The sequence below is a fragment of the Schistocerca nitens genome, chromosome 4, assembly GCF_023898315.1.
Source record: "Schistocerca nitens isolate TAMUIC-IGC-003100 chromosome 4, iqSchNite1.1, whole genome shotgun sequence".
Lineage (NCBI taxonomy): Eukaryota > Metazoa > Arthropoda > Insecta > Orthoptera > Acrididae > Schistocerca > Schistocerca nitens.
In genome coordinates this window covers 837,018,825-837,090,913 of record NC_064617.1, presented here as the reverse complement: position 1 = coordinate 837,090,913, position 72,089 = coordinate 837,018,825, and positions in this window count along the sequence as shown.

Genomic DNA, 72,089 nt, shown 5'->3' with positions numbered 1-72,089 from the left:
AGACCACATAGATAATATCGTGGGGAAGGCGAGCCAAAGGTTGCGTTTCTTTGGCAGGACACTTAGAAGATGCAACAAGTCCACTAAAGAGACAGCTTACACTACACTCGTTCGTCCTCTGTTAGAATATTGCTGCGCGGTGTTGGATCCTTACCAGGTGGGATGGACGGAGGACATCGAAAGGGTGCAAAAAAGGGCAGCTCGTTTTGTATTATCACGAAATAGGGGAGAGAGTATAGCAGATATGATACGCGAGTTGGGATGGAAGTCATTAAAGCAAAGACGTTTTTCGTCGCGGCGAGATCTATTTACGAAATTTCAGTCACCAACTTTCTCTTCCGAATGCGAAAATATTTTGTTGAGCCAACCTACATAGGTAGGAATGATCATCAAAGTAAAATAAGAGAAATTAGAGCTCGAAAAGAAAGGTTTAGGTGTTCGTTTTTCCCGCGCGCTGTTCGGGAGTGGAATGGTAGGGAGATAGTATGATTGTGGTTCGATGAACCCTCTGCCAAGCACTTAAATGTGAATTGCAGAGTAATCATTTAGATGTAGATGAAGGTCACTGGAGGGTATCCTGAACCAAACTCCTGGTCGCAGGTTCACTTACTGGCCAGGCATGAACCAGGAGATTGAACAACTCACTCAAACATGTTCATCTAACTAAAGCCAGCAGGCGGTCCCAAGACATTCCTTTGCTTCTTGGCCACCATGTGCTCGGCCATGGTAGTGGGCGTACATAAATTTTGCAAGGCCAGTGCTTAACGCCATGAACTTGATAGTGCTTGGTGCTTATTCCCGATTTCCCAACACTGCTCACTGCAATGCCACATCAACCACCCACACTATCATAGTCTTAGAGAAAACTTTTGGGATTGAAGAGCTGCTGGAAGTGCTCGTAACTGACAGCGGGCAGCAGTTTGGTAGCGAGAAATTTCGTGGTTTCTATGCCCAGCGTGGTAATCGCCACATTCCAACGCCTCCCTTCCATACACAATCTAATGGACAAGCCGAGAAGTTGGTCCGCACTTTCAAACCTCAGATGAAGAAATACCTCCAGGATCACTCCACCGATGCACCACTAACTTTTTTTTTGAGCAGTTACAGGTCCACACACATCGGAGACAAATGTTCTATGGGACTGGGCAGAAGGATTTGGCTGGCAACCAGCCTGGGTTCTGGAAAAAAGGGTCCAGCACCCGAGCCAAAAAGTTTTCCATGTGCAGCTTCCGGACAGGGAGGTTCTACGACATGCCAATCAACTTTGTACCCGCCTAGTTTCCCCCTCTTTGAGCCACCGTTACCACTCACGTAGTTCCCTTCCTACCCGAAGCCACCCAACCAGTGTAACATCAGACTTGCACGTGCCTTTTGCTCACAGCCAGCTGACCAACACCACATCCCAACCAGAGCAACTTACCCCAGACGTCGCCCAGCCCCAGAAGTTGACCTTCCCAGACTACGAGATGTCGTCCAGTCACCAACTACGAGTAATTCCGGAAGAAGTTGAAAGCATGCCACTGGCTGCTCCTATTCCACCTGCTTCTCAGCCTAGATCAAAACCGTACAAACTTTGCTCCTGTGCCCCGAGTCACTAACGCCGCTGAGGACTCAGAGGAGGATCCCATGGATGTGGCGTTCATTCGCAGCAGATGTTTCCCTGCTTCCCAAAGGGAGAACAGGTGTGGTATCCACCACTCTTAAAGCTCCTCATCGAGCAGCGACGCGATGCATTACGCGTGGCCGAGAAACGCATCGTTGGTCACACTTCGCGCACGGCATGCTAGCAACACCGCAGCCCGCCTACGCGCGCGCTCTTCAGACCACAGCGATTGGCCACCCATAACACTCAGTGATTGGCCACCCAGAATACACAGCGACCCCAGCCACTGGCTCTATTAACTATGGAGGTTGCGCTTCAGACCACAGCAATTGGCCACCCATAACACTCAGTGATTGGCCGCCCAGAATATACAGCGACCCCAGCCACCGGCTCCATTAACTATGGAGCCTTATTTAGCACCACTACTGACGTCTACAAGCCAGTTCTCATCGTGCTAGCCTATGTTCTACTCCACAACTCGGGCGTGCTGCGATGCAGTGGACCTGCTGTTCGATGTTGATTTGGTTGCGTTCTAGACTTAGAATCCGAATGCTATACTGGAACTTGGACTTCAACGTTCACTAAGCTTAGTATGTCACCGGACGTGGGACTCCGCCGGGAATTTTGCATTTCACTTGCACTTCCTGGACAATGGTATAATTACCATCAATTTATATAATTTTCCGTAAAGTATCCATCTACAACTTGGCGCTTGGGATCAGGATTATTTGTATCAGTGTTCTGATACCACGCGCCGCGGAATTTGAATCCGCGCCAGACAATATGGACGTCGAAGACCCCCAGAGGTCTCTGCACCATCGCGCCGTAAGACGTGGCAGCGCGCGCCTCCTGGCACGCATTTAGTAGAGGTCTGCATTATCTCCGATTTTTACCGGCGAGTCCCGCTCGCCCCTCTGGCTCTCGGGAGTATGCGGCCGAGCGTCCTCTTCCGCCGGCTGTGGGCAGCCGATCGCCAGCGCTCGGCCGAGTGCACCAAACGCTCGGCCGGTCGCCAGTAACCGGTGGACTCAGTGCCAGCGAGCGGCGCTTCGTCACACTGCTTGAGATCAGAGGCCACCGCTTCACATTAACCACTCACTTATTTCTTTTACAAATGTCTTTCGTTGTTTACTACCAGTTCTGTGACCTAAATAATACACTTGTATTATGTTACATTTGATGTTTGTTAATATGTTGCAGACTACTGGAGTTTCGCCTTTGAAGTTATCATGTATTCCAGTAATTGTAACATTAAAAACTGTAATGTCTGTATTTAGTATTTTGTTCCGATCGGTAGACAAACGGGAACACAGTAGTCTAATCGTGGACTATGTGTAGCCTGTCTCCAAACTCGGCCACGTATTCGTTGTACTAATATTGAATGCAGGATCGGGAAGGAATGACGGAATTAAAAGTAATACTCACGAAATTTTGTTGCACAAACGTTAATTTCTAAACAAATTATGACCTGTAAATAACGTTACAAGTGAATCATGACTATACAATTCGTTTTTCGTCATTGGTGCTCCCTGATACACAGGCGTCATTTGTGTTCCTGGAGCTATTACTACAGCTGGCGGTTTCAACTTCTTCCTGTGAAGTCAATGAAAGTGGAATCATACATTTATAGAGTTTGAGGAATGTTTCCTTCCTTGTGATTACGTAGTATGTTGTGAATACTTGCGTAATTGTGATGGCTCAATAACAGATCATCCACCTTGTCTGATTCCAGGCACGATCTTTTGCTGGACAGCAGGTGACCGGCGTGGCTAAACTTTCTCTCGCTGGCAGCACTAGTGGCAGGAATACAGAGAACTCTTCTGGCTACTACCGATAACCTTGGAAACAACCCCGCGTGCGTTTTCCACCACTGCAAAATTTGTCCTTCGGCACAGCTACAGTCGGATTTGGAGAGCGAAAGGTACCTGTCGAGTTCATTGGTAGTAACTGTGTACCCGTCTTCGTCGTCCTCATCCGAACTCCAGTCCATCCTGGACTTTTTCATGGGAAGAACTTGGTCACTGTTTGCTTGAATGGACTCTAAACATGAATGAAAACATCCGTAAGATATTCCTGTCACCTTTTAAATATGTATACACCGTACTTAGAATTATAAGTTACTAAACGACTATACTTACCGTGACATTTTATATATATCGCACAAATTACATCAAAACGCATTGTGGAATGTTTAAGCTGCGAAACCTTTCAAATATCACATTGTAGACGTAATAAATGTTGATCTAACGAAAGATGGAAGATTAGACAAACAAACATTCGTTTACTACTTGGTTTCAGTGAATGAACCTTGCCATTTACGGGCAGTTCCGAGTACAATCGTCGAACTTCAGCATACGCGTATTGCTTTTCGTCTGCTGTGAGTTTCTTCAAATGACGCCGTGATGGCCATAGAACCGTGGCAGCGTAATGGATAGTCTCAATTTTGCACTTCTCTGTTACTAAGTATGCTGCTCTCCTTTTTATTTTCGCCATGAGCTGAAAAGCAAACCCAATATACATAACTGCACTCTGATAATTCAACAGATGTATAAAGGATCGTAACCTATGGAAAGTGTTGTTACCTCGTTGTCACTGTCTATTGGTTCACAATGATGTAACAGACTCTTGTGCCACCGCAGCACACGTTCCAGCGTCGTTATCTTTGGAGTTTCCAAATCCACACTCGCTTCTTTAAAGGGCGTTAGAAAAGCGACAACGTCTCGTACTCACCCTTCTTGGAAGGTTTCTAAGAGTGGCGATTGCCCCCGGGATTCTAGTAGATCTCGAATATCGTCGATTTGACTTATGACGAAATTGAGCATTAACAGTATACTGTTCCACCGAGTTACAGCTTCTTGATTCACAGAGTGCCGCAGACGCCCCGAGTGACCCGATCTCTTCAAATAGCCTACTATAGCTCTTGCTGATAGTTGACACGACAGGATTTCAGGGGCTTCGTCTTCTAAAAACGTCTCTTGAAATGTGTGTGATGAAGCGCAGTCATCAAGCAGATTTAAGTGCCTTCTTCATATTAGCTCCTTGGCCGGTGACAAGGTAACATTTCGTAACCGAGCGAGGTGGCGCGGTGGTTAGACACTGGACTCGCATTCGGGAGGACGACGGTTCAATCCCGCGTCCGGCCATCCAGATTTAGGTTTTCCGTGATTTCCCTAAATCACTCCAGGTAAATGCCGGGATGGTTCCTCTGAAAGGGCACGGCCGACTTCCTTCCCCATCCTTCCCTAATCCGATGAGACCGATGACCACGCTGTCTGGTCTCCTTCCCCAAACCAACCAACCAACCAACCAACATTTCGTAAGATAATTCTTGTTAATTCCTAACTCAAACATCCGCTCTTCGATTTCCTGCCGTATGTTCTCTGCTGTCTTAGGTACGTCCGCCGTCCGAAGTGGCCGTTCGGTTCTAGGTGCTGCAGTCTGGATTCGCGAGACTGCGACGGTCGCAGGTTCGAATCCTGCCTCGGACATGGATGTGTGTGATGTCCTTAGGTTAGTTAGGTGTAAGTAGTTCTAAGTTCTAGGGGACTAATGACTTCAGAAGTTGAGCCCCATAGTGCTCAGAGCCATTTGAACCATTTTTTTTAAGTACGTCCGGAAACTCGGTTGTTATCAAAACAAGCGTTTCTAGCTGCCACTTATCATTCACATAATGCGACGTCACAGTCAAAAAATTTCTCTCCTTGTAGTTATCAGACCACAGATCAGCGTCTAAAGCGCACATTTTGTTCTTTAAGGCACATATTTGCTTGGGCACCATTGTCAACCGTATTTTGTCTGCCTTTTCTTTAATATGCTGCGATACAGTGGTAGTGTGCGGAGAACATGTTCTATACTGACTTTGCCGTAAGTGGCGCCAACATTGAAGAGCTCCTGCGAATAATTCTTGAAGCCAATCTTACTACAAGTATTTAACGGTAGCAAATCTATCCCACTCATATTGACCAACCTATCAACAACAACTTTCTTTATGCTACTTGGTACTGCAAGTGGCCGGTGGACTTCTGCCCTGCACTTACTTTTGCAGTGCCGAACCATACCTGTTGTGCTTGACTGGTACGAAAGTATGGTATCACATGTGGTACATTGCACGAAACCAGCAGAAGCCTGCGTGACAGGATCCACTACAAGTGCAAACGATTTCCAAGCTTCACTTTTCGCCTCGTCTTCCGACATGTCTTTCTTCTTCAGGACTAATGAGCCGCTCCTAATTCTCTCCATAATACTTCTCTTCGTTTCATGAATGGAACGACCTATACTTGGTTTATCCATAACGCTGTCTGCGCTGCTCAAAGCCAGGTCGTCAACTGCGTTTACACACGGTTTCTAATGCGATTCGGCACCGTAGAGCGCGCGGCGGTTGTACTGTCACCGGCCGAGATTGTGAGTACGCTCGAGCGCCCGGCAGTGCTCGACAGTCCAACCGATAACCGAGAGGTGGAGGACAACAGGCCACATGGTGCATTAGACGGCCACAGCCGTATCGCAGCGTGGGCCTTTCCCAGCCGTCGAGCAGCGGCACGAAATGGGAAATACTCGAGCGGTTGTTTTCATCGAAATGCAGAGCTCTAGCATTTAGTATGAGAGCGCCACAATGGAACACGTGCTCCCAGCAGCCAATAGCGTCATGGATTTAAGCGCCTGCCTCTCGCTCAGCCAGGCCGACCTCAACATCCATAGTCGTTCCGCTGCCCAGTTACAGCGGTGGCATCGGTTCCTCTCCTCCCTTCAAGGCGACCTCATTCCCATCCCCCAGCACACCCGTCCCGAATCCAACTCCACTCCCGATGTTATCCTCTCCTCCCCCAACCTCCTTGGCCGCATAACGGTGGATGTCCTGGAGCCTATTGGTAGCGACCATCTCCCTGTCCTCCTCACCGTTTCAGGCGGTCGTCGCCCCCGCCCCGACCCTCGTCATGACCCTCCCCCTAAGTACGTCCTTGACTATTCCCGTGCCAAATGGAATGCCTACCGGGATACCCTCTCCACCCAGGTCGATAGCCACCCTTTCACCTACCACCACCCCGATGATGTCACCCATGCCGCCTCCTTTCTCCAGCAGACCTTTTCTGAGGCCGTGGAGGCCCACGTCCCTACTGTCGCCATCCACCCCCACCGTCCTACCTTACCCCCACAGGCCGTCCTCCTCCTCCGTGAATCCCGCCGTCTCTACCGTGCCTTCCTCCGCATGCGTGACCCAGACACACTACGACGCCACCGGCAACTCCAGCGACACATTCGTAATTTGCTCGCGGCTAAGAAACGCCGGGACTGGCGACAGATATGCACCCGTTTAAATGCTACCCTACCTATCAACTCGTCCAAGTTCTGGTCAGCCTTCCGTCGCCTTACCGGAACTAAACCCTCCCCCTACTATCCTCTTCTCCATGATGATCACCCTTTCCCTGACACCCTTAGTAAGGCCAATCACTTTGCCTCCTACCTCTCTGTTGCATTTTCCATCCCCGATGATCCCCAGTTCGATTACTCCCTCTTCCCGGATATCCGCGATCGAACTGACACCTCTGTCCCTCCCCTCGCTCCTGGTTTCCAGCACTTGGACAACATTGCACACATGGAACTCAATGCCCCTATCACTACACAGGATCTCATTGCTACACTCCGCACAAAACGCAACACCGCTCCTGGTCAAGATCGTGTCACCTACCGCACCTTCGTGAAGCTCCTGTCTCTTTCCTCTCCACGCTGGCCAGGCTCTACAATGTAGTCCTGTCCACCGGTTACTACCCCGACCTGTGGAAAACCTCCCGTATCCTCATGTTCCTTAAACCTGGCAATCCGCCGTCCGCCGTCTCCTCCTACCGTCCCATCAGCCTTACCTCGGTCTTCAGCAAGGTCCTGGAATCTATCCTCACCCGACGCATCCACCAGCATCTCTGCCAGCACCGCCTCCTCCCCGTTACCCAGTGTGGCTTTCGGCCGTCCTTCTCTTCCGACGACCTTCTCCTTCACCTCACTCATCTCCTTTCCGAACAGCTTAATTCCCGTCGCTCCGCAATCTTCCTCTCCCTGGACCTCGAACGTGCTTATGACCGCGTATGGCATTCCGGTCTCCTCTTCAAGCTCCAAACCTTCGCCCTTCCCATTAACTACGTCCGTCTGATCGGCTCCTTTCTCTCCCGCCGTTCTTCCTATGTCACCATCCATAACACAGATTCCTACACCTTTTCCCCTCCGCCGGTGTGCCCCAAGGCTCCGTCCTCTCCCCCCTTCTGTACCTTTTGTACACGGCGGACATGCCGCCGCCGTCACCCCCGTCCACCTTCTCCAGTTTGCCGATGACACCGCCTTCCTTGCCCTTGCCCCCACCCTGCAGCGCTCCCAACACCTTCTCCAATCCCATCTTGACCGGTTCACTGCTTGGTGCAACCAGTGGTTGCTCAAGGTCAATCCCTCCAAAACCCAGGCGATCATTGTAGGCAAAACCACGCCTTCCTTCCACCTCCTTGACTTCTATCTCACCATCTATGGCCGTCCTATCGCCCTCACTCCCACCCCTAAGTACCTTGGCGTCACCCTCGACCGTCGCCTCTCCTGGACTCCCCACCTTCGGACAATCCAAGCCAAGACACGCTCCTGACTCAGTCTCCTCAAGCTCCTCTCCGGCCGTACATGGGGTCTGGACCCCTCCACCATCCTCCACACCTATAAATCCCTCATCCGCCCTATCCTTTGTTATGCCCATCCGGCTTGGATCTCCGCCCCCCCTACCTTTTATAAATCCCTCCAAATCCTTGGACTCCATGCTCTCCGCCTCGCCTATCGCATCCGTCTCACCTCCCCCACGCGGATCCTGTACGATTTCATCCCCTTCCCCCACCTCCTCCTTTTCCTTGAAAGGATACGGATCCTGTACACCTTCCGTAAACTCGATCCTCCTCACCCGCTCGTCTCCCCGATCCTCTCCCACTCCCGCCCGCTGCCGCACCTGTATTCCCACGTCCCACCCGGTCTCCATCTCTCAACCCTCCATACCCTCTCCCAAGGTGGCTTCCACCAGCTCCCCCTCCCTGATGATGTCCTCCTCCCCTCCATCTACCCCTCCTATCAACTTTGACCCTGCCCACCCCCTTCCGGTGTCCTTTCCTTTAGGCACCCTCCCTCCCTTCTCTTCCCTTCGCTTCTCTTTCCTTTTCCCCCATTCCCTCCTTCCACCTCTCTTCCCACAGGCTTCCTCTCCCCCTTCCTCCCTCCCCCTATCTCCCCTGCCCGTGGCATCTCTGCTCTCCCCTCTCGCTCTCCCACTCCCCTTCCTCCTCCTCCTCTCTTGGCAGGTCCCCGGACTCGCACACGCACAGTGAACATTCGCGGGCCGGAGGTCATCGCCGTCAGTGTCTCGTGTGTGTGCCTTCGTTTGTGTTTAGTGTTTGTTCGCCGTCACGCCGCCACTGCTCACGTGTACCATCGCCATCATCCATGTTTTGTGCGCCGTGTCAACTAGTGTCAGTGATGTTTTCTCGTCAGGCGTGAACGGCTCCGTGTTTTTTGTTTTTTAGTGTCTACATTGTTTTGCCCGCCGTTTTGATTGTATTCTCTGTGCCCCCTCTATCTATTACTTACTGTAAATCTCAAGGCTGAAGAGCGGCGTACTCAGCTGCTGACAGCCCGCCTTGTGTAAGGTGATAAAAATCACAATAAAGAGAGAAAAAAAAAAAAGCTCAGCCAGTCAGTCTAATCTTTCGTACGTCTCTGGACATATCGCCTCGCCTTAGACAGTGTATTCACTTTCGTGTTCTGTTTACGAGTGGACGTGGTTGTCTAATTAGGTTTTCTTGTGACTCTGTTGTTTCGTAAGGTCCTTAGTTGGTCGTTTCCGTCCTCTCCCGTTTGTCGTTGTTCGCGGCCCGCTCCGTGGGTCCCGCCGCGCTTTCCGTCACGCCAGCCTTGCGACCGTTCCGGTCACAGTTACAACAAGTATTGTGTCAATAAACAGTAGAACGGAGATATATTTTATTGTATATTCCTGGTTATAACAATTACAAACGAGGTGACAGTGTAAGTAGTGAAAGTCAGTCACGGATCATAAATCTCCGTTTTTCACGGTATAAACATGAGTTAGTGTGGCTAGAGGTTATACTTTACAATGGAAATAAATTAATAATTGGTTTCTTTCGCCTATTTGCCCCATCCCCACCTCCCCCGACTCAGAACAGAAGATACAGTTGCCGAGATGTTCAAAGAAACTTTTACCATCTCAAATAGGTATTCCACTCATACAATTATAGTTGGCGCTGATTTCCGTCTACCCTTCATATATCGGCGAAAAAATATATTTAAAAATTGGTCCAAAATCTTACTGAATGCTTTCTCCGAAAATTATGTTGAACAAGTAGTACACGTGCCCAGTCAAAGCGTAAATGGTTGCGGAAACATTCTTGACCTCTTGGCGACAAATAGCCCTGAGCAAGTAGGAGCATCTTGATGGAAACAGGGATTAGTGGCCACAAGATCACTGTAGCGATAATGAATACTATAACATACAAATCTACCAAAAATAAACATAAACTATGTCTATTTTTAAAAACCAGATAAAAATTCGCTTGACGCCTTCCTACGAAGCAGCCTCCAACCCTTCCAAACTAACTTTTTTTTGGTCATCAGTCTACTGACTACTAACTATGTAAGTGTAAACCCGATGTGGCTTAAATTCAGAGAAATAGTATCAATGGCAACTGAGAGAAAAAAAAGGCTTTGAGCAATATGGGACTCAACACCTGAGGTCATCAGTCCCCTAGACTTAGAACTACTTAAACCTAAGGACATCACACACATCCATGCCCGAGGTAAGATTCGAACCTGCAACCGTGGCAGCAGCGCGGTTCCAGACTGGAGCGCCTAGAACCACTCCAACTGAGAGATGTACTGTCTACCAAATAAATTACTAAGAGATGGTTGTGATCATCCATGATGCACAAAACAGGACAGAACACTATAGCAGAAGCAACGAACGAAGCATGCCAAATTCAGAAGAACACAAAAGTCCCCAGACTGTCTGTGCTCGAAATTTAGTGCCAACTGCAATGCGAGATGCTTTTTAATAGTTTCCACGACGAAATTCTTTCGAAATCTAACGATAACGATGGTAATATTGCCAATAACAGTGCCACTAAAGCGGAATTACTAAACACTGTTTTCCCAAACTCCTTCACCAAAGAAGACGATGTAAATATTCCAGAATCCGAATCAAGAAGAACTGCAAACTTCAGTAACTTTGAAGTCGATATCCTCCATGTAGCGAATCACCTTGAAGCACTTAATAAAGGCAAGTCTTCCAGTCCGAATTGCGCTGTATATCAATTACGATCCTTTCGGAGTGTGCTGATACAGTAGCTTCATACTTACCAATCATACGCAACCGATCGCTTGACTGGTAAGTTTCACGGGTCACAACAACAGTCAGGAAAGGAAATATAAGTAATTTTATGAATTACAGAGTAGATTAAATGGTTTAAATGGCTCTGAGCACTATGGGACTTAACATCTGTGGCCATCAGTCCCCTAGAACATAGAACTACTTAAACCTAACTAACCTAATGACATCACACACATCCATGCCCGAGGCAGGATTCGAACCTGCGACCGCAGCGGTCACGCGTACAGAGTAGAGAAAATACTTGAATGTGGTTCCGTGAACCCTCTGCCAGTCACGTCAGTGTGAATTTCAGAGTAGTTATGTAGATGTAGAAAGATGTCGCCGTCCCCTGCGTTCCGTGACTGCTCACGACCATTCAAAAAGACCAGCTAAATGACGCACCAACGAAAATTTTGCAGCTCTGTCAGGCCACTCCAGATGACTTATGGCCCAGAGACAAAACAGCAAAAACAAGCAATAGAAATATGTGGCTGACTTGACGGAGATCTTGGTCGTCGAAGTCTGAATTCTATCCGTTCAGTAGAAATTCCAGTTGTACTATCACGTCGCCGTCATTCTGGATTGCCTGCCACGGAATTGTTTGTTCATCCAACGAAAGAGGAGAAATTACAGGGTGGAGGGCAATGCAAAATTTGATAGCCCAATGAAACACCCTTTTGAATGCGTTCCCAATGAACTGCAGTTTGGAGAGTAAAAACAACCCCTTGGACAGTAACCGATCCGGCGCTTCGTCATGACAGACTCGCGTAACCTCATCAGAAGATTTCGGTAGTGTGGTCGTATGACAGTTTATCCCTTAGGAGCATAACCTGTTAACACCATAACATGGCAGTAACAACAAAAACACGCACACACACACACACACACACACACACACACACACACACACAGAGAGAGAGAGAGAGAGAGAGAGAGGAATAGCAGACGGCCGGCCGCTGTGGCCGTGCGGTTCTAGGCGCTTGAGTCCGGAACTGCGCTGCTGCTACGGTAGCAGGTTCGAATCCTGCCTCGGGCTTGGATGTGTGTGATGTCCTTAGGTTAGTCAGGTTTAAGTAGTTCTAAAAAAATGGTTCAAATGGCTCTGAGCACTATGGGACTTAAGTTCTAAGGTCATCAGTCCCCTAGAACTTAGAACTACTTAAACCTAACTAACCTAAGGACATCACACACATCCATGCCCGAGGCAGGATTCGAACCTGCGACCGTAGCGGTCGCGCGGTTCCAGACTGTAGCGCCTTTAACCGCTTGGCCACCCCGGCCGGCTAAGTAGTTCTAAGTCTAGGGAACTGATGACCTCAGTGCTTAGAGCCATTTGAATCAATAGCAGACGCTTCCACAACCACAGAAAATAAAACAAAAGGCGATCGCAGCTCACAACGTTGCAACGAAGTACATAAGGTATAAGTGCAGCTACAAATTACGCAAACAAAATTATATCATGTGTCATTGAAGTGGAATGTTCAAAACATCGAGCATCTATGCGTGGAGGAACATTATAAATGAAGTATGGTGCAAAACGTCATGAGTAAGAAGTCTAATTTAATACCCTTTAATAGTAATAATGTAAACCATGAGAATCACTTTCAAATGATAGTGACAGCAATAAGTTGTTCTTTTCTTGCAGGTTTCATTCGGCAAATCTAGATTTCGGCTAGTGGCTAGCCAATACCAATGCACTATTTCGTAGTGTCAATGCGTTTTCTAGTACGTCCGCCCCCTGTTGTTCGGGCTCCTGTCACAGTTCGTTCAAGACTACTGTTTAATGAACTGTGACAAAAGACCTAACAACATTGATAATGGCTAGGCACTAGCCGAAATCTAGATTTGACGAATAACCTGCAAGAAAAAGGACGACTGATTGGTGTGATATATCATTTGAAAGTCATATCACAGTCGTTGAGTGCACCCACGTTCGTAATTGGATGTTAACTTGATGAACATGAAAAATGTTTATGATCTTGTAAAAGAAATCTGTAACAAAGCGAAATTGTTATACTGACCACTGAAGATGCTTTGAATTGAACCTAAAGGCGTATGGTCTAAATAAGACTTTTATTACAGTCTCAGAAACCGTGTTAACCTAAATTACTTTTTATTTTTTGCTTATACCTATCGACTCAGTTATATTGAAGCAGGTTCCCCTTTGTCAAGTTGGTACATTTACCTTTCTGCAGTATTGCTGACAACCCCATCCGTAACTAATAATTTTCATTATCTCGCACGTTAAATACCCACAAGCAGGAAAGAAGAAGAACAAAAGAAGGGCGTCAGAGTTTATTAGTTACTCTCGCAGATGACAGCAGGTTCCACGATAAAACGATCCCAAATATCCAACTAATGACGTCATTTTCGCACATTATGGCCGGACGTATGGCTGCCCGAAATGCTTTAAGTTGAAACGCCCCATAAAGATAAAAGGAACGGAAAGGCTTCCATAACTCTCTCACAAAGTTTAAATTGCGTCGAGCCTGCGAGCCGGGAGTCGCAGTTAAGCGCTCCGTTTTCCACTTTCTTTTGTCTTCCGCGCCATTTCCATCACATCTGCTCCGCGTTATTCACGACGCAAATTCGGATCGTACGTTAGCGAAACGGAAAATTCCGATAATGATGCACCAGCTTCAATAACTAGCTTTCGCTCTGGATACCCTCCCGTGAGTTTCAACGGCCTCTATAAACTTACTATCGGCGTTGAATTACAAGGTTTTCGCGATGTTATCATGTCTCAGAAACTTATTTAAAACATTCTAACGGAAGTGGTTAAACGTCAAAAATTTTCAGTTTAGCATAGCAATATTGTGAAAACATACTTCACTGTGTACACAGCGTAGTTCTAGAAAAACTGAAGTGTAAAGCTAATTTGCTAAAAGCAAATGTAGCGTATTTTTAGTCTAAACGCGTGTATTCTGAACATTAACATGGTTGGTTTCTACTGCGTGTATTCTGAACATTAACATGGTTGGTTTCTACTTACAGTTGCATTAAAGGAAAGAACTGTGGCAGAAAAGTGATCTCCGTTTGTCCTTAAAATGGTCACCATTGCCGGTGTGTTTCAGTCGGCAAATGTCAGGTTTGGTAGTCCAGTAGACAAGCGCATACCTGGAAATAGAAGGTTCAGGGGATCAAATCTGAGACGGACATCGGAAATTTTCAGTCTGTCTGTAGCCTAGCCTCACCTCTCAACGATGTGTGGAGTCGGCAGGAACGACACTTATTTCGGATTCCACGTTAAACTGCAGACCCCCTTTCCTCAGTTTGCTAACTGATTTGGATTAGGGTCAAGCAAGTGGTCGAAGTGGCGTCTAAATGAAAGATTTGGACCTGATCATTGACTCGCACAAAATTTTTATTTTTGAGGCAGTGACTGATTTTTTGTTGTGGAATCGTTTGCTACTCTCCGAGCTTGAATCATGTTATCTTGTGAGCAGTGCATGCCATTTATATGCCTTTCATATATTTCATGAATGCTGCTATACATTGTTCTAAGTGTGTCTTGATGGTTAAGCAATCATCCGTAGGATGTTTAAGAATGTACACCACATATTACCATTATTGCGTGTTTTTGGACATTAAGGTTTTTAATCGGATTGTAGCACTGCAATATGACACTGTTGCACCTGTCATTGAAGCGTGGTACTATATGACTTAATTAGTGTGACAGACGCTTCACTGAAAGCAAAAATGAAACACGGAATAAAACGATTACTGAAATACAGTCTTTAAGAATATCTATAATAAATGAACCACTATGCTCTTATTTACTTAATTATATGTTGAAGAGCCAAAGAAACTGGTATACCTGCCTAGTATACCTCGGGTAATCCCGAGCGGTCTAGGGCGCTGCAGTCATGGACTGTTCAGCTGGTCCCGGCGGAAGTTCAAGTCCTCCCTCGGGCATGGGTGTGTGTGTGTTTGTCCTTAGGATAATTTAGGTTAAGTAGTGTGTAAGCTTAGGGACTGATTACCTTAGCAGTTAAGTCCCATAAAATTTCACGCACATTTGAACAATTTGAACACGTGCCTAATATCGTGTAGGGCCCCCGCGAGCACGCGGAAGTGCCGCAACACGATGTGCCGTGGACTCGACTAACGTCTGAAATAGTGCTGGAGGGAGTTGATACCATGGATCCTGCCGGGTTGTCCATAAATGCGTAATAGTACCAGGGGGTGGAGACCTCGTCTGAACAGCACGCTGCAAGGTATCCCTGATAAGCTCAATAATGTTCATGTCTGGGGAATTTGGCGGACAGTGGAAGTGTTTAAACTCAGAAGAGTGTTCCTGGAACCACTCTGTAGAAATTCTGGAAGTGTGGGCTGTCGCATTATCCTGCTGGAATTGCCCAAGTGCGTCGGAATGCACAATGGACAAGAATGGGTCCAACTGATCAAACAGTATGCTTACGTACGTGTCACCTGTCAAAGTCTTATCTAGTCGTACCAGGAGCCCAAATCACTCCAACTGCACAAGCTCTACACCATTACAGAGCCTCCACCAGTTTGAACAGTCCCCTGCTGACATGCAGGATCCATGGATTCATGAGGTTGTCTCCATACCCGTACTCGTCCATCCGCTCGATACAATTTGAAACGAGACTCGTCCGACCAGCCAACATGTTTTTAGCCATCAACAGCCCAATGTCAGTACTGAAGGGCCCAGGCAAGGCGTAAGGCATAGTGTCGTGCGGCTGGTCCCGGCGGAGGTTCGAGTCCTCGCTCGGGCATGGGTGTGTGTGTTTGTCCTTAGGATAATTTAGGTTAAGTAGTGTGTAAGCTTAGGGACTGGTGACCTTAGCAGTTAAGTCCCATAAGATTTCACACACATTTGAACATTTGCTTAGTGTCGTGCAGTCATCATTGATACACGAGTGGGGTTTCGGCTCCGAAAGTCCATATCGATGATGTTCCGTTGAATGGTTCGCATTCTGATACTTGTTGATGGTCCAGCACTGAAATCTGCAGTAAATTTACGGAAGGGTTGCATTTCTGTCACGTTGAACGACTCTCTTCAGTCATCGTTGTACGGTCTTTTTCCGGCCGCAGCGATGTCGGAGATTTGATGTTTTACCGGATTCCTGATATTCACGGTACACTCGTGAATTGGTCGTACGGGAAAATCCCCACTTCATCGCTACCTCGAAGATGCTGTGTCCCATCGCTCATGCGCCGACTACAACACCACGTTTAAACTCACTCAAAACTTGATAATCTTGATGCAGCAGCAGTAACCGATCTGACAACTGCTCCAGACACTTGTTGTCTTACATAGGTGCTGTCGACTGTGGCGCCGTATTCTGCCTGTTTACAAAAAAAATGGCTCTGAGCACTATGGGACTTAACATCTATGGTCATCAGTCCCCTAGAACTTAGAACTACTCAAACCTAACTAACCTAAGAACATCACACAACACCCAGTCATCACGACGCAGAGAAAATCCCTGACCCCGCCGGGAATCGAACCCGGGAACCCGGGCGCGGGAAGCGAGAACGCTACCGCACGACCACGAGCTGCGGACTGCCTGTTTACATATCTCTGTATTTGAATACGAATGCCTATACCAGTTTCTTTGGCGCTTCATTGTATAAGACGCCGAGAGAAAACAATGAAGTCTATGGAACAACAGGGACTGAACCATTGGAAACAAGAATGGCCAAACTAAGAGCGAGATATAGCAGTCACATACTGCACACTAGACCCGTTATAGCGGACATCATCAGAGAAAACAGGAAACCCAAATAAAGTACATACCAGTCTCACGCACAATAGCTCAAAACACAGGCAAATCACTCCCCCACCTATCCCCATACCTACAGCCCGTAACTAATAAAACAACACCCGCACACGTGGACGAAAGTACGAGTATTAACCACTTATGCACCAGCACGCACACAAACACACAAGGCACAACACACTAGCAAAGAAACCAAGAGATCACAACAATCCCAACAACACTAACCACTAGACAACTCTGAACACACCCTCCCACTGATCGACTGTAAACAACAAAAGAAGAGACGCAACACCACCTACAACACCAAAACGATTGTAACAAAACATACTACAATGTTACTACGCTTACAATCGCCATATTGTATTGGACAGACAAAACGTGTGTATATACCCCAAAAACTACTTTTCTGTACTTTGCCGCATTGTAATTCTATTATATTCTGTAACATATTAACTTTTCTTTCACTAAATATTTCTCCGTTATGTACCTCCAACTACTCTCTACTGTAAATGTATTACCTTTGAAATTCTACTATTACCTTTTGTAACTATTCTTTCTGATGTGTTGGCAGAAGAGCCAACACCGTGTTGTTAGAGGAGGCCGAAATGCACGCGTTTAAACTCACGCAGAGTGGCGTGTGGTCTGGAACAAGGTAAAGTAATTATCCTATGAAGAAAAGAACGTAGTTGATTGAATACTTAACTTTAATCCATAATTGGAGAACATCGCTCTTGATGATACATAATTATAATCTCAATATAAACTGGTAATGGCGCCTTGCTAGGTCGTAGCAAATCACGTAGCTGAAGGCTATGCTAACTATCGTCTCGGCAAATGAGAGCGTATTTGTCATTGATCCATCTGTGGCAAAGTCTGCTGTACAACTGGGGACGAGTGCTAGGAAGTCTCTCTAGACCTGCCGTGTGGCGGCGCTCGGTCTGCGATCACTGACAGTGGCGACACGCGGGTCCGACGTATACTAGCGGACCGCGGCCGATTTAAAGGCTACCACCTAGCAAGTGTGGTGTCTGGCGGTGACACCACACTTTCATTGAAAATTTACTATTTTTTTCAATATGTACCTCTAGCTATTATGTATACATATCTTTCTTCTCACGTAAAGATGTTTATATTGTAATGAATTTATAAAATGTATATAAATTTTTAGCACCTACAAGAAATATAAGTTGTAATAAAAATAAATAAAAAATTAAACGCCCATTTTTATCGCTATGTACCTCCAGCTGTTATTTATACATTTCCTTCTTCTCACCTATAAATGTTTATATTGTTAAGAATTTATAGAATGAATATAAATTTTTAGCACCTACAAGAAATATAAATTGTAATAAAAATAAATAAAGCCCTATGGCTGAAAAGGGACGCCAGCATGTCCTCAAAAAGATCGCCCTCCTCGCTCAGAGGTGGGAATAAGAAGTGAAAAAAAAGAGCAGCGCAAATCCCATACCATCTCAATAGACCAAGATAAAAATACCCATACCCATACCCACCTCACGTCACAGCCATAGCAACAGAAATCATACATCTAGGAAAACACGGAGACATCAAGACAATTACTCGAGACAGACAATTACCACTACATCTAAAAATGCATTAAACTATAAAATATAAGACTAGAATAACAAATGAATGCTACCCAACTCCAGCTGAGGTTTTAACGGGTTTCCCGCAGCCGTTATGGAAAATGCCGGAGTTGTGTATATCCCTACAGCAACAAAAATAAAAAATAACAAAACAAAAATAATACAAAAATATCGAAAGAAAACTATAAGACTGATTAGAGCCGTACCCAAATTGAAAAATAAGTGGTGCCAAAACAGCAATACGTAAGTCCAAGCTAACGCTTTCAAAGTGGCGCTGTGCTCTCCACGAGCACGCCCACCCTTTCTGTTGTTAAAAAAAAATCATGATGGACCGTTTGAAGATGGCAACGTGTCTGTTTACTGAAATAACGTGGAGGAATAATGACGTGACCCGGACGGACACCCGAGAATTCTATAAATATACCGTAATTCAGCACTACAAATCACTCGTTTCTAATCATCCTTTGTGCAGTGGCGCCGCGCCTCACTTCACCTCGAACGCCGCTTACCACTTACTTCTGAAATGTGTGGCTTATCAGCTGCTGGTCGACCGTTGATGCATATTCTTTCTAACCCACTACGCCCAGTCTTTGTACTAGATGGAGAGCTGGTGGCACTTTGGGACTCACAAGTGATTCCATCTGCGTTTTTATACAGTGACCTTTCCCCAATGATCGACAGTGCCTGTAGGTGTTCCCGGTCTTGCTTTAGCTGAGACCGTTTCGTTGCGTTTCGGATTCTCAATCGCATCACAAACAGTTTGATTTGTTACTCAGTTGGCATGCCGTGGGTGGTGGACTTTCGAAGTGACTTAGCTCTCCTGACCAACCTGAAAGATTAGAAAGCAAATAAATCACGAGGTCCGGATGGAATCCCAATTCGGTTTCACAAAGAGTACTCTACAGCATTGTCCCCTATCTACCTTGCATTTATGGTGAATCTCTCGCCCAGTAAAAATTTCCAAGTGACTGGAAAAAAGCGCAGATGACTCCTGTATGCAGGGTGGTCCATTGATCGTGGCCGGGCCAAATATCTCACGAAATAAGCATCAAACGAAAACACTACAAAGAACGAAACTTGTCTAGCTTGAAGGGGGAAACCAGATGGCGCTATGGTTGGCCCGCTAGATGGCGCTGCCATGGGCCAAACGGATATCAATTGCGTTTATTTAAATGGCAACACTCATTTTTTATTACATATTCGTGTAGTACGTAAAGAAATATGAATGTTTTAGTTGGACCACTTTTTTCGCTTTGTGATAGATGGCGCTGTAATAGTCACAAACATATGGCTCACTATTTCAGACGAACAGTTGCTAACAGGTAGGTTTTTTAAATTAAAATACAGAACGTAGGTACGTTTGAACATTTTATTTCGGTTGTTCCAATGTGATACATGTACCTTTGTGAACTTATCATTTCTGAGAACGCATTCTGTTACAGCGTGATTACCTGTAAATACCACATTAACGCAATAAATGCTAAAATGATGTCCGTCAACCTCAATGCATTTGGCAATACGTGTAACGACATTCCTCTCAACAGCGAGTAGTTCGCCTTCCGTAATGTTCACACATGCATTGACAATGAGCTGACGCATGTTGTCAGGCGTTGTCGTTGGATCGCGATAGCAAATATCCTTCAACTTCACCCACAGAAAGAAATCCGGGGACGTCAGATCCGGTGAACGTGCGGGCCATGGTATGGTGCTTCGACGACCAATCCACCTGTCATGAAATATGCTATTCAATACCGCTTCAACAGCACGCGAGCTATGTGCCGGACATCCATCATGCTGGAAGTACATCGCCATTCTGTCATGCAGTGAAACATCTTGCAGTAACATCGGTAGAACATTACGTAGGAAATCAGCATACATTGCACCATTTAGATTGCCATCGTTAAAATGGGGTCCAATTATCCTTCCTCCCATAATGCCGCACCATACATTAACCCGCCAAGGTCGCTGATGTTCCACTTGTTGCAGCCATCGTGGATTTTCCGTTGCCCAGTTATCCCGGTTTACGTTACCGCTGTAGGTGAATGACGCTTCGTCGCTAAATAGAACGCGTGCAAAAAATCTGTCATCGTCCCGTAATTTCTCTTGTGCCCAGTGGCAGAACTGTACAAGACGTTCAAAGTCGTCGCCATACAATTCCTGGTGCATAGAAATATGGTATGGGTGCAATCGATGTTGATGTAGCATTCTCAACACCGACGTTTTTGAGATTCCAGATTCTCGCGCAATTTGTCTGCTACTGATGTGCGGATTAGCCGCGACAGCAGCTAAAACACCTACATTGGCATCATCATTTGTTGCAGGTCGTGGTTGACGTTTCACATGTGGCTGAACGCTTCCTGTTCCCTTAAATAACATAACTATCTGGCGAACGGTCCGGACACTTGGATGATGTCCAGGATAGCGAGCAGCATTCATAGCACACGCCCGTTGGGCATTTTGATCACAATAGCCATACATCATCACGATATCGACCTTTTCCGCAATTGGTGAACGGTCCATTTTAACACAGGTGCCGGCCGCGGTGGCCGAGCGGTTCTAGGCGCTCCAGTCCGGAACTGCGCTGCTGCTACGGTCGCAGGTTCGAATCCTGCTTCGGGCATGGATGTCCTTAGGTTTAAATAGTTCTAAGTCTAGGGGACTAATGACCTCAGATGTTGAGTCCCATAGTGCTCAGAGCCATTTAACACAGGTAATGTATCACGTAGCAAATACCGTCCGTACTGGCGGAATGTTACGTGATACCACATACTTATACGTGTGTGACTATTACAGCGCCATCTATCAGAAAGCGAAAAAAGTGATCCAACTAGAACATTCTTATTTCTTTAGGTTGTTGTTGTTGTGGTCTTCAGTCCTGAGACTGGTTTGATGCAGCTCTCCATGCTACTCTATCCTGTGCAAGCTTCTTCATCTCCCAGTACATACTACAACCTACATCCTTCTGAATCTGCTTAGTGTAGTCATCTCTTGGTCTCCCTCTACGATTTTTACCCTCCACGCTGCCCTCCAATGCTAAATTTGTGATCCCTTGATGCCTCAAAACATGTCCTACCAACCGATCCCTTCTTCTGGTCAAGTTGTGCCACAAACTCCTCTTCTCCCCAATCCTATTCAGTACCTCCTCATTAGTTATGTGATCTACCCATCTAATCTTCAGCATTCTTCTGTAGCACCACATTTCAAAAGCTTCTATTCTCTTCTTGTCCAAAGTATTTATCGTCCATGTTTCACTTCCATACATGGCTACACTCCATACAAATACTTTCAGAAAAGACTTCCTGACACTTAAATCTATACTCGATGTTAACAAATTTCTCTTCTTCAGAAACGCTTTCCTTGCCATTGCCAGTCTACATTTTATATCCTCTCTACTTCGACCATCATCAGTTATTTTGCTCCCCAAATAGCAAAACTCCTTTACTACTTTAAGTGTCTCATTTCCTAATCTAATACCCTCAACATCACCCGACTTAATTCGACTACATTCCATTACCCGCGTTTTGCTTTTGTTGATGTTCATCTTATATCCTCCCTTCAAGACACTGTCCATTCCGTTCAACTGCTCTTCCAAGTCCTTTGCTGTCTCTGACAATTACAATGTCATCGGCGAACCTCAGAGTTTTTACTTCTTCTCCATGGATTTTAATACCTACTCCGAATTTTTCTTTTGTTTCCTTTACTGCTTGCTCAATATACAGATTGAATAACATCGGGGAGAGGCTACAACCCTGTCTTACTCCCTTCCCAACCATTGTTTCCCTTTCATGTCCCTCGACTCTTATAACTGCCATCTGGTTTCTGTACAAATTGTAAATAGCCTTTCGCTCCCTGTATTTTACCCCTGCCACCTTTAGAATTTGAAAGAGAGTATTCCAGTCAACATTGTCAAAAGCTTTATCTAAGTCTACAAATGCTAGAAACGTAGGTTTGCCTTTCCTTAATCTTTCTTCTACGATAAGTCGTAAGGTGAGTATTGCCTCACGTGTTCCAGTATTTCTACGGAATCCAAACTGATCTTCCCCGAGGTCGGCTTCTACTAGTTTTTCCATTCGTCTGTAAAGAATTCGTGTTAGTATTTTGCAGCTGTGGCTTATTAAACTGATTGTTCGGTAATTCTCACATCTGTCAACACCTGCTTTCTTTGGGATTGGAATTATTATATTCTTCTTGAAGTCTGAGGGTATTTCGCCTGTTTCATACATCTTGCTCACCAGATGGTAGAGTTTTGTCAGGACTGGCTCTCCCAAGGCCATCAGTAGTTCCAATGGAATGTTGTCTACTGCTGGGGCCTTGTTTCGACTCAGGTCTTTCAGTGCTCTGTCAAACTCTTCACGCAGTATCGTATCTCCCATTTCATCTTCATCTACATCCTCTTCCATTTCCATAATATTGTCCTCAAGTACATCGCCCTTGTATAGACCCTCTATATACTCCTTCCACCTTTCTGCTTTCCCTTCTTTGCTTAGAACTGGATTTTCATCTGAGCTCTTGATGTTCATACAAGTGGTTCTCTTATCTCAAAAGGTCTCTTTAATTTTCCTGTAGGCAGTATCTATCTTACCCCTAGTGAGATAAGCCTCTACATCCTTACATTTGTCCTCTAGCCATCCCTGCTTAGCCATTTTGCACTTCCTGTCGATCTCATTTTTGAGACGTTTGTATTCCTTTTTGCCTGCTTCATTTACTGCATTTTTATATTTTCTCCTTTCATCAATTAAATTCAATATTTCTTCTGTTACCCAAGGATTTCTACTAGCCCTCGTCTTTTTACCTACTTGATCCTCTGCTGCCTTCACTACTTCATCCCTCAAAGCTACCCATTCTTCTCCTACTGTATTTCTTTCCCCCATTCCTGTCAATTGTTCCCTTATGCTCTCCCTGAAACTCTGTACAACCTCTGGTTCTTTCAGTTTATCCAGGTCCCATCTCCTTAAATTACCACCTTTTTGCAGTTTCTTCAGTTTTAATCTACAGGTCATAACCAATAGATTGTGGCCAGAGTCCACATCTGCCCCTGGAAATGTCTTACAATTTAAAACCTGGTTCCTAAATCTCTGTCTTACCATTATATCATCTATCTGATACCTTTTAGTATCTCCAGGGTTCTTCCATGTATACAACCTTCTATCATGATTCTTAAACCAAGTGTTAGTTATGATTAAGTTGTGTTCTGTGCAAAATTCTACCAGGCGGCTTCCTCTTTCATTTCTTAGCCCCAATCCATATTCACCTACTACGTTTCCTTCTCTCCCTTTTCCTACACTCGAATTCCAGTCCCCCATGACTATTAAATTTTCGTCTCCCTTCACTATCTGAATAATTTCTTTTATTTCATCATACATTTCTTCAATTTCTTCGTCATCTGCAGAGCTAGTTGGCATATAAACTTGTACTACTGTAGTAGGTGTGGGCTTCGTATCTATCTTGGCCACAATAATGCGTTCACTATGCTGTTTGTAGTAGCTTACCCGCGTTCCTATTTTCCTATTCATTATTAAACCTACTCCTGCATTACCCCTATTTGACTTTGTGTTTATAACCCTGTAGTTACCTGACCAGAAGTCTTGTTCCTCCTGCCACCGAACTTCACTAATTCCCACTATATCTAACTTTAACCTATCCATTTCCATTTTCAAATTTTCTAACATACCTGCCCGATTAAGGGACCTGACATTCCACGCTCCGATCCGTAGAATGCCAGTTTCCTTTCTCCTGATAACGACATCCTCTTGAGTAGTCCCCGCCCGGAGATCCGAATGGGGGACTATTTTACCTCTGGAATATTTTACGCAAGAGGACGCCATCATCATTTAATCATACAGTAAAGCTGCATGCCCTCGGGAAAAATTACGGCCGTAGTTTCCCCTTGCTTTCAGCCGTTCGCAGTACCAGCACAGCAAGGCCGTTTTGGTTATTGTTACAAGGCCAGATCAGTCAATCATCCAGACTGTTGCCCTTGCAACTACTGAAAGGGCTGCTGCCCCTCTTCAGGAACCACACTCAACAGATACCCCTCCGTTGTGGTTGCACCTACGGTACGGCTATCTGTATCGCTGAGGCACGCAAGCCTCCCCACCAACGGCAAGGTCCATGGTTCATGGGGGGATTTCCTTAGGTACTACACGAATATGTAAGAAAAAATGGGGGTTCCTATTTAAAAAACCGCAGTTCATATCCGCTTGATCTACGGCAGCGCCATCTAGCGGGCCAACCATAACGCCATCAGGTTTCCCCCTTCAAGCTAGTCGAGTTTCGTTCTTTGTAGTTTTTTTCGTTTGATGCTTATTTCGTGAGATATTTGGCCCGGTCACTATCCATGGACCATCCTGTATTAGAACGGTAATTGACGGACCCACGAAATTACAGACCAATATCTCTAACTTCGATTTCTGCAGAATTCTTCGACGTATTCTCAGTTCGAATATAATAAACTTTCTTGAGACTGAGAAACTAATGTCCACGGATCCGCATGGCCTTAGAACGCATCGCTCGTGTGAAACTCTGCTTTCCGTTTTTTCACGGGATATGCTGCGAACTGTGGATAGAGAGAAACAGGCTGATTGCATATTTATAGATTTCCGGAAAAGATTCGACACGATGGCCTATTAACGGCTGCTAACGAAGGCACGAGCATATGGAGTGAGATCACAGATATGTGAGTGGCTCCAGACTTCGTAAGTAAAAGAATCCAGAATGTTGTCCTCGACGGTGAGTGTTTATCAGAGACAAGGGTCTAGACAGAAATGCCCCAATTCTCCATATATATAAATGGTTTGGTGCACAGGGTGGGCAGCAATCTGCGGTTGTTTGCTGGTGATGCTTTATGGTAAGGTGTCGAAGCTGAGTGACTGTAGGAATATAAAAGACGTCTTAGACAAAATTACTAGTTGGTATCATGAATGGCAGCTAGCTCTAAATGTGGAGAAATGTAAGTTGATGCGGATGGGTAGGAAGAACAAACCTGTAATGTTCGGATACAGTATTAGTGGTGTCCTGCTGGACACAAGGAAGTCGTTTAAATATCTGGGCGTAACATTAGCAAGCGATGTGAAATGGAACGGTCATGTGAGAATTTTGGTAGGGAAGGCGAATGGTCGACTTCAGTTTATTGAGAGAATTTTAGGAAAGGGTGGTCCACCTGTAAAGGAGATCGCATACAGGACGCTGGTGCAACCTACTGCTCGATTGTTTGGGATCCGTAGCAAGGCGGATTGAACGAAAACATCGAAGCAATTCAGAAGCGGGCTGCTAGATTTGTTACCGGTAGGTTCGAACAACACGTAAGTGTTACGTAGATGATTCGGGAATTCAGATGGGAATTCCTGGAGGCAAGGCGACGTTCTCTTCGAAAAATTTAGAGAACCGGCATTTGAAGCTGACTGCCGGACGATTCTACTGCCGTCAGCACACACTGCGCCTAAGGACCGCAAGATAAGATACGAGAAATTACTGCCTATACGAAGGCACATACAGGGTGTATCATAATTAATGGCGTAAACGCATACAGTTGAAAGTACGCGATAACGGAAGCAAAAACGTCTCAGTAAACATAGGGTCGAAAATGCATACCTGAAGAGCTATGACGAATTTTTCATCTTCGATATTGTGAAACAAATATGTTCTACTGCAAGCTCTTTGCTTTCCATATTTTGGGAAGTGGCAGTATGGACCAAAAAAAGAAAAAAGATATCCAGTAAACATGTGCTCTAAAATGCATACCTTAAAAGTTATGTGCATTTGTTCATTACAAGAGTTATGTTTCTAAGTTACAAAGATGAAAACGTGCTGATAGCTCTTACCGTATGCATAAATTTTTAGACAACATAGTTGTATGGAGATAAACAGCGATTAATTTACTTATAATCAATTATTCAAAATGACAGTCACAATCGCATTTTTTATTTTGCCGCCAACCGGTTTCAACCCGCGATGGGGTCATCTTCAGGGCAATGTACACCATTTGGTCGCTCGCTGGAGTCGTCACCCTGCCTGAGCACGGTTGGTAACTATGTTACATAGTAACATAGTTGGCGGCAAAGTAAATAATGCGATTGTGACTGCCATTTTGAATAACTGATCTTAACGTATGCATTTTTGACCCTATGTTTACTGAGACTTTTATGCTCCTAGTATCGTGTACTTTCGACTGTATGCGTTGACGCCATTAATTATGATACACCCTATAGATTATCGTTTATCGCTCGCTCTGTTTGCGAGTGGAGCAAGGGAGGTAATGACAAGTAGTGACACATGGTGGCCCCCGGTACGCACCGTACGGTGGCTTGCAGAGTATCTATGTGGATGGATGCGGATGGGCCTGTTCTGCTGTTACTAAATCTCTGCTGAGAACACAATACTCTCCGCCTTCTTTTGTAATAATGAGTTCGCCCCTCGTGACATCTAGTGGTCGATTCCGCATTACGTGGTGGTGTCGGGATACTTACGATCACGTAGTGTACAAGAAACAAGAGGGAAAAAAAAACAGAAGTCCAAGAGAGATGTGCTAGGGCTGAAAATGGCATAAGTCAATAATGCAGTCTTTATCGCCTACTGTTCAACCTGTACATCGAAGAAGCGACGCCGGAAATAAAGTTTCAGGAGCGCCAGTATAATTCAGGGTGACAGAATTCCAATGACTATGTGTGATGATGTTGTAGATACACTCAGTGAAGGAAGAATTACGGGATCTTTAAATGGAATGATCAACCTAATGAGTGCAGAATATGGACGGAGAGTTAACCGAAGAAAGACGAAAATAAAAATTGTAGAAGTGAGATTAGCTTTTAAGGGGATTGGTCAGTGAATACCAGCGGAAACCTTGAAAAATTGCCAGTTTTCCAAACAGTGTAACTCAAAGAATAAGATTTGCATGCCCATATAATACTTACCATTTTTATGTATGAACGACAGCTTTAGTTCTCAAACTTTTTTAAATTGTATTTTTTGTTGCAAGTGAAATAAACCATGCTAATTACTTACGTGCAGCCGGCCGGAGTGGCCGTGCGGTTCTAGGCGCTACAGTCTGGAGCCGAGCGACCGCTACGGTCGCAGGTTAGAATCCTGCCTCGGGCGTGGATGTCTGGATGTCCTTAGGTTAGTTAGGTTTAATTAGTTCTATGTTCTAGGAGACTGATGACCTCAGAAGTTAAGTCGAATAGTGCTCAGAGCCATACTTACGTGCATCATAGGTACACATTACTCAAAATACAAATAAATTAGAAGGATTTTTCTGTAAGTTCTCTACACTATTATCTTTAAAGCAGGCCACTGGAAAGATTGTGCTGTTATAAATTGTGGTGCAAAAAATTTTAAGTATGATTACCAAAAATTTCAGTGCTTTTCTTCAAAAAAAAGCATTTCATTTTCGAAGTCACAAGAGCACTCTATCTTTTTAGTTAAGCATGTTTTAAGACAGTATACAAAATGTCAGCTCTCTATCTTCAATAGTTTTAGCCAAAATGTGCCAGAACAGGAAATAATTTAACATTCGGGAAATCCAAGTTAAATTAAAACTTGCTTTTTCTATTAAACTTGCGTGGCACTAATGCATCCCAAGACCATATTCATCTTGTTCCATACGCTGGTCTTGCTCCCTTTTCTTTTTCACCCTTCTTCTTCTTATTCTTGTTTCTTTGGTGGCTTCCAACACTGATTTTTCGGCTTCGAAGAGTCTTCTTCGGTCAAATGTTCAAATGTGTGTGAAATCTTATGGGACTTAACTGCTTAGGTCATCAGTCCCTAAGTTTACACACTACTGAACCTAAATTATCCTAAGGACAAACACACACACCCATGCCCGACGGAGGACTCGAACCTCCGCCGGGACCAGCCGCACAGTCCATGACTGCAGCGCCCTCTGCGGTCAATGGCTATTAGAGCTCTATGCATATTTACTCCATCAGTCACTCTCATCAGTTCCATAACATTAAACTTTGACACTGCACCGTCATTGAAACACAGAACAGCATCTAGGATACTTATTTTCAAGGTATTTAGTCCTACTAGAACAGTTTTTGGTATCCATACCCATATACAATCGTTGAAACTTTCATTTGGATCTTGAGTCCTACCATGTAAACATTTCTCTAATAATCTGTAAAGCTTACGCAGGTTAGCCAACTTAAGTGACTAAAAAGTCACAAAAACGAAACAAATTAGAGCAAAACTTTATTTTTAATAGTGCTAACTGCGTGCCATGGAGATGTCGTGGTGTGTGCAGCCACTTTTAAATTCCTATAATTTTGGTTCTTTCTGTGGTCCATTTTCCTGGAAGTAAACCTTTTCTCGTTCAGAAAATTACAGAGAATTTTTTTAAATGAAAATTAAAAAATCGATTTTTTGACAATTATTCACGTACGAGCCCCCTTTACTTAATATCAAAACTGACGGCCATCTAGTAAACGAAATAAGGAAATTCTTCTACCTTGGAAGCAGAGTAATGCATGACGGGCGAAGCAGTGATCTAACCATTACCATGATAAGCCGTATCATTTTTCGTAACCGCAAAGTTCGGTACACACCCGAAAAACAGGCATGGGCCCTGCCGAATCACTTGCGCTCCGACATTACTACTCGTAACAACTTCTATATGGCTTTATACACCGTCGGCCGAGAACGCCTAAATCTCCTCCACATGTTTCAGGTGAACGAGGTCTATAACTTGGACACTGGTCAGTCATATTTTACGTCTACGATGCCAGAAATCCATAGAGCTGCCTACTGCCAGATTAGCATTAAGATTCATAGTGATTCTTGTCAAATATTGTACCTGCTGTCGGTTCTCTTCCAAACGAGAGTTCACTATTTTCTATATGTTCATGAGATGAACAAAAAATATGGAAACACCAAAAGCAAGACATTACTTTGCCCAATACGATGCGGGAAATCAGCTGACATTGAAAAACGCTTCCAGTCGTTCTGAATGGATAAATACAAGTCCTGTATGGTTTTCAAGATAATTTTATACCACTTTTCCTGCAACATAGTGCCAATTTGAGGGAACGATGATGGAAGTGGATAGCGATCACGCGGCCTTCTCTCCAAAGTAGACCACAGAGGCACGATAATATTGAGGTCTGGCAGCTGTTTGGGAATAAACATTGTATCATGGGATTGACCTGATCGAACAAAATGGTCACGTTGCCCCTAGTAGAAATTCGATCTTGCAGAGTAATCACGGAACCTATAAATACTTCGATACGCCTAGTCAGATCATCAGCGAATACCTGTCATGTTTCACTCATAGGACGTAAAGTCGGCAACAAACTGGAAACACTGTAAAATCAGATTCATCCGTCCAACCAATATTCTTCCGTTGCTCCGTGGTCCACGTTTTATGACTTCAGCACCACGTTTTCCTTTTACGGACATTTGCATGACCGATGAGTTGTTTTGGAATACCACATAGCCCTATAGTTTCTGCTTCTGGAGCTTCCTTTGTGTTGTTATGGTGCTTATGGGGTTTGCGAGTGCGACATTTAAGTCTCCAATGACTTTTGCACCTATCTTCTTCTTCTTCTTCTTCTTTTGCTACTGCCTTGTCCCCCATCGCGCGCAGGGTCGGCAGGGTTAAGTACGGATTTGGCTTGGTTAATTTTAAGGGGTTGCCGGATGCCCTTCCTGCCGCAAGCCCATACCCCCCCCCCCCCCCCGGGACGGAATTAGTGTATCCCAGCTGTCTCCGTCGAGTGTAAATCATGAAATAGTTGCGAATGTGTTTCAAATGCCAGCGAATCGTGTAACTGAGGCGGGACGTGCGTACCAGCCCTGTATTAACCTAGTGGGATGTGGAAAACCGCCGAAAAACCACATCCAGGCTGACCAGCACACTGGCCCTCTTCGTTAATCCGCAGGGCGGATTCGATCTGGGGCCGGCGCGTCTACCCGAGTCCAGGAATCAACGCATTACCGCTCTCTGCTAACCTGGCGGGTTCTTTTGCACCTGTCGTCCATTATTTTCCGTCACAATCCTCTTCGATAACTGTTCGTTACGGTCACTCGACACACGCTTCAGCTCACGTTGTGACTTAGCGAATGGCATTTACCGCTTTCCCCGTACGCGGTGTAAATCTTCGATACGGATCGTCTTGAAACACCAAAGACTCCTACTCTCTTGTTTACGGCCCATCGGCCACACCAGCGCCATCAATTTGCCCACGTCCGAATGCACTGAGCTTCGACATACTACACTCAGAACTACACAGAACACTGTCTGACCACGATTGACACTTGCAGCGTATTGAGGACACTGCACAGGCGCCGTTCGTGGTCAAGCACGAAACTGCACCTGGAAGCTTATCAAGTTCTGCATTTACCTTCAAGAGTGAATTTTCACCGTGTTTCGATACTTTTGTTCACACTCTGTAATTGAGTCGGTGATAAATATTGTGAATTTTGACTCACCACTCAGTCGTTGTGTTAGTCGTAGCCTCCATGGTAGAACTAACACGCTGAAGCGCCAAGGAAACTGGAACAGGCATGCGTATTCAAATACATAGATAAGTAAACAATCAGAATGCGGCGCTTCGTTCGGCAACGACTATGTAAGACAACAAGTGTCTGGCGCAGTTGTTAGACTGGTACAATAGCATGTTATCAGGATTTAAGTGAGTTTGAACGTGGTTTTATAGTCGGCGCACGAGCGATGGAACACAGCATCTCCAAGATAGCGATGAAGTGGGGATTTTCCCGTACGACCATTTCACGAGTGTACTGTGAATATCAGGAATCCGGTAAAACATCAAGTCTCCGACATCGCTGCGGCTGGAAAAAGATCCTCCAAGAACAGGACCAACGACAACTGAAGAGAATCGTTCAACGTGACTGAAGTGTAACCCTTCCCCAAATTACTGCAGATTTCAATGCTGGGCGACCAAAAAGTGTCAGCGTTCGAACCATTCAACGAAACATCATCGATAAGGGCTTCCGGAGCTGAAGGCCCACTCTTGTACCCTTGATGACTGCACGACACAAAGCATTACGCGTCACCTGGGCCCGTCAGCACCAACATTGGACTGCTGTTGACTGGAAACATGTTGGCTGGTCGGACGAGCCTCATTTCAAATTGTATGTAGTGGATGGACGTGTACGGGTATGGAGAGAACTTGAAGAATCCATGGACCGTGCATGTAAATAGGGGACTGTTCGAGCTGGTGGAGCCTCAGTAATGGTGTGAGGCGTGTGCAGATGGAGTGATACGGTACTCCTTATACGTCTAGATAAGACTCTGATACGTGACACATACGTAAGCATCCTGTCTGATCACCTGCATTCATTCATGTCCATTCTGCATTCCGACGGACTTGGGTAATTCCAGTAGGACAATCCGACACCCCACACTTCCAGAATTGTTACAGAGTGCCTCCAGGAATATTCTTCTGAGTTTAAACACTTCCGCTAAGCACTAACTCCCAAGACGTGAACATTATTGTGAATATCTGGGATGTCTCGCAACGTGCTGTTCAGTAGAGACCTCCACCCCTTCGTACTCTTACGTCGTGTCAATTCCCTCCAGCATTACTTCAGACGTTAGTCGAGTCCATGCCACGTCGTGTTGCAGCACTCCTGCGTACTCCCTGGGGTCCTACACGATATTATGCAGGTATATTAGTTTCTTTGGCTACTGAGTCTATAATCACTTTTGTGCATGGTAGGCGTCGTAGTACCCTAGCAAATCTCGCCGCTAAGGTGTACACCACATGAGAGGAGAATACTGCGTATCTATGTTGGGTGTTAATACTACTTCTCAGAGTTTTGAAATTGTTAACAACGTTGTAAATAATTTTCAAGGAAGCTGTTTTTACTGTCAGTTTGGAGTAATAAGTGTTGGCGACAGCAGTAGTCGTCATTTTCATGCTTCTGATTATTCTGATCAAATTGTATGCCATGAATAATGTGATTGATTGGAAACGTGAAGCACCCTTGTACCACTCAGACACAAACGCTGCCGAAGCGTGGGCGTCCTCTCGTTTAATGGGAGCGTTTTAATTTACTTAGAGTGCCACGGACCTCGGGCCCTTGAGCTGACAGACTGTGCAGCGTTTTATTTTCGCACGATCTGAATGGGCCCATTCGCCAGTAAAATTTGTTTTCCTCGCAATGCAGTACTGAATATTGTTTCGGACTTTATTTTAATGAACGTATTCATCTCTTGAGCAACTGCAATATACAATATTCATGATCTACACTTCAAAGCCTTTCCCTGGAAGTGTGCTGTAAACATTTTTGAGGTTTGCTTCTAGTCTAGAAGTCATTCCGACATTCCATTCACGTTTTTGTCGTGGTTGTATCTTGTTCCCTTCTATTTCGCAGGATAATTACGAGTAACCAAGGCATCAGTCCATACTAATATTATAAATGCGTAATTAACTCTGTCTGTTACGTTTTCACGACTAAACCGCAGACCTAATTTTTATAAAATTTGGTATGGAGATAGCTTTAACGCTGAGGAATAACATAGGCAACTTAAGAAAATGTGTAGTAAAACGCATTTATTGATTTGAAGAACATTACGTGAAATATGGGAAAATAATTACTCTTTGAACAAGCTATTTACTTTTGGCTTTTGATCTTCATCATATTAATTATGGAAACGTTTTCATTGTTTCATATGTTCTACATAATATGATTCAACGTGATGAACACAACGCTTATACACTCCTCTACGTGTTTAACCCATGCCAATCCATAATTTCATATTACGTACTAATATCGCAACTGCGAAAGTAACTCTCTGTTACGTTTTCAGACTGCACCACAGAACCGATTCCGATGAAATTTCGTATAGAGGTAGCTTGGACCATGATGAAGAGCGTAGGCCAGTTTAGACAGTTGAATTTTTTCTTGGGTATTATTAACATTTTTAAATATGGTAAACTTGCTTTTGAAACGTCCCCTTTGAACAATTATACAAGACTATGCTTAAACTGACACACAATATTTTTAGCGCAACGCAATCTGACTTTCAAAAATCCCTACAAAAGAATGGCCCTGACTAACATTAACCTATACGTTTCACAAATCACTTACCTCACAAAAATCTTCGTTACTTGAACTACTGCAATACAGCGAGCGCCACTACTGCCAGCTAAATAAAAGATTCAAACTACTGAAGGCACTAACTACTGATAGGCATAGTTAGCAAATGAAAGATTTTAATAGAGAACAAACAATGTATTTACCTTAATAATCATAATATATATAGCAGTTCATGCCATCCCGTCTTACAAATTTCAAATCTCCGCCATTTCTCTCCCCACATCCACCACTGCTGGCGGCTCACCTCCAACTGCGCAACACTACGCGCTGTTAACATCCAGCTGCCCAACACTACAATGGCAGACAATAATGCAAACTAGCCACAGACTGCACACAGCGCAGCCTGTGATTTTCATACAGTGCGCTACGTAACGTTGCCAATAAGAAAACGTAAACAGCCTACTTCCATAGCCCCCATGCTCCCCACAAAAAATTTTACAAATTGTTTTGGGCAGTGGCCAATAATGATTTGATAAAATTTTTCATAATTACAATAACAAAGATATCAAATGCACACACTTATTGATAAAATGTTGGTCAAAAGCTAAAATTTTCTCACAGTCCATAAAGACAGTCCAGATTGTTCATCACAGTAAAATTGCAGTGTTTTTCTCAAAGTCTGAGCAGCAAAAGAAAATGCACACGGAAGTAGTGGATTTCCATGCAGTCTTGAAGAAATAGTGTTGTCCTTCCAACAGAAAGACAATGCTGACTCTTGACATGCTGACAGGTAATGGGCCACAACAGAGCAAACCCACAGCAGAGTCATTCGACGGTTTGAAGAATATTGGTAATAGGTCATCACAGAGTAGACCCACTGTAGTCCTGGTAGAGAGTATGGTATTGGTGGGCCACCAGAGGTGCAGACACACTGTAGTCCTTGTAGAAATAATGGTATTGGTGAGTCATCAAAGGTGTAGACCCACTATAGTCCTTGTAGAAATAATGGTATTGGTGGGTCATCAAAGATGCAGACCCACTGTAGTCCTTGTAGAGATGATGGTATTGATGGATCATCAAAGGTGTAAACCCACTTCAGTCCTTGTAGAGATGGCCAGCAGCCATCTGTTGTGACTGTGCAGGTGCACAATCACCATTGAAGAGTCTTGCGGATAATATAGCAAGTCCATAACCACCACTTGTGCACTCACAAAGTTTTTGGAATTGTCCTTAGAACCAGCAATGCTGTTATCCAGTCCCTTGCTGAATTATTAACACACGTGCAAACACTAACAGTCCCTACTTCTCACATATTGTCCATATACTACGACCAACAGAAACATATGCAGTGAAATGTAACTTAACAAGTTACTTAATTTGATGAACTGGTGTCTATTACAATTTTATAACATAAGAATACAATAACAAAGGAACAAAATACATCATTAAAGAACATAACAGTACAGATAACATTTGTAGTAAAACAGGCTTTACAAAAGAATAGAAATAAACATGCACATCAGTGTTACAAGAATTATGACCTAAGTACATACATAAAGATCAGAATAACTTTTGAAACATCAACTTCACATATGAGCAACAAAACAGAACAGATAAATAATGTCTAAACATCTTTACAACGAAAATAACATATTATCAGAAAAATTCCACAACATAACTCATATCAGCTAAACACATAAAGACAGGAAAAACACAAATATACAAGAGTACACAAACACATAGCAGAATAACACAAGAGGAAAGGGCAGGGTTTGTTTTCAGTGTAACATTTGGTACTGCAGTCCAACCTAAAACTTCGTTCTGTAGATCTTTCCCCTTATTTCAATATTTGTTTCCACCAAAAAAAATCCTATCCAAGCATGCTTTCTGTATTCTGTTCACATCCTCTTTCAAAATTCATTTTGGCCAAACCATTTTCTTATAGCTTCTCAATGCATTTCTTCGAATCAATCACATCTCGTTCTCTTATATAGCCTACTCCATCTTAAGCTAACTTAAATCTACTGAGCTCAGATGCTAAACTAAGGGATGAGGCAATGCAGCAGCACAAAACAATTAACACAAACAGCAATGACAAAAAAATGTAAATTGGCAAAGCAAGCAGCAGTAAATGCAATAACTTATATCTAAACATGACATAGCTCAAACAGAAAAAATAGTACACTAAAGACAACAATGCAGATAAGGGAAATGTCTATTCACATCTTAATGTCTATGTAATTAAAGTGGTGCACCACAATAACTTATCCAACAAAAAATTACCAAGTACTTGAAAAGAAAATTATGTATGCAGTTACTGTTATTAGTCCCTTTTATTGTTCTTCCCTTTCCAAGTGCTCCATTTTTGAAGAATGTGGGTCATAAAATAATTATTTAATAGATCTGTTGACAGAAAGTGTTCACATTAGCAAATGCATTTAACTTTATTTTATGAAACCAATGCTGCAAGACAGCTGGAAACCAGATATCAAATGAAATAAGCAACTATGTACAAAGTAAAGCATAAAATAATCATTCAGTAGTCATGAGGCATTTCATAAGTCAGTAGAAGTTCTCTCAATTCTCGTAGATAGACACTTGTCCTAATCAGGTGTGCAGATGTAAGAATGTTTGCAAGTTATGAGCGTGTCGTATTTGCGGTTCTTTCTACAAAGTAATGTCAATAGCGAGGATAATGGCCTCCTTTTTTCTCCACCCGAGCCTCTGAAAGGCACACTAATGGCATTTTTCCAGGCAACGGTCGCGCGGCTGGGTGCTTACAGTGACCTACCTTCCTTACCGAAATATTTACATCTGTTTCCGCTACAGTGGCAGTCTCATATAAAAAAATTTCACTGACTGAAAATTTGCGTTACAAATGTGTAGAAACAAAATCCTATGAATATCACAGTGTCCAAAAAATTTTCAGTGGCATTGTGATACATTCACACATTTCATAATTCTAAAGTACGATTCTTGGTTTCCAACATCCTTTTCCACAAATCAGAGTCCCTAACCACTACTCATTATGCCTTACCTCATTATACATATACATATTCGTCGACACTTCTTCAATATTACATCATAACATATATGTAGCATAATAAACATTCCTCAACAACATAATACACATCGTCGTCATAATAATAACATCATAACACCTCAGTCAAATCTCAAAAACGTCGTAGCTTGCTGCAATAATGTCAAAACCTAAAAAAAATTCTCTGCTCATTTCAATAGTGTCATCTACCTCAAACGTACTTTAAAAATCATGATCCCGTACCAAATATACCATTCAAAGCTCTCATAGTATTACAGTGGTTCCAAAAAAATATGAACAGTTCACAAAGTACAGGCAAAATACAATTTCATAAGTGTGAAGTTATCCAACGGTGTAATTGCGTAAACATGTGTCACTGACGTAGTAAAAATATGTTTGGCTCTGAGCACTATGGGACTTAACAGCTATGGTCATCAGTCCCCTAGAACTTAGAACTACTTAAACCTAACTAACCTAAGGACATCACACAACACCCAGCCATCACGAGGCAGAGAAAATCCCTGACCCTGCCGGGAATCGAACCCGGGAACCCGGGTGTGGCAAGCGAGAACGCTACTGCACGACCACGAGATGCGGGCAAAAATATGTTTATCTCTCAGTTAAATGATCAGATAGCTGTGTAATTTGTGTGTTAGAGAAATATGGTACCGATGTGTAAAGTTGTATAAGCAAATACCATATTAGCTAGGGCTCCTTGTGCTTGCCAAACACATGGTACACAAAGTAAGCGTGTACCCCCCTGAGGATTAATGAATAATACCCCCATGAACCATGGACCTTGCTGTTGGTGGGGAGGCTTGCGTGCCTCAGCGATACAGATGGCCGTACCGTAGGTGCAACCACAACGGAGGGGTATCTGTTGAGAGGCCAGACAAACATGTGGTTCCTGAAGAGGGGCAGCAGCCTTTTCAGTAGTTGCAGGGGCAACAGTCTGGATGATTGACTGATCTGGCCTTGTAACATTAACCAAAACGGCCTTGCTGTGCTGGTACTGCGAACGGCTGAAAGCAAGGGGAAACTACGGCCGTAATTTTTCCCGAGGACATGCAGCTCTACTGTATGGTTAAATGATGATGGCGTCCTCTTGGGTAAAATATTCCGGAGGTAAAATAGTCCCCCATTCGGATCTCCGGGCGGGGACTACTCAAGAGGACGTCGTTATCAGAAGAAAGAAAACTGGCATTCTACGGATCGGAGCGTGGAATGTCAGATCCCTTAATCGGGCAGGTAGGTTAGAAAATTTAAAAAGGGAAATGGATAGGTTAAAGTTAGATATAGCGGGAATTAGTGAAGTTCGGTGGCAGGAGGAACAAGACTTTTGGTCAGGTGATTACAGGGTTATAAATACAAAATCAAATAGGGGTAATGCAGGAGTAGGTTTAATAATGAATAAAAAATAGGAGTGCGGGTTAGCTACTACAAACAGCATAGTGAACGCATTATTGTGGCCAAGATAGACACAAAGCCCATGCCTACTACAGTAGTACAAGTTTATATGCCAACTAGCTCTGCAGATGATGAAGAAATTGATGAAATGTATGACGAGATAAAAGAAATTATTCAGGTAGTGAAGGGAGACGAAAATTTAATAATCATGGGTGACTGGAATTCGTCAGTAGGAAAAGGGAGAGAAGGAAACATAGTAGGTGAATATGGATTGGGGGGAAGAAATGAAAGAGGAAGCCGCCTTGTAGAATTTTGCACAGAGCATAACTTAATCATAACTAACACTTGGTTCAAGAATCATAAAAGAAGGTTGTATACCTGGAAGAATCCTGGAGATACTAATAGGTATCAGATAGATTATATAATGGTAAGACAGAGATTTAGGAACCAGGTTTTAAATTGTAAGACATTTCCAGGGGCAGATGTGGATTCTGACCACAATCTATTGGTTATGAACTGCAGATTGAAACTGAAAAAACTGCAAAAAGGTGGGAATTTAAGGAGATGGGACCTGGATAAACTGAAAGAACCAGAGGTTGTAGAGAGTTTCAGGGAGAGCATAAGGGAACAATTGACAGGAATGAGGGAAAGAAATACAGTAGAAGAAGAATGGGTAGCTCTGAGGGATGAAGTAGTGAAGGCAGCAGAGGATCAAGTAGGTAAAAAGACGAGGGCTAATAGAAATCCTTGGGTAACAGAAGAAATATTGAATTTAATTGATGAAAGGAGAAAATATAAAAATGCAGTAAATGAAGCAGGCAAAAGGGAATACAAACGTCTCAAAAATGAGATCGACAGAAAGTGCAAAATGGCTAAGCAGGGATGGCTAGAGGACAAATGTAAGGATGTAGAGGCTTGTCTCACTAGGGGTAAGATAGATACTGCCTACAGGAAAATTAAAGATACCTTTGGAGAGAAGAGAACCACTTGTATGAATATCAAGAGCTCAGATGGCAACCCAGTTCTAAGCAAAGAAGGGAAGGCAGAAAGGTGGAAGGAGTATATAGAGGGTTTATACAAGGGCAATGTACTTGAGGACAGTATTATGGAAGTGGAAGAGGATGTAGATGAAGATGAAATGGGAGATAAGATACTGCGTGAAGAGTTTGACAGAGCACTGAAAGACCTGAGTCGAAACAAGGCCCCGGGAGTAGACAACATTCCATTAGAACTACTGATGGCCTTGGGAGAGCCAGTCATGACAAAACTCTACCATCTGGTGAGCAAGATGTATGAGACTGGCGAAATACCCACAGACTTCAAGAAGAATATAATAATTCCAATACCAAAGAAAGCAGGTGTTGACAGATGTGAAAATTACCGAACTATCAGTTTAATAAATCACAGCTGCAAAATACTAACGCGAATTCTTTACAGACGAATGGAAAAACTGGTAGAAGCGGACCTCGGGGAAGATCAGTTTGGATTCCGTAGAAATGTTGGAACACGTGAGGCAATACTAACCTTACGACTTATCTTAGAAGAAAGATTAAGGAAAGGCAAACCTACGTTTCTAGCATTTGTAGACTTAGAGAAAGCTTTTGACAACGTTAACTGGAATACTCTCTTTCAAATTCTGAAGGTAGCAGGGGTAAAATACAGGGAGCGAAAGGCTATCTACAATTTGTACAGAAACCAGATGGCAGTTATAAGAGTCGAGGGGCATGAAAGGGAAGCAGTGGTTGGGAAAGGAGTGAGACAGGGTTGTAGCCTCTCACCGATGTTATTCAATCTGTATACTGAGCAAGCAGTAAAGGAAACAAAAGAAAAATTCGGAGTAGGTATTAAAATTCATGGAGAAGAAGTAAAAACTTTGAGGTTCGCCGATGACATTGTAATTCTGTCAGAGACAGCAAAGGACTTGGAAGAGCAGTTGAACGGAATGGACAGTGTCTTGAAAGGAGGATATAAGATGAACATCAACAAAAGCAAAACGAGGATAATGGAATGTAGTCAAACTAAATCGGGTGATGCTGAGGGGATTAGATTAGGAAATGAGACACTTAAAGTAGTAAAGGAGTTTTGCTATTTAGGGAGTAAAATAACTGATGATGGTCGAAGTAGAGAGGATATAAAATGTAGATTGGCAATGGCAAGGAAATCGTTTCTGAAGAAGAGAAATTTGTTAACATCGAGTATAGATTTAAGTGTCAGGAAGTCGTTTCTGAAAGTATTTGTATGGAGTGTAGCCATGTATGGAAGTGAAACATGGACGATAACCAGTTTGGACAAGAAGAGAATAGAAGCTTTCGAAATGTGGTGCTACAGAAGAATGCTGAAGATTAGATGGGTAGATCACGTAACTAATGAGGAGGTATTGAATAGGATTGGGGAGAAGAGAAGTTTGTGGCACAACTTGACTAGAAGAAGGGATAGGTTGGTAGGACATGTTTTGAGGCATCAAGGGATCACAAATTTAGCATTGGAGGGCAGCGTGGAGGGTAAAAATCGTAGAGGGAGACCAAGAGATGAATACACTAAGCAGATTCAGAAGGATGTAGGTTGTAGTAGGTACTGGGAGATGAAGAAGCTTGCACAGGATAGAGTAGCATGGAGAGCTGCATCAAACCAGTCTCAGGACTGAAGACCGCAACAACAACAACACCCTCAGGTGTTACAGGTTACAGCAATGGAATGAAATGTATCACGGAAAACCTTTGTATCATTGTACTTCAAATATCTTTAAAAATAAATATTTTAAGTACAAAATTAATCACTCAAATACGTGTACTGTAGCGCTAAACTGTGCGTCTTGTTGTAAGATAATCTCTGTGGAAGTGTCGTAGTTATCGTCCTCCGAAAGCTAAGTTCCGCAAAAGTCAATGTACTTACCTCATGATAAACAAAAGTGAAATGCTTTGCGTATAGATATCTTAGTTATTACGCTTATCGCCATGATGAAGAAAGTACTGTGCTGTAACATATTGTTGTGCTACGGAAAAGGCTGTCTCACCGTAGCTATACCACAAAAGTTACTATTAAAACAAGTTTTACTTTCCAGAATAATTCAGAAAAACTGTGCAGATATGAAACAGAAACACCGCAAAAGCAACATTGTAAATTGTCACTCATTAGTAGCATCGTGATAAAATCGTGTAGCTGTCACATAAACTAACCACTGTGTCATCTGGTATCTCACAGAAAGTACTTTAAATCCAGAATGTATTTTCAAGTAAACCAAAATGTTGCATTAAAATCTCATTAGCAGTACTGGTAAATGTTCTAAGTATGTAAGCCTTATAGTCGTTACGTAATCGTGCAACTAGCAAGCAAGAATGTACACACACAATAACACTGTTTCGCCTGTTCACAATAACAATGCATTCGTAATTTCTGTTTAAATATGTTCTCTTGGTTCTTGATTGGATATTTAACTTCAAACATTGTTGCATGTTAACAGATTCTAAGTCTTACAAAGAGTACTAGTAACGTGAAGTGAAAAATTTTATAGCAAAGACTAAATTAAAAAACAAATTATCTCTGAATAAACGGTTTTACATGTGAAATGTGGTGTAAACCTTTTACTATTCCTAGTACACAGAGTTTCAACTTGAACGCAATTATCATACGGTATACGTCAGTAAAGAATACTGGAATTTTTCTCAATGTTGGCGTCTATGTTATTTTTCTCTGAGCCAGCCGGCGCACGTGGCTGCCTGCGGTGCAGGTCATTGTCTGCTATCTCTTTGTTGGCGTGCGTCGTTATTGGGATTAGGAGACCTAACTTCTACAAATTCGCCTCGTCGAGAGTGCCCTGCTCTGTTTGAATCCCGCCAGTTCTGATGGAATACAGGTCTGTTGTTTTGTCGGTAGTTTACATAGTTTCTTGTTTGTCGGTCATGTGGTGGAGAATTTCTCCCGGGATCGTAACTGCGCGCTGAACTGTTGCATCTGAAGTTATTCTGTCTCCCTTGACAATAATTGTTTTTGTTCCCATAATGTCTGTTTCTATGGTAATCTCTGTCATATTCATTACTACGGAAATGCGATCTTTCTCTGTAACTATTATTACTCTGCCAGTGGTTGTCATATGGCTGGTGTCTGTTTTGGTCACGATTTACGTTGAAAGAATACCCTTGTCGTGTATTATTTCTGTCATCGTGGAATTGTGACGGATGTGATCTGTAATTGTTGTGCTCCTGTTTTCGCGTTCCGCGATTGTCAGTGTCAATTTCCAGTTCTTGTAACAGTCCCTGAAAAGCTTCAATGTCGTCTTTGCAACGTCCTGCTAAAATAATATGTCGTAAATGTTCAGGCAGTTTGATTAAGCAAATGCGGATGAGTTCTGAGGGGCTGTATGGGTTTGACAGGTACTGATTCTTGTGCAACATGTCTTCAAAATATTTCACAAGACTGGAAAATTCAGATTGTTCGAGATGTTTCATCATTATGATGCTATGTTTTACTCGGTCTTGTATAGCTTGAGACCAATATGCTGAGAGGAAGGCATGATAAAATTCTCCTTCACTGTGACAATCGTGAATGACCGATCGCATTCTTACAGCTGGTTCATTCTCTAAGTAGCCACACATAAATTCTAACCTGTGCTCCAATGACCAGTTGGGAGGAAAACAATGAGAGAATTGATGGAGCCACGCTTGTGGATGAATGTCGTTGCCAGAATTCTTAAACGTTTTGAATTTACGTGTAGTAATGAACAGCTTATAGTCAAATTCATCGTGTCGGCGAGTAGCATACCGGTCATTGTTACGTCGTGTCGGCGGTTCCATCTCAAAATTCGGTGCCCCTTGCCAATTTCTTTTATAATTTCCGAAATGCCCTGTGTTATTATTTTGTGGCTTTTCCGTATTTCTAAGTTCCTCTTCCCGTGTTGGAGCGCGAGTGTCCTCTGAAATATGAAATTTTTGTATTACTTGAGCCAACTGATCTTGTACTTCCCGGATTTCTCTTTTGTATTGCGTATTAACTTGATTCTGATTTTGTTTGAATTTCTTCATTTGTTCATACTCTTCTGTGTCAGTGATGGCTACAGGTCTTGTGTCATTCAGATCATCATCTACCTTTGCAGATAAGTTAGTGAACTGATCCGAAAGTTCCGCTACTTTCTCCGATAGTGTACTTATTTCCTCAGTGTGTTTTTCTGAACCAAGTTTCAGAGTGTCCATTTGTGTTGAAATCGTATCTACTGTGTCCTTTAAGTTTTCTTTAGTTTTTGCAAGTTGCGTAACCGAATCGGTAGATGCAACCGAGTCAATATTAGCTTGCAAGGTGTCGTGATTTTCATGAACAATAGTTTGCAGTTCTTTTATGGCTGCTTCGTGATTCTGTAATGCATTTTCATGACGCGAAAAAATAGGTTGGAAATGCTCACAAATTTGTGTTTATACGTCATTACAGACTTTTTGACATTTCGATTCGATGTTAGGTAACTCAGTAGTTAAATCTTCACGTGTTTGTTCAAGCGTGGTATCTAACTTTTGAAGATTTTGTTCCATTGTGTCTAACTTTTTAAGATTTTGTTCCACTGTGTCTAACTTTTTAAGATTTTGTTCCACTGTGTCTAACTTTTGAAGATTTTGTTCCATTGTGTCTAACTGTTGCTGTGTTTGTCTCTGGTGTTGTTCCATTGTGTCTAACTTTTGAAGCCTTTGTCCCATTTGTTGCATTAACCGTAATACAGTACACTGGTGTCTGAAACATGTTCCTCAGTGCTTTTCGGCAGTGAATTTGCACCGGCAACATTCACATTTTGACAAGCAGAAAATGTGTCTTGACTTATTTGAGAAAACGGTGAGGACCCAAAACCTGAATCTACAGTATTTGCGAAATTGTGTCCTGTCATTTCGGATTCCTGAGGCGAGCTGTTGCCGAACAGTCGATCGATAATGCTTCCCTGTTCACTACCTGTTTCATTGTCTACACCATTATTTGCCGCCCGCTCCATTTCCCTATGCACAGTTACCAAATTACTACTTTGAATGTCTGTTAATTCATTACACAGTGGTGCTGATAAGCTACGCTCGTCGTCACTATTATTTCTCAGTTTACTTTGGAGCCTAGTGTTACGTTTTTCACACGCCATTATTGTCACAATATTTCACACGATAACACAGAAAAGCACAATTTGAAGAGCAAAATAAGAAAACACGTTAACATAGCATTGAAAATAATATCTAGTTAATCGCAAGCGCAGCTGCGAAATACTTGGTGCAAATCTACATGCATGCCACAACAACAATGGAAGACTGCAACTACAAAAGAGATTCTCTCTATAATTACGCGCTAGCAATAAACAAAATCTACACTAATTACACAAACTACAAGAAAAAAAATCAGAAGATTCCAGTGAGGTATCCTCGGCTAAGGGTCGACATATGAAACGTCCCCTTTTGAAGAATTGTACATGACTGTGCTTTAACTGACACACAATATTTTTTAGCGCAACGCAATCTGACTTTCAATAATCCCTACAAAAGAATGGCCCTGTCTAATATTAACCTATACGTTTCACAAATCACTTACCTCACAAAAATCTTCGTTACCTGAACTACCGCAATACAGTGAGCGCCACTACTGCCAGCTAAATAAAAGATTCAAACTACTGAAGGCACTAACTACTGATAGGCATAGTTAGCAAATTAAAGATTTTAATAGAGAACAAACAATGTATTTACCTTAATAATCATAATATATATAGCAGTTCATGCCATCCCGTCTTACAAATTTCAAATCTCCGCCATTTCTCTCCCCACATCCACCACTCCTGGCGGCTCACCTCCAACTGCGCAACGCTACGCGCTGTTAACATCCATCTGCCCAACACTACAATTGCAGACAACAATGCAAACTAGCCACAGACTGCACACAGCACAGCCAGTGATTTTCATACAGTGCGCTACGTAACGTTGCCAATAAGAAAACATAAACAGCCTACTCACACTTTTAAATATGATATACGGGATTGTGACGCAGACGATGCAGGCGCGATGGTTGGCGACTCTTGGTGTCTGTAGATTATTCCTTCACAGTGCAAATCCAATGTTATTGTGCGCATGGTTTATGATATTGAGTTGCTACGCCACCTGGCATTGCTGGATAGTTTTGGTGGAGATACAGCAATAAAAATCAGGCGGTTAATCCGAGAACCATATTTAAAACTAACACAGTAAGCCTCGCAAAGGTATTTCTGATGTAGCACATGATTCTAAGAAAGCTCAAGCTGCGATAATTAATCGAATCTAGTGAACCAAACTACACAGAGAGGCAGTCATAAGCCTGTAGCATTTTAGACGTTGAGCGTCACGCGTCTCTTACAGCTGCCAAGACGCTCGAGATTCTTAACTATGACTTCATTTAGAAGCAGTACGACAAACAGATGGTCACACCTTTATATGTGGACTGTGGAAGGCTTTTGGTGAGGTTGCATTTGATTATGGTCTATTAATTGACAATGTTAATCACAAATTACTCCTCATATGGAGAAGGATCAAAAATGTGACCACCATAATAAGTTAGAATGGCAGAATAAATTGTTAGTATGTGTTGCTGCAGAGCAACTCCTACAAATTCTACTCTTGCACAAATCCAATGAATCGACGTTTTTTTTTAATTTAATTAGAGAATGTAAAGCGTACATTCAGATTCGACATAAAGCAAAAATAATAGAAACATACCTGCACTGCATACATTTTTATACACAGGGTGGTCCATTGATAGTGACCGGGCCAAATATCTCACGAAATAAGCATCAAATGAAATAACTACAAAAAACGAAACTTGCCTAACTTGAAGGGGGAAACCAGATGGCGCTCTGGTTGGCCCACTAGATGGCGCTGCCATAGGTCAAACGGATATCAACTGCCTTTTTTTTAAGTAGGAACCTCCATTTTTATTACATATTCGTGTAGTACGTAAAGAAATATGAATGTTTAGTTGGACCACATTTTTCGCTTTGTGATAGATGGCGCTGTAATAGGCACAAACGTATGAGTGCGTGGTATCACGTAACATTCCGCCAGTGCGGACAGTATTTGCTTCGTGATACATTACCCGTGTTAAAATGGACCGTTTACCGATTGCGGGAAAGGTCGATATCGTGTTGATGTATGGCTATTGTGATCAAAATGCCCAACGGGCGTGTGCTATGTATGCTGCTCGCTATCCTGGACATCATCCAAGTGTCCGGACCGTTCGCCGGATAGTTACGTTATTTAAGGGAACAGGAAGCGTTCAGCCACATGTGAAACGTCAACCACGACCAGCAACAAATTATGATGCCAATGTAGGTGTTTTAGCTGCTGTCGCGGCTAATCCGCACATCAGTAGCAGACAAATTGCGCAAGAATCGGGAATCTCCAAAACGTCGGTTTTGAGAATGCTACATCAACATCAGTTGCACCCGTACCATATTTCTATACACCGGGAATTGCATGGCGACTAATTTGAACGTCGTGTACAGTTCTGCCACTGGGCACAAGAGAAATTACGGGACGATGACAGATTTTTTGCACGCGTTCTATTTAGCGACGAAGCGTCATTCACCTACAGCGGTAACGTAAACCGGCATAATTGGGCAACGGAAATCCACAATGGCTGCGACAAGTGGAACATCAGCGACCCTGGCAGGTTAATGTATGGTGCGGCATTATGGGAGGAAGGATAATTGGTCCCCATTTTAACGATGTCAATCTAAATGGTGCAATGCATGCTGATTAACTACGTAATGTTCTATCGATGTTACTACAAGATGTTTCACTGCATGAAAGAATAGCGATGTACTTCCAACATGATGGATGTCCGACACATAGCTCGCATGTGGTTGAAGCGGTACTGAATAGCATATTTCATGACAGGTGAATTGGTTGTCGAAGCACCATATCATGGCCCGCACGTTCACCGGATCCGATGTCCCCGGATTTCTTTCTGTGGGTAAAGCTGAAGGATATTTGCTATCGTGATCCACCGACAACGCTTGACAACATGCGTCAGCGCATTGTCAATGAATGTGTGAACATTACGGAAGGCGAACTACTCGCTGTTGAGAGGAATGTCGTTACACGTATTGCCAAATACATTGAGGTTGACAGACATCATTTTGAGCATTTATAGCATTAATGTGGTATTTACAGGTAATCACGCTGTAATAGCATGCGTTCATGCGTTCTCAGGAATGATAAGTTCACAAAGGTACATGTATCACATTGGAACAACCGAAATAAAATGTTCAAACGTGCCCACGTTATGTATTTTAATTTAATAAACCTACCTGTTACCAACTGTTCGTCCAAAATTGTGAGCCATACGCTTATGACTATTACAGCGCCATCTATTATAAAGCGAAAAAAGTGGTCCAACTAAAACATTCATATTTCTTTACGTACCACACAAATTTATAATAAAAATGGGGGTTCCTGTTAAAAAAAAACGCAGTTGATATCCGTTTGACCTATGGCAGCACCATCTAGCGGGCCAACCACAGCGCCATCTGGTTTCCCCCTTCAAGCTAGACAAGTTTCGTTCTTTGTAGTTTTTTCGTTTGACGCTTATTTCGTGTGATTTTTGGCCCGGTCACTATCAATGGACCACCCAGTGTACGCCTCTACACCACTATGTACACAGAAATCTCGTAAAATTACTAGTTTACTTACTCACCATCACTCACCGTAACAAATCTACTGATGTGCGAGCGAAGCAGCGGGTGACAACTTGTAAATGCTCTATTCCGCAAACCACCGTACTGTGTGTGGCAAAAGGTGCTTCGTGTGCCACTGTTACGTCCACACTCGCAAAAGGTGCGAGTTTTAAAAGTGATCCGTTCATAAAAGTTATTTTATATCCGAACGGTACGTATGCGGACACGTTTTGCTTATCAAAACTTCATCTACTACGTCCCCTCTATGGGGTGTTACAAAAAGGTACGGGCAAACTTTGAGGAAACATTCCTCACACACAAAGAAAGAAAATATGTTATGTGAAGATGCGTCCAGAAACGCTTACTTTCCATGTTAGAGCTCATTTTATTACTTCTCTTCAAATCACATTAATCATGGAATGAAAACACACAGCAACAGAACGTACCAGCGTGACTTCAAACACTTTGTTACATGAAATTTTCAAAATGTCCTCCGTTAGCGAGGATACACACAGCTACCCTCCGTCGCATGGAATCCCTGATGCGCTGATGCAGCCCTGGAGAATGGCGTATTGTATCACAGCCGTCCACAATACGAGCACGAAGAGTCTCTACATTTGGTACCGGGGTTGCGTAGAAAAGAGCTTTCAAATGCCCCATAAATGAAAGTCAAGAGGGTTGAGGTCAGGAGAGCGTGGAGGCCATGGAATTGGTCCGCCTCTACCAACCCATCTGTCACCGAATCTGTTGTTGAGAAGCGTACGAACACTTCGACTGAAATGTGCAGGAGCTCCATCGTATATGAACCACATGTTGTGTCGTACTTGTAAAGGCACATGTTCTAGCAGCACAGGTAGAGTATCCCGTATGAAATCATGATAATGTGCTCCATTGAGCGTAGGTGGAAGAACATGGGGCCCAATCAAGGCATCACCAACAATGCCTGCCCAAACGTTCACAGAAAATCTGTGTTGATGACGTGATTGCACAACTGCGTGCGGATTCTCGTCAGCCCACACATGTTGATTGTGAAAATTTACAATTTGATCACGTTGGAATGAAGCCTCATCCGTAAAGAGAACATTTGCACTGAAATGATGATTGACACATTGTTGGATGAACCATTCGCAGAAGTGTTCCCGTGGAGGCCAATCAGCTACTGATAGTGCCTGCACACGCTGTACTTGGTACGGAAACAACTGGTTCTCCCGTAGCACTCTCCATACAGTGATGTGGTCAACGTTACCTTGTACAGCAGCAACTTCTCTGACGCTGACATTAGGGTTATCGTCAACTGCACAAAGAATTGCCTCGTCCATTGAACGTGTCCTCGTCGTTCCAGGTCTTCCCCAGTCGCGAGTCATAGGCTGGAATGTTCCGTGCTCCCTAAGACGCCGATCAATTGCTTCGAACGTCTTCCTGTCGGGGCACCTTCGTTCTGGAAATCTGTCTCGATACAAACGTACCGCGCCACGGCTATTGCCCCGTGCTAATCCATACATCAAAGGGGCATCTGCCAACTCCGCATTTGTAAACATTCCACTGACTGCAAAACCACGTTCGTGATGAACACTAACCTGTTGATGCTACGTACTGATGTGTTTGATGCTAGTACTGTAGAGCAATGAGTAGCATGTCAACACAAGCACCGAAGTCAACATTACCTTCCTTCAATTGGGTCAACTGGCGGTGGATCGAGGAAGTACAGTACATACTGACGAAACTAAAATGAGCTCAAACATGGAAATTAAGCGTTTCCGGACACATGTCCACATAACATCTTTTCTTTATTTGTGTGTGAGGAATGTTTCCTGAAAGTTTGGCCGTACCTTTTTGTAACGCCCTGTATAACCGCAGTTGTGGAAAGCCCTGTACACAGAACGTCGTCAGGCGCATTTTCTCTGACTTTTCGAAGGATATTTGCAATTTCGTTTTTACATCGCGTAGCTAGAGTCAGCCCAAACAAATACTGCTCACCATGTCTGTCATGTGACGCCCAGCGTCGGTTTCAAAAAAAAAAAAAAAAAAAAAAAAATGGTTCAAATGGCTCTGAGCACTATGGGACTCAACTGCTGTGGTCATCAGTCCCCTAGAACTTAGAACTACTTAAACCTAACTAACCTAAGGACATCACACACATCCATGCCCGAGGCAGGATTCGAACCTGCGACCGTAGCAGTCGCACGGTTCCGGACTGCGCGCCTAGAACCGCGAGACCACCGCGGCCGGCAGCGTCGGTTTGTTTCCCATTACAGAGAAAATGAATTTTAAGTCGTAACTTTTGTTGTCGATTCGGCAGAGCGGTCCGAAATTAGTCCAGCAGGATATTCGTTTTATCGATGTGTAGCAACAGGGACAGTAAAACAGGAACAATAAACAGCACGCCGGCAGCGACCGCACCGTCCTGGCCCACGGTGACTGCCACCGCCAAGCAGAAGGGCGCTGATTATTTTTCGTGTTTTACTGTTCCTCTTAACACGCACCGATAAAAGGAATAACGCGCTGGACTAATTGGAGTCCTCTCTATCGAACTGACTATTGAAATTACGATTTAAAAATCATTTTCTTTGTAACTGGAAACAAACCGGCGTTTGAGACCAACGCTGGACGTCGCATGAATGACGCGAGGTGTACGATTTATCTGAGGTGACTCCAGCTACACGTTGAAAAAAAAAATGACTGCAAACATCTGCCCGAACCACAGAGAATATGCGCCTGACGACTCATAGAAAAAATGGGAATGAGCGCTTGGCGTCATTGGCCGGGAGGCCCCTTACGGGGCAGGTCCGGCCGCCTTGGTGCAGGTCTTATTACATTCGACGCCACATTGGGCGACCTGCGCGCCGGATGGGGATGAAATGGTAATGAAGACAACACAACACTCAGTCCCTGAGCGGAGAAAATCCCCCACCCAGCCGGGAATCGAACCCGGGCCCCTTAGCACGGCAGTCCCTCCGCTGGCCATTCAGCTATCAGAGCGGACGACCAAGAGGAGAGATACCCGGTATACAACCCCATCATCCGCAAGAGAGGACGTCTACAGGGTGTTTCAGGAGGGATGGTCAGTATTCGGGTATATGAAAAAAGTATCCAGTAAGCATGGGCTCCAAGGTGCATACCTTAACAGTTACGAACACTTCTTCATCTTCGATACTACGAAACACATCTACTCATACCTCTCACGTTATGCACTTTAGAGCGCATTGTTATTAGACTTTTTACTTCGAATGATCGCTCCTGTCGTATCACTGAAAATTGCCCATTCCTCCTGAGACAATCTGTATATGCCTTCTTCAACAAGTTTTATAATGTTTTCAACGATTTTTATAATATACTACTCAAATCATCTATTTTTCCCTTCTTTGACACCAGTAATGCTCCACTAACATTGTAAGAAATTCTTGAAATGAATGGCACTTACCTGTTATATTCATTCTACATCTATATAAATACTCCGCAGACCACTTTATAATGGATTACAGTGGACTTCATAACAGTCTTAATTGAATTATTAGAACCTCTTGTCCAGTTTGGTGAGGATCGCCAACACTCAATCACAAGTTCACGATACGATCATCCAAGAAAGTGTCTCCTTCGCACCTACAGTATACTTTCCCAGAATTCTTCTAATTACCCAAACTCGCCGGTCAGCACTCCCCATAGTTGACTTCTTGGCTTCCTATCACTGCACAGCAGTCCTTCATATCACCACTAGATATTCAACGCCGATGACTGGTGTAAAGTATGGAAATGGGCCTTCCGCAGAAGGCTACCATTAGCATTCGCAAGTTTCCCCAGGCAAGCTGTTGGCCGAGGCGGTATTCCAGGCAAGCGACCAGACCAAGTCTTTTACGGCACCGGCTACTGATGCGCTCAGGTGAACATACACTACAGGCCATTAAAATTGCTACACCACGAAGATGACGTGCTACAGACGCGAAATTTAACCGACAGGAAGAAGATGCTGTGATATGCAAATGATTTACTTTTCAGAGCATTCACACAAGTTGGCGCCGGTGGCGACACCTACAACGTGCTCACATGAGGAAAGTTTCCAACCGATTCCTCATACACAAACAGCAGTTGAACGGCATTGCCTGGTGAAACGTTGTTGTGATGCCTCGTGTAAGGAGGAGAAATGCGTACCATCACGTTTTCGACTTTGATAAAGGTCGGATTGTAGCTTATCGCGCTTGCGGTTTATCGTATCGCGACATTGCTGCTCGCGTTGGTCGAGATCCAGTGACTGTTAGCAGAATATGGAATAGGGGGGTTCAGGAGGGTAATACGGAACGCCGTGCTGGATCCCAACGGTCTCGTATCACTAGCAGTCGAGATGACAGGCATCTTATCCGCATGGCTGTTACGCATCGTGCAGCCACGTCTCGATCCCTGAGTCAACAGATGGGGATGTATGCAAGACAACAACCATCTGCACGAACGGTTCGATGACGTTTGCAGCAACATGGACTATCAGCTCGGAGACCATGGCCGCGGTTACCATTGACGCTGCATCACTGACAGGAGCGCCTGCAATGGTGTACTCAACGACGAACCTGGGTGCACGAATGGCAAAACGTCATTTTTTCGGATGAATCTAGGTTCTGTTTGCAGCATCATGATGATCGCATCCGTGTTAGGCGACATCGCGGTGAACGCACTTTGGAAGCGTGTATTCGTCATCGCCATACTGGCGTATCACCCGGCGTGATGGTATGGGGTGCCTTTGGTTACACGTCTCGGTCACCTCTTGTTCGCATTAACGGCACTTTGAACAGTGGACGTTACATTTCAGATGTGTTACGACCCGTGGCTCTATCCTTCATTCGATCCCAGCCAAACCCTACATTTCAGCAGGATAATGCACGACCGCATGTTGCAAGTCCCGTACGAGCCTTTCTGGTACATAAAATGTTCGACTGATGCCCTGGCCAGCGCATTCTCCAGATCTCTCACCAAATGAAAACCTCTGGTCAATGGTGGCAGCGCTACGGTCGCAGGTTCGAATCCTGCCTCGGGTATGGATGTGTGTGATGCCCTTAGGTTAGTTAGGTTTAATTAGTTCTAAGTTCTAGGGGACTGATGACCACAGCAGTTGAGTCCCATAGTGCTCAGAGCCATTTGAACCATTTTTGAATGGTGGCAGCGCAACTGGCTTGTCACAATACGCCAGTCACTACTCTTGATGAATTGTGGTATCCTGTTGAAGCTGCATGAACAGCTGTAGCTGTACACGCCATCCAAGCTCTGTTTGACTCAATGTCCAGGCTTATCAAGGCCGTTATTATTGCCAGATGTGGTTGTTCTGGGTACTGATTTCTCAGGATCTATGAGTGTAAATGTAACCACATGTCAGTTCTAGTATAATATATTTGTCCAATGAATAACCGTTTATCATCTGCATTTCTTCTTGGTGTAGCAATTTTAATGGCCTGTAGTGTAGTATGGGAAGCATACTAAGTTCCCCGTGGTTACTCTTTAGTGTATTCGCCAACATTTCAAGAAAACAATACTGTGCGACGTGCACAGAATGATGAACTGGTACCTGCACAATTCGTTTCGCCTGCAACTGGAGGCTCTGGGAAGAAATGTTAGTTTTGAAGAATATGGAATGTGAGACGTATCCACGGCGTGTTGGCGGCAAAAACCAACACGAAAATTAGTAAAGAAAAGGAGAAAGAGAGACCCTCGTGTTATAGTGCCAGGTATTGGCCAATAGAAATCATAAGCTCAGCCAATCGTGATTGATACTAATCAAATTCCTGGCCCTCGTACTGAGAGGGAAGAGAAACGAAGTTTTTATATGGACATGGAAAATACGATTTGGGGACATTCTACCATAAATCGTGAGATGGAGGAGTCTTATCATCTGCGACCTCGGAGCCAAGCCGCGGGCATCAGCTGACAGCCGTCTCCGGAGCATAATGGTCACACACCAGACGCCAGCCACTAAACTAGGCAGACTGCAGGTAGTCTACAACGTTTGGACAGACGATCCGTTCGGCAGCCGCTGAGGAAATGAGACGAGAAACCTGTCGAGCAATTACGAAGCTTCGTCACTACCGAAGGAAGTCATAACAAGTCTAAAAGTACGAGGTGCAGTACCACCGAGATTTTATAGTCTTCCTAAAGTTCACAGGATGGGTTAGGATGAGCGTCTAAAGGATTTGTCTAAGAGACATATAACGAGCACTATTGATCCACCAACGTATTTTTCTGCCAAATATTTAGCTTCCTTATTAAAACCATTGGTAGGAAAATGTAGCCACCACATTCGTAATTCTATGGATTTCATTCAGAGACTTAGCAATGTCAGGCTAAATAGTACGGATGTGCTTGTTAGTTTTGACGTGGTATCATTACACACCAAGGTACCTTTTAAGGACTTTCTTCCTCTTTTAGGTCACCATTTTGATAAGAAAATTACGGCCTTTATTTGAACATGTGCTTTTATCATCTTATTTTCAGTTTAATGGTGAATTTTATGAGCAGATTGATGGCGTTACTGTGTGAAGACCCCTCTCCTCTCTGGTAACTAATTTATTCATGGAAGACTTCGAGGACAAGGCACTGGACTCAGCAAGTTTTAAACCAACGGTCTTCTGGAGGTACATGGACGACACATTTGTGGTATGGCCGCCCGGGGTGGATGAATTACATCGATTTCTTGAGCATTTGAATTCCGTCCATGTTAGCATCAAATTTACTTTGGAAATAGAAAAGACGGCTGCCTCCCCTTTTTGGGATGTTGTCGTTCGCAGTAAAGTTGATGGCACATTAGGACATGCTCTATATCGGAAACCAAGACACACAAATCTATATCTTCATTCCAGTAGCTGCCATTACCCTTCACAGACCATAGGTGTCCGTAAGACACTAGTGCATAGGGCGCACTGTATATCCGATAAAGACAATTTGCAAGAAGAGCTGACATACCTCAAGAGCATTTTTAAATCGAATGTATTCTCTCCGCAACAAATTCGTAGAGCATTGAATGCAAAACCTAGAATGCAGGCATGTGATGGGGAAGAGGATAGTAATTCCTTCAGATCTAGTTCGTTTTTTGCCCTATGTGGGTGCTCTTTCCTCGAAGATAGGCCGTATTCTTGAGAAACACTGTGTTAAGTTGATCTTCCGGCCCCTCAAGAAGATTGCAGCTTTACTTGGGTCTGTGAAGGACGATTTACAGCTTGGTAAAGCGAGTGTGTATCAGATTCCTTGCGGATATTGTGAGTAGTCGTACGTAGGTCAAACAACACGCACCGTTCATGAGAGGTGTGTGGAGCATCGAAGATGCACACGCTTCTTACAGCAGACAAGTCAGCTATGGCCGAACATTGTATTGATACAGGGCATTCCATGAATTACAGTGATGTGAAGATATTAACATACATCTCTTCCTTTTGGGAATCTGTCTTCTAGGAAGTTATAGAGATTAGATTAGCTAATAATTTAATAAATAGAGATAATGGTTTTAATTTGGACAAAGCATGGAATTCGGCTCTTGGGGTAATTAAACTGCGGAGAAGTCGTCATGATGACACCGCCGCCGATCATACATCGATAAGTGAATCGAATGTCTGTACATCTTCGCCACAGGCGGCACGTGTGTAAGCGTATTTCTTTGCCGCCGACCAGCATCTGTGACCCGCATGCGCATTACCGCCGCGGTGGAGCATATAAGGCCGCGCTTGGCATCATGTCGTCAGTCTTGTGACTCACTCTGAGGATGGCCGGACGATACACGGCCGAAGTATCAGTGGAGGAAATTTTATTTGCGCGGCTGCATGCCCGAAATTTAATGGACAGTATATGCATCTCGATGCATTTTACTCGAAGGCTGAAATATTTGTGGCTGTATCCTTCTTGCAAGTTTCGGTGTGGGATACACTTATCCCTCTGGGGTAGTAATGAGTTTGGAGACTGAAAATCTGAATAAAAAAAAAAAACTTGATAGTACTCCGGGACATAGTGTTCACCAAAAATGGCACATACCGATCGATATGTACTTGCAAAGAGTTCCCACCTATCTTACCAATGCAGTGGCGTTCTTAGGACTATGGTAGGTGCATTCCGACGAGAATGTTCTAAGACCGGAACTCGCGCACTTGACATATGTGTTTAAGGTAAATGTGTGATACTGAAAATGCAGATAAAATACCTTCTGCACCATCCAAAATTTTCGCCGTTTAATATTCGTTGATAACTTGCACTGTATTTTTGATTCTGAAGTCGTAAGCTGTACTATAGAAATTATATTTAATTTGTAATCGATGTACTAGTGTATTTAATTTTGACTTATATAACTGATTGTAATTATAATGAAAGTATTATAAATTGCTGGTAATCGCCAACGAACCTCTTGAAATGTATCGACAGCAACGACGAAATGGTAGTAGCTGTGCCGTTGTTTATCTTTGGGTGCGTAGTGTCTCTGACGCATTGCGAGCAGAGAGTAAGCAGAGCAGCTTGAGTTACGGTAGGGTGAGGAAGCGTTTGCTGGGCGCTCCCGCCGACGCAGTGTGCAGCTATGCTCGCGCCAGTGTAGACGTGCCTGATTCGTTAACCTGCGAGTATTGAGAGCAGGGTAGGAGTGGACAGCCGGAGGAAGCTGCAATTCTGTTACCTGTCCCATGATTATCCGTGGCTCTGGAGACGACTCGGCGTGGTTCTCATCAAGCAGCAGCAACAACAACAACAACGGCAGCTCAGCATTGTCGTCGGCTAGATTCTTCATCGTCCGCACAGCTGCAACATCGTAAGACTGTTAACTGACAAACACAGTAATATAGAGGCTTTGTACAGCAACATTTCTTTCACAAAGTATGAATAACTTGAATAATAACTTGCAATAGTTAAAACTTGTGGGGGGCACCTGGGTTGTCATTGTCTTCAGACATTATTACCAAGCAGGGTCCCTTTCCTTTCCATGCAATCACCGAGTGTCGTAAGAATATCAAAAATTAACTATTTACTGAAAATTTCTGTCTAAAATTTCCGCCTCAGTAACTGTTCATTCTTGTATTGCATGACAGAGGCTACTTAAAGCAAACTTCACTGGCAAAACTAATAACTAAAGATACAGTACAAGTTTAAGAGCTCGCAATTGCATTTATTCTGTATTTAGCTTAGCGAGTGACTTCTGCTGGCTTGGTATGTATCTTATTGTTGTTATTTTAAAAGTAAAACCAATTGCCCATTTGTTTAAAGTAAATTCAGTTCAATCTCTCAATAATCATAACTAAATAGCTTCTCTTTTACTAAATTTTGCATTAAGTTACACTAAGTTTTACATAACAAAGTTCACGTTAAGTCAGTCATTTACTTAACCAGTAATTTCATTTAACCTTACTTTCATAATTTAGTATTTCAGAATAAGTAACTGCAAGATCAGTGCTTTCTGATTCATTTATTTTCTCGTGAACTGTTCTGCTGAGGAAAAGCGTAACAACCTTATGTTGCCATGCCAGTGATTATTTGCTTAACTTTCTTTGGCATTACCTTTCTCAAGTTTCTGGAGATTCATTGCCCTAGCGGGCTAGCGACCGTTTAATTGTCCTTTATTTTTCGCTAATCAGTGTTTTCTTTGTGTCATCAGTGATTTTTGTTGTAAATATTACGTGGGACCCTTTTTCCCCTGTGCGGTTCGTGAGTGATTGCACTATACTCCACCCATTTGAAAATCATCATCAGTATTTAGCTTAAATTTAGAATATATTCTTGTTTCAGTAGAGTCTGTTGCACACTTTCCTCCAACTAACCAGTGTTATTTTCCTTCGGTAATGATAGCCTTATTCACTGTGAATTTTCATTAGGCATATGCGATCACGGTCAGTTATATCGCAATCCAGTAGGCCGATTAGAAAGAGGTAGGTTACAAATGGATACCCCGACTAGCAGATTGGTTGGGCTATGGACTTTAGAGCATCCACGGAGATGCATTAAGAAAATCATAGATCTTCAGCATTTAGCCATTAAGAGTAATCCATCGAACTACAGACCTATATCATTGACGTCGGTTTGCAGTAGGGTTTTGGAGCATATACTGTATTCAAACATTATGAATCACCTCGAAGGGAACGATCTACTGCCACGTAATCAGCATGGCTTCAGAAAACATCGTTCTTGTGCAACGCAGCTAGCTCTTTATTCGCATGAAGTAATGGCCGCTATCGACAGGGAATCTCAAGTTTATTCCGTAATTCTAGATTTCCGGAAAGCTTTTGACATCGTTCCTCACAAGCTACTTCTAATCAAGCTTCGGGCCTATGGGGAATCGTGATTTCCTGTCAGGAAGGTCGCAGTTCGTAGTAATAGACGGCAAATCATCGAGTAAAACTGAAGTGATATCAGGTGTTCCCCAGGGAAGCGTCCTGGGACCTCTGCTGTTCCTGATCTATATAAATGACCTGGGTGACAATCTGAGCAGTTCTCTTAGGTTGTTCGCAGATGATGCTGTAATTTACCGTCTAGTAAGGTCATCCGAAGGCCAGTATCAGTTGCAAAGCGATTTAGAAAAGATTGCTGTATGGTGTGGCAAGTGGCAGTTGACACTAAATAACGAAAAGTGTGAGGTGATCCACATGAGTCCCAAAAGAAATCCGTTGGAATTCGATTACTGGATAAATAGTACAATTCTCAAGGCTGTCAATTCAACTGAGTACCTGGGTGTTAAAATTACGAACAACTTCAGTTGGAAAGACCACGTAGATAATATTGTGGGGGAAGGCGAGCCAAAGGTTGCGTTTCATTGGCAGGACACTTAGAAGATGCAACAAGTCCACTAAAGAGACAGCTTACACTACACTCGTTCGTCCTCTGTTAGAATATTGCTGCGCGGTGTGGGATCCTTACCAGGTGGGATTGACGGAGGACATCGAAAGGGTGCAAAAAAGGGCAGCTCGTTTTGTATTATCGTATAATAGGGGAGAGAGTGTGGCAGATATGATACGCGAGTTGGGATGGAAATCATTAAAGCAAAGACGTTTTTCGTCTCGGCGAGATCTATTTACGAAATTTCAGTCACCAACTTTCCCTTCCGAATGCGAAAATATTTTGTTGAGCCCAACCTACATAGGTAGGAATGATCATCAAAATAAAATAAGAGAAATTAGAGCTCGAACAAAAAAGTTTAGGTGTTCGATTTCCCCGCGCGCTGTTCGGGAGTGCAATGGTAGAGAGATAGTATTATTGTGGTTCGATGAACCCTCTGCCAAGCACTTAAATGTGAATTGCAGAGAAATCATGTAGATGTAGATGAAGCCTATCCTTGAATGAATACTGAGGTAATTTGATATTAGGAGTGTCTTCCGTCCACTTGCCAAGATTATGGCATTCCTCGGCACTGCCAAGGATTGTTTGAGGTTCAAGTAGCTTTGCTTACACAAAATTCCGTCTGAGTGTGGGTAGTTTAAATCAGTGGTTGAGGAGAGGGTCGCGGATCATGGTCATCACGCGGGGCGACAACACCCTGAAAGTCAGCGGTAGCACAACATTGTTTAAACGACGCACACAGGATGAAATCTGACCAGACACAGGTAGCTGTCGGTACATCCGGTTTGCGGCAGTGCTTATAAGGAGGCAGCTGAAATTAGGTTGGCAGAGAACTTCATTAATAGAGGCAAGGGTTTCGTGGAAACCTATACTATTTCGCATCAAAACAAAAAGTTATTTGGTTCCGTCGGCCTAAGTGTTTCAGGATAGTCTGTGATTGTGATACTTCGTTGGCAACGATGGTCTTCGACGGGTGGCACCGCAAGCCCAGTGTTAGGGAGAGCCCCGGCGCATACGCCGTGGAAGGTAATAGGGCCTATACAGAACGACAGTTTCCAACCATGACATCAGTTTTCAGCTGGACTCAGCAGCAGTACCGTCTCTCCTGAAGATGGTTGACAGGTGGATAGCCAAAATATCGAGACATGTCGATTTTGGGATTTGGAAGCAAACTCGTGGAGACTACCAAGCACTTGACATTCTTATTCATTTGTGTAATTAACTGTTGATGAAGTTATACAGAATAAATGTTATGTCATTTATGTGTAAGTATAAATTTTCTGCATAACTCTCTCCAAAACCCCAGTAAAAATGTAGATCCAGCATTAAATATACACCGAGGTGACAAAACTCGCGCGATACTTCCTAATATCGTATCGGATCTCTTTTTGTCCGGCGTAGTGCAGCAACCCGACGTAGCGTGGACTCTTAAAAGTCGTTCGAAGTCCACTGGAGAAATACTGAATCATGCTGTCTGTATAGCCGTCTATAATTGCCAAAACGTTACCGGTGCAGGCCTTTGTGCACAAACTGACCCCTCGATCATGTCCGACGGGATTCATGTTGGGCGATATACGTGGCCAAATCATTCGATCAAATTGTCCAGAATGTTCTGACATGGCGCATTGTCACCTATGAAAGATCCATCGTTGTTTGGGAACTTGAAGTCCATGAATGGCAGCAAATGGTCTCCAGGCAGACAAAAACAGCCATTTCCAGTCAATGATCGGTTCAGTTCGATCACTGGACTCAGTACATTCCATGTAAACAGAGCACACACCATTATGGAGCCACAAGCAGCTTGCAAAGTGCCTTGTTGTTAACTTGGGACCTTGACTTCATGGGGTGTGCGCCATACTTGAACCTAGCATCAGCTCTTACCAACTGAAATCGGGACTCGTCTAGCCGCGCCACGGTTTTCCAGTCGTCTTGGGTCCAAATGATATGGTCTAGATCCCAGGAGAGGCACTGCAGGCGATGTCGTGCTGTCAGCAAAGGCACTCGCGTCGGTCGTCTGCTGCCATGGCCCATTAACGCCACATTTCACCGCACTATCCTAACAGATCCGTTTTTCTTACGTCCTGCATTGATCTCTCCTGTTATTTCCGGCAGTTTTGCTTATCTGTTAGCACTGACAACACTACGAAAATGCCTCTTCTCTCGGCCTTAAAGTGAAGGCCATCGGTCACTGCTTTGTCAGTGGTTAAAGGTAATGCTTGAAATTTGGTGTTCTACGTCAACATCTATATGGTTACTCTGCAATTCACACTTAAGTGCCCGGCAGAGGGTTCATCGAACCATTCTCATACTACTTCTCAACCATTCCGCTCTCGAATGGCGCGTCGGATGAAGGAACACCTAAATCTTTCCGTTCGAGCTCTGATTTCTCTTATTTTATTATGATGTAGGTGGTGTCAACAAAATATTTTCGCATTCAGAAGAGAAAGTTGGCGATTGAAATTTCGTAAATAGATCTCGGCGCAAAGAAAACCGCCTTTGTTTCAGTGACTGCCACCCCAACTCGCGTATCATATCAGTGACACTCTCACCCCTATTGCGAAATAACACGAAAGGAGCTGCCTTTCTTTGCACTTTTTCGATGTCCTCCGCCAATCCTACCTGGTAAGGATCCCACACCGCGCAGCAGTATTCCAGCAGAGGACGGACAAGTGTAAGGTAAGCTGTCTCTTTAGTGGGTTTGTCTCATCTTCTAACTGTTCTGCCAACAAAGCGCAGTCTTTGTTTCGCCCTCCCCAAAATATTATCTATGTGGTCTTTCCAGTTTAAGTTGTTCGTAATTGTAATTACTAAGTATTTAGTCGAACTGACAGCCCTTAGATTTGTGCGATTTAGCGTATACCCAAAATGTATTCCATTTGTTTTAGTACCCATCTGGATGACCTCGCACTTTTCTTTGTTTAGTGCCAATTGCCACTTTTTGCACCACACAGAAAGTCTCTCTAGATCATTTTGTAATTGGAATTGATCATCTGATGATTTTACTAGACGGTAAATTACAGCGTCATCTGCAAACAATCTAAGGGGGCTGCTCAGATTATCACCTAGATCATTTATGTAAATCAGGAACAACAGAGGGCCTATGACACTACCTTGCAGAACGCCATATATCACTTCTGTTCTACTCGATGATTTACCGTCTATCACTACGAACTGTGACCTCTCTGAGAGGAAATCACGAATCTAGTCACTCAACTGAGACGATACTCCATATGCACGCAATTTGATTAATAATCGCTTGTGAGGAACGGTATCAAAAACCTTCTGGAAATCTAGGAATATGGAATCGATCTGAGATCCCTTGTCGAAAGCACTCATTACTTCATTGGAATAAAGAGCTAGCTGTGTTGCACAAGAACGATATTTTCTGAATCCGTGTTGGTTATGTATCAATAAGTCATTTTCTTCAAGGTGATTCATATATGGCCGGCCGGTGTGGCCGTGCGGTTCTAGGCGCTTCAGTCTATGGTCGCAGGTTCGAATCCTGCCTCGCGCATGGATGTGTGTGATGTCCATAGGTTAGTTAGGTTTAAGTAGTTCTAAGTTCTAGGGGACTGATGACCACAGATGTAAAGTCTCATAGTGCTCAGAGCCATTTGAACCATTTGATTCATATATGCTCCAAAATCCTACTGCACATTGAGGTCAGTGATATGGGTCTGTAATTCAATGGGTTACTCCTATTCCCTTTCTTGAATATTGGTGTGACCTGTGCTACTTTCCAGTCTTTAGGAACAGACCTTTCGTCAAGTGAGCACTTGTATATGATTGTTAAGAAAGGCGCTATTGTGTCTGCATACTCTGAAAGGAACCTGACTGGTATACCATCTGGACTGGAAGACTTGCCTTTCTTAAGTGATTTGAGTTGTTTCGCAACACCTAAGATATCTGCTTTTATGTCACTCATGCTAACAGCTGTTCTGGTTTCGAATTTTTGAATATTTACTTCGTCTTCTTTCGTGAAGGAATTACAGAAAACAGTATGTAGTAACTTCGCTTTAGTGGCACCATCATCGGTAACATTCTCATCGCAATCGCGCAGTGACGGTATTGACTGTTTTTTGCCACTGGTGTACTGTACTTTGGGTTTTCTACCATATTTTGTGACAATGTTTCATTGTGGAAACTATTAAAAGCATCTCGCATTGACATCCGCACTAAATTTCGAGCTTCCGTGAAACTTAGCCAATTTTGGGGATTTTGCGTTCTTCTGAATTTGGCATGCTTTTTTCGTTGCTTCTGCAACAGTGTTCTAACGTGTTTTTTGTACCGTGGTGGATCAGTCCCGTCTCTTATTAACTTCTGCGTTATGAATCTATCTATTGCTGTCGATACTGTATCTTTATATTTGAGCCATATCTAGCCTGCACTTACATAATTAGCTTGGAAGGAATGGAGACTCTCTCTTAGGAAGGCATCAAGCCAATTTTTATCTGCTGTTTTAAATAGATATATTTTGCGTCTATTTATAGTGGTTTCGGTTGATAGGATTTTGAGCCTCGCTACAATGACCTTATGTTCACTAATCCCTGTATCCGTTATGACGCTCTCTATTAGATAAGGATTATTTGTGGCTAAGAGGTCAAGTGTGTTTTCGCAACCATTTACAATTCGTGTGGACTCATGAACTAATTGTTCAAAGTAATTCTCAGAGAAAGCATTTAGTACAATTTCGGAAGATGTTTTCTGTCTACCACCGGCTTTGAATATGTATTTTCGCCAACAAATCGAGGGTAGATTGAAGTCTCCACTAATTATAACTGTATGAGTGGGGTACTTATTTGTAATGTGATTCAAGTTTTCTTTGAACCGTTCAGCTATTATATCATCTGAGTCGGGGGGTCGCTAGAAGGAGCCAATTATTATTTTGGTACGACTGTTGAGTATAACCTCTACCCATAGTAATTCGCAGGAACTATCTATTTCAACTTCACTACAAGATAAACTACTACCAACAGACCCAAACACACCACCACCTACTTTACTTAATCCATCCTTTATGAACACGGTTTGTACCTCTGTAAAAATTTCGGCAGAATTTATCTCCGGCTTTAGCCAGCTTTCTGTTCCTAAGACGATTTCAGCTTCAGTGCTTTCTATCAGCGCTTGAAGGTCTGGTACTTTTCCTACACAGCTACGACAATTTACAACTACAACACCGACTGTTGCTTGGTCGATTCTCGTCGTTTCTTTGCCCTGTAACCTTTGAGACTGGAGGCCTTTTTGATCTTTCCCGAGACTGTCTAACCTAAAAAACCGCCCAGTCCACGCCACACAGCCCCTGCTGCCCGTGGAGCCGCCTGATGTGTGTAGTGGACACCTGACCTATTTAGCGGAACCCGAAACCACACCACCCTATGGCGCAGGTCGAGGAATCTGCAGCCTACACGGTCGCAGAACCGTCTGAGCCTCTGATTCAGACCCTCCACTCGGCTCTGTACCAGAGGTCCGCAATCGGTCCTGTCGACGATGCTGCAGATGGTGAGCTCTGCCTTCATCTCGCTAGCAAGACTGGCAGTCTTCACCAACTCAGATAGCCGCCAGAAACCAGAGAGAATCTCTTCCGATCCATAGCGACACATGTCATTAGTGCCGACATGAGCCACCACCTGCAGTTGGCTACACCCTGTACCCTTCATGGCATCCGGAAGGACCCTTTTCACATCTTGGATGATTCCGCCCCCCCCCCCTCCTCCCCGGTATGCACACGGAGTGTACATTGGCTTTCTTCCCGTCCTTATCCCTGCCATATCCCTAAGGGGCTCCATCACCCGCCTAGCATTGGAGCTCCCAATGACAAGCAATCCCACCCTCTGCGCTTGTTCGGACCTCTCAGGAAGACCGGCCACTGCCGCAACAGGCGAGGCCGCCCTTGCTGGCTCGGAAGTACTTTCAGCAATGGGAAGTATCTCAAACCTATTACGGAGGCGTAAGGGTATAGCCTTACGGCCAGCACCAACTTTCGCCCTGGGATTCGCGACCCCGCCACTGTTCGCCAATCACCGTCAGGCAAGTGTCGACCGGCAGGGATGTCCGAATCCGAGGGCGCAGTGGCATCAGAGAGCCCAGGCGACGCTACAGGTTGCAGAGGCGACAAAGCGCTCGCCTCGGGTGTCCCAATGTCACCGCGGCCCAGGGCAACAGCCTGGAGCCTGTCGACCACGGCCAACACAGCTTCCTGCTGTTTACGGACGGTGGCCAATTTCCCCTGAATCCGTACACAACAGGATCAGTCCCTATCCATCCCTAACATTTTTTCCCTGTCTTTTTATCTCACAAGCCGTTCAAAACAAACAGATGACTGACGACTACGCGAATTTACACTATACGGGTACTAAAACGCAATGCTATAACTCTCAAATACTATAATACGCTCGAAATTTCTGAATTAAACTATGCGTGTACCCAAAAACACGCAAAGAAATTAAGAATTAAACCATAAAACAAACAAGTGAGTTAAGAGTGCGACTTCCTGCTGGCTGCTGTTTATCCAACTGCTGCAGGGAGCTCGGCATACTCTCGTATCAGTGAATTCCCGAACGATTTCCAAAATGGAATGTCCCGTGCATCTAACTCCAGCTACCATTGATCGTTCAAATTCTGTTAATTGCCGTCGCGTGGCCATAATCACGTCGAACACCTTTTTACATGAATCAGCTGAGTAACAATGACAGCTCCGCCAATGCACTACATTTTCATACGTTGTGCACGCAATACTACCGACTTATGTATTCGTGGATATCGCTATCCCATGACTTTCGTCACTTCAGTGTAGGTCTGGTGTCCTTAGCAGGATGTGACACGAAAATACGGAGTGATTGTGATAAGCGTCGGGTATGGTCTATGTTATTCCCTTTATATGGCCAGAAAATATTAGGCACAGTACACCGGCAGATTTCTAAATCTGTACACACAATATTTTGGACCTTTTTCTCCATACTCGTTTACATTATCTTGTAGCCTTTTTCATATTTGAAGCAATCTGATAACTTTAGTAAAACTTGGATATTTTAACTACGTCACCTTGGTTTTTCACTCCAGTCGTAAGAAAACTGTTTTTTTCTGTAGACACTACATCGTCATCAAACGGTCTGTATGTGGTACTCAGAATGCCTAGAGTTAGTACTTAATTGACAATAAGCGCGCTTATACCACGCTTTCTTGGGCATGACAGAAGTTAACTTTGAAAAACAGAATAGCCACATTGAAAGGACAAAATCGCCATTTACCGAAGTCATGGGAAGCAGCTGTAAGCTCTCTGACACCATAAAATATCGGGAGAGGCACGTTTGTATTAAGAAGTATGCCTTACCTCTCAACCGTTCCTGTTTATATGAAACTTAAACTGTTGTCTATCCTAAAATTTGTTTTCTGTGACCCCGTCTGCCGTCGGAAGTGATGCCCAAGATATTTGGAAGCTGTTGCTGAAATTTCTTAAGAAAATAAATTCCGGCGTCTGAAGGTAAATAAATAGCGAGAGTAACGACGGTTGTGAAGTACGAGAAACTGAAGTTTTATTTTTACTAGGGCTGCACGAGCGCTCTACAACAAGATGTGGAAAAATATGTTAATAATAAAACAAGTGAACTCTTTATTCGTCGTTTCGCACAACAGCAACAATGCGTGTTGCAGAGATAGATTTTACCAAAGATGTTGCCTTATTAGTTTCTGTGGACGTCAGCGTATATAACAAGTGCGACGTCATGCGTGAAAATCATACTCAAAATAAAGCAAAGCCAAAGGGTGTGAATTTACATAAGAAAATCTGAGTTGCAACAATGCTGAAGATTAGATGGGTAGATCACATCACTAATGAGGAGGTATTGAATAGAATTGGGGAGAAGAGGAGATTGTGGCACAACCTCACAAGAAGAAGGGACCAGTTGGTAGGACATATCCTGAGGCATCATGGGATAACAAATTTAGCATTGGGGGGGGGGGGGGGGGGGCAGCGTGGAGGGTAAAAATTGTAGAGGGAGACCAAGGGATGAATACACAAAGCAGATTCAGAAGGATGTAGGCTGCAGTAGTTATTCAGAGATGAAGAACCTTGCACAGGATAGACAGCATGGAAAGCTGCATCAAACCAGTCTCTGGACTTAAGACCACAACAACAACTTAAGACCGTTCCTGTTTATAGCATATATCAAAGAAGTAGTGAAAAAAAGCGGGAATAAAACTCTGAAAGGGATAAAAGTGAAATGGGTTAAGGTTTCTAAATGCCGTCCATTGTAGAAGTAGTAAAGGCATAAAATAGTTGTTGAATGGACTGTACTGTACTGTACAGTGTACAGTCTACTTGGCAACGAATCTAAGCTGAAGATCAACGCAACAGGGACAGAAATGAGTAGTACCGGGTGGTTATAATTAAAGTGCGGCTTCCCACGGAGGTTCAGTGTGGGCTCTAATTATTATATGACAGCCAAACTTCTTAGATACCATAGTGCGTTAATGCGGAACCCATGTACGCTGGAAAATAAATTAGCTCCGATTGGGGCAACTAGGTGCTAATCTTATGCTGTACACCGTTTGTATGACAGAAAGGCACCCACGTCGTCATTTGACAAGCCATAATTTGCGTGAACAGTATAGTTGCCGAGAAGAGAGGGCGTGCTCTGTTAGTGAAACTCTTTTATGTGAACGGCAGCAATTACAGATCTGTGTTGAGAGTGTATCGTCGATTGTAAGGTCTGAGGAAAGGCACAGTTACCATTAAATGATTTTAAGAAGGTGATAATGAAATTCGAAAGCACAGGTGAGCTGGATGTGGCACCTGGGAGAGGTTGTCCCCCTATACCGCTGGAAGTTATTGACTAGGTAACTAACGATGCAGCACGTGTCCTGGGTAGTGGTAGTGATAGTGCACTGTCACGAGAGTTGTCCATCCCATGGACAACAGAGCGGGACGTTTTGCGGTCGATTTTACACTGGTACCCGTACAAGATCCAAACGGTGCAGTAACAGAAAACTCATGATCCTTAGTAACGTTCTGCACTTGCCCTTCAGTTTCTGACACGGATCTATGTTGATGACATGTGGCCAGGTAATGTTCTATGTACTGAGGACGCACGTTTTACACTATGGGGGCAGTAATTACACAGAACTGCTGTGTTTTGGGTTGTGTTAAACCGCGTATTGTTTACGCGTGTTGTTCCACCCACCGTATCTGACTGTGTGGTGTGGATTCACTGGTACCTTTATTCTCAGCCCGTTCTTCTTTGAAGAGAAAACACGCAGCGGGCATGTCAGCGTACCGTGATGCCTGCACGTTATCGAGACCTCCTCGTCTTCCTGCTTTGGAAGAGAGCAACTGTGCGGAAACCACTGATTACATGCAAGATAGGGCACCTCATTCTGTTGTTTGCCCAGTGAAAGAACTGCTTAATCCAACCTTCCACGAATGTGTTATCCCCAGACGTCTTACAGATTCACGGCCTGCGAGACCACCTGATCTGAATCCCATGTAACAATGTTCTCAGTGTATGTAAAAGAAAGCGCATTCGGTCTCTACCTCGTCTGAAGGCCAGTATACAGGAATACGTTCCTCACATTCCATCGGAACTGCTGCGATCAGCTATGGATCATATAGTTTTACGGATGTAGCACCTCGTCGTCGTCTCCGACGCGCAAACTGAACAACCGGTGCAAGTGTTTTTTTTTTTTTTTTTGCCCATACAAGTGCAAGTGCTGCTTAATAATAAAATCAACATTATGCTTTTCCCACTTGTTTGACCTTTTGCCCAAGGCCCGTTCTCAATCTATTACATATCTACACGTCTTTCTTGCATTCATAGCGCCAGATATGCACCTTGTGGCCAAAATTTGAACTATACGTTGTATTTTCTTTAAATGCGAACATTTTTAGGTTAGGCTTTACCGTGACTGTTACTGACATTAAATGAAACAACAAGTTCACCGTTTTATTTATTTCCACGACGCGTTTCGAAGGTTTAAACCTCCATCATCGGGTGGATTTACATTAGTAAGTATTACATTTGTGTGTGTGTTGTGTTACGATTTTGGAGGAACCTATAGGCAGCTAATATATGCAACATGCAATCTTAAGACTCCTTCCCATGTAAATGTTTCCTCTCATATAATCACTCTTTTCTCTCTCTCTCTCTCTCTCTCTCTCTCTCCCTCTCCCTTTCACTCACACACACACACACACTTTTTCTCTCTCTCTACCTCTCCTTCTGCCTCCAGCCCCTCACTTCACATCTGTTTATTAAACCCAATCAAAGAGTGTAATGTATGTATGATTTTACTGTTGTAGCCAATATGATCATTGTAATTATAGTCTGTAACATTTCACCTAATTGTTATCAATAAGTATGAAGTTTAAGCCATTTTAACATTTCACCTGATTGTATAAACGAGTACGAATGTTTGCTGTTTTAACTTGTCAGAATTGGATTTATATAATACCTGAAGTACACACACATATATTTGACACCTCAAAACAAACACCGCTAAATGCTTAAAGCAAATATTCTGTAATAATATTGTTATGATGTATATTGTTTGCACTTTGCGAGTATGTCTTCACTTCTGCTATACGAACCTTGCACCCAGCTGATTCCAGACGCCATATTTGTTTACAAATGTGGCAGTATACATGTGATGTGTTACGACAGCAAAAGGAACCTGTCATCACTGAAGGTACTGTAGTTTACTTATTTAATGTTTACCATATTCTGAAATAGCGTCTCGTTTCTCCACTAGGCAGTGCCACAAGTTCCTCCAAAATCGTAACACAACACACACACACAAATGTAATACTTACTAATGTAAATCCACCCGATGATGGAGGTTTAAACCTTCGAAACGCGTCGTGGAAATAAATATACGTAGTATGCTGATCTCGGGGACCTCCAGTGCTGGTCTCGGTTTGCGTGTTGTGTGTGTGAATTCATAAGAGACCAAACCGCTGAGGTCATCGGTCCCTAGCCTCACACACTACTTAAACTAACTGAAATTAACTTATGCTAAGAACAACACACACATTCATGCCCGAGGGAGGACTCGAATCTCCGACGGGAGGGGCAGCATAATCCGTGACACGGTGCTTCAAAACGCGCGGCCACACCGCGCATCTAGGTTACCATCCTCTAATGTTTCCTAGGTTTATCAGCAGCGGTGGCGAGAAGACGGAAAGCTGTTAAACAGGCAGACTCCAGCGGAACAGACTTGTCCCACAATGAGGAGCAGGGAGGAATCTTTACGACAGCTAAACACTAACAATATAGCATCATCCAAGGTTGGCAGCATACTCGAAAATTGAGAGTAGCCCATAGGTCAGAGAACTCAACGAAAAAGAAACAGAGGAACGCGAATATCAACACAAGCAAACACAAAATATCTGACAGATGTCAACTAACAAGTCAAAAATACGAGTCAATATGGATTAGGCAGACGTGCAGATTTTTCAGCATTAGACGCGCAGAGCACGGTAATAGCACTAACGAGTGACAGCTGTCGTTCCGTATTTGATGTGGACAACATGGCAGTAGACATTAATACTGACCTTCAAAATTCATTATAGCCCGCTACAGAAATTAAAACCGAAAAAAGTACCACAAATATAAAGCTGTAGTGAAAGGAAACGAAGTTATAAATTAATACACAGCTCTCTGTAATGGAACTTGTTCTCTGCTCTGAAAGAACTGTCAGAAGACCTGGATTGAAACAAAACAAAACTGAACCTACCGGCACCCCCCTCTGCCTCTCTCTCTCTCTCTCTCTCTCTCTCTCTCTCTCGCAAGTGCACACGCACATAGCGCGTATGCGCGCCCCTTTCAAAGTTCGCTGTCAATACAAACATCGAAATAATACACGCACAAAATGAAAAACAATTTACAAAACAGTTGATTGTATCGTGAACAGTGACACATTGCGCGCTGCAAATGCAGTTCATAAAGTTTTGAGAGTGCGGGAACAACAAAAGGTAGGTTAACAAATTACAAACGTCTCTCTCATTCACGAATCTTAAAAAGTGTCATATGATTAACTTGTCCTCTAAACCAACACACAGACAAATCTTTTTCTCACAGAGTTATAGTAATTTAGTTCACAAACGAAGTGCAGGATTAGCACAGCTGTGTTCACAGCAGAAAAACGAATAAATAGTGGGTGTAAGGAAACTAATGTTAATAAAGGTCAAAAAACTCAAACACCAACAGTTTTCATTTCAGACCTTAAATTTCTTCGTTTCATGCAAAGCACAAAACTTTAGAGAAATCATTATTACTAGAATATGACACATTGTACTGGAATATCAGCTGTTCCGCCGAAAACCTATAGGAAGATGTGCTGTTAACGTGTACATTTTTGTTATAGCTTTAAGTGTGATGGCCGGCCGACGTGGCCGTGCGGTTAAAGGCGCTGCAGTCTGGAACCGCAAGACCGCCACGGTCGCAGGTTCGAATCCTGCCTCGGGCATGGATGTTTGTGATGTCCTTAGGTTAGTTAGGTTTGACTAGTTCTAAGTTCTAGGGGACTAATGACCTCAGCAGTTGAGTCCCATAGTGCTCAGAGCCATTTGAACCAATTTAAGTGTGATGACTACATTTACAAATTACATGTGTTCTCTTGCTATAGTCACTTTTTAATGGATCAAAAAATAAAGCGAAACATCGTGACACGAGGTACGTTAAAGTGAGCGGAAGTTGTAAGTAGACTGTTTAGGTTTTTTTTGGTAACGCCACCTCTGTATGAAAATCACTGGCTGTGCAGTGTGCAGTCTGTGGCTGCTTTGCATTGTTGTAATACTCGCCATTGTAGTGTTAGGCAGCTGGCTGGGAACAGCGCGTAGCGTTGCGCAGTTGGAGGTGAGCCGCCAGCAGTGGTGGATGTGGGGAGAGAGATAGCGGAGTTTTGTAATTTGTCATGAACTGCTATATATATGATGATATCAAGGTAAATACATTGTTTGTTCTCTATTAATATCTTTCATTTGCTAACTATCCCCATCAGTAGTTAGTGCCTTCCATAGTTTGAATCTTTTATTTAGCTGGCAGTAGTGGCGCTCGCTGTATTGCAGTAGCTTGCGTAGCGAAGATTTTTGTGAGGTAAGTGATTTGTGAAAGATATAGTTTAATGTTAGTCAGGGCCATTCTTTTGTAGGGAATTTTGAAAGTCAGATTGCGTTGCGCTAAAAAAAATATTGTGTATCAGGTTAAGCACAGTCGTATGTAAAATTGTTTTAAAAGGGGACGTTTCATATGTCGACCCTTAGCCGAGGATACCTCACTGGAATCTTCTGATTTTTTTCCTTGTGGTTTGTGTAATTAGTGTAGCTTTTGTTTATTGCCAGCGCGTGATTATAGAGAGAATTTCCTTTGTAGTTGTAGTTTTTCATTGTTGTACAGTAAAACAGTTGTGGCATGCATGTAGATTTGCACCAAGTATTTCGCAGCTGCAATTAATTAGATATTATTTTCAGTGTTATGTTAATGTGTTCTCTTATTTTTGCTCTTCAAATTGTGTTATTCTGTGTTGTTGTGTGAAATACTGTGACAATAATGGCGTGTGAAAAACATAATACTAGGCTCCAAAGTAAACTGCGAAATGACAGTGAAAATGAAAGCAGTGTGTTAGCGCCACCGAGTAATGAATTAACTGATGTTCAAAGTAATAACTTGGTAATTGTGCATAGGGAAATGGAGCGGGCGGCAAACAATGGCGTGGACAGTGAAACAATTAGTGAGCAGGAAAGCATTATCGATCGATCGGTCGGCAATAGCTCGCCTCAGGAATCCGAAATGACAGGACACAATTTTGCAAATACTGTAGATTCAGGTTTTGCGTCCTCACCGTTTTCTCAAATAAGTCAAGACACAATTTCTGCTAGTCAAA